We start from the raw sequence: 71,531 nt of genomic DNA on the forward strand, positions 1-71,531 counted from the left end.
CAATCCATCCGACCCCCGAAACTCCTCGGACTCAGTCCGGCAAAACAAACCAATTCACAGATAATATGTGTTAGTGCAAAAATATATTTAAATCACGAAAATTCTTTAAGGAAAATACTTACAGTACAATATAACAATTTTCGAAGGATCACGAAATTGCAAGTGGTGATGTCTGAGCAACACCACAGTATAAAATACACTGTGGCCGTGGGTCACAGATACCCACTTTTCAACGAGGACAAACGAAGACTCAAAAATGGTAGGGTAGGGCCTAGAGAGGTCGGTGAAGCCAATGGTGGTGGTGGTTTGCCGTGGGTGGCGGCGAAATGGGCGGTAGAAGACCAAAATACCCAAATCGGAAATGTAGATGGTGGAGCTTCACCGGTGACGGATCGGAGCTGGGGTTGGGTCCAATGGGTTGCCAAGAGGTCGGGGATGAAGTGGTAGGAAGATGGTGGCCAATGGTGGTGCGACGGCGGCGCAACGGCGGAAAGAGTACCGCGGCTTCATGGGCTTCGTGGGGGCTAACGGCGCACGAACGGAGGTGATATTGGTGGGTGAGGTCGCTGGCGGCTTGGGAAGCTAGCGGGCTGGGCGGTGAAGGCCACCGCCGGCTCACGGCGGCGCTGGCGTGAAAGTGGCCCGCGGCTTCGTGGGGTGCGTGTGGGCTACCGGCGGCGAGGTAGGGGCTGAGATTTGGGGGGTGAGGTCGCCGGAGGGAGGGGGAGCTGGTCGGCCGGGCGGGGGAGAGGAAGAACGGACGGAGAGAGAGGGAGGGAGAGGGAGTTGCGCGCGGGGAGGGGAGAAATAAAGAAGAAAAAGAAAAGAAAGAAAAGAAAAGGAAGGAAAGAAAAATGGAGGGAAACGAAATGAGGTCCAATCCTCATAACTTGGGTCACAAAAATGATCCAACGGAGATGATTTTAAAACCACAAGTTAAATAAAATAATTTAAACGTAATGGTAAAGTCAAATTGAAATAATTAAATCCCACAGTAATTAATTTAAATATTAAAAGCAATTTAAATGCATAACAATAAATAAATATTTGGAAAGCACATAAAAATAATTTTCACCAAATTAAAATCATAGAAATAAACTTACTAAAAATCCAACCAATTTTAAAATAAGAGGATAAATTTTTGAACAATCAAAAATAATCCTTCAATAAAAATACACTGAAATACGGGGTGTTACATCTGCTAACTGAGATTGTGAAGCAACATGAGCTATGGTGATGCTACCTTCTTGAATCTTATCTCTGATCAGGTGACAATCCAACTCAATGTGTTTAGTGCGTTTGTGGAAAACAAGATTAACAGTGATGTGAAGGGTTGCCTGGTTGTCACAGTAGAGGAGAGCAGCTTGGGGGTGTGAGATTCTCAAATCAGTGAGCAAGTAGCGGAGCCATGTGAGCTCAGAACAAGTTGTTGCCATGGATCTATACTCAACTTCAACTGAGGAATGGGATACCACAGATTGTTTTTTGGATTTCCAAGAAACAAGGGAGTTGCCAAGGAAGATACAATAGCCAGTAACAGATCAACGGGTATCAGGATATGAGGCCCAATCAAAATCGCAATAGGCTTTGTGTAAAACCCCGTATTTTAGTGTATTTTCACTGAAAGATTATTTTAATAATTCAAAAATTTATTCTCTTATTTTATAATTATCGGATATTTTAAATAGGTTATTTTATGATCTTTAAATTGTGAAAATTAAATTGTTATGTTTTCTTAATATTTATTTATTGTTGTACATTTAAATTGTTCTTCTTTTTAAATTAATTGATTGTGAGATTTAATTATTTTATTTTTATTGTATTATTACGTTTAATTTATTTTAATTGATTTGCTGTTTTAAAATCATCTTCGTTGGATCATTTTTTGTGACCCAAGAGGTAAGAATTGGACCTCATTTCTTTTCCCCACTTTTCTTTTTCTCTTTTTCTTTCCTTTTTCTTTCTTCCTTCCGCGGATCTCCTTCCCCACATGACAGCCTTCCCCTTCCCCTCCCTTCACCGTGCGTCCATGTTGCCTCACCCAACCCACCGCCGTTGCGCCGCCGTGCGCGACAATGCCCCTCCCATCAGCTTCCCCACCAGCCGGCGACCACCTCCCTCCATTTCCAGCTCCTCCATCGCCGCCGATTGCCACCACGCACCACACCAAGCCGCGGCGTTCCTTGAGCTCGCGCGCCGCCGTCGCTCCACCTCCGGCCACCATTTCTTCACCACTTCATCCTTGACCTCCTAGCAACTCAATGGACCCAACCCCAGCTCCATTCCGTCACCAGTGAAGCACATCCAACCCCATTTTCGATTTCGACATATTTGACCTAAAACCACCATTTGCGCCGCCACCCACGGCAAACCACCACCACCACTGGCTTCACTGACCTCTCTAGGCCCTACCCTATCAATTTCGGGTCTTAGTTTGTCCCCATTCAAAAGTGGGTATTTGAGACCCACGTCCACAGTGTATTTTACATTGTTACGTTGCTGTGTCTCTATCTTTTGCAGCTCTATGATTCTTCAGAAATTATTATATAGCACTCTAAGTATTTTTTCAAAGAACTATCGTGATTTAAATATATTTTTGCACTAACTCATATTATTGTGATCTGGTTGGACATGCCGGACTGAGTCCGAGGAGTTTGGGGTTGGATGGATTGTGGACGAAGTTGTATGTTTGGTTGGTATTGTGAATTGTTGGTTGTTGGTTGTTGGTTTTGGTATTGTTCATGTACATGGCATATTGCACGCATGATCATGTTTTAAAGGAAACTGGGTTTTCGTGTACATGCATTCATGTTAATGTGTTTTATGAAAACTGGATTTTCATGTGTTAAAGGATTTTGGGTGCGTGTGTATCACGACCCCAAGCCGAGATGGAGCATTATCTCGGTAAAGCTCCTCTGGTCACTCGGGAGCAGAATATACTGAGTGACGTCCCCTGGGTTGTCGCTGGGCAACAACGGGATCGGACGAGATGGTCTCGTGTCGACTCCGTGGCCCCTCTGCTGGTGGGGGCTAGAGGATGCTTGGCCACGTACGTGCTGGGCGCGGAACTGGGCATCGCTCTTTGCGTAGTAGGTGCTTGGCCACGAACGAGCTGGGCGCGGAACTGAGCATCGCTACGAAGCCAGAACGTGCGGATGATCCCTAGGGAGATCATGGTGCATTGGTTAATGGAATAATGGGCTGTTTTCTGGGAAAATAGCGTGTGTTGATTAAAAAGATTTTATGTGATTCATTTTCTGGGGAAATGAGGTTTTATTGATTTGGGTCATTTTCTGGAAAAATGACAGAGTATTCTTTTTAGGCCAAAATGGGATTTTGGCGTGTGTTGGAAAATATCTATTTTCGGAGAAAATAGTATTTTTGGATTTAATGCATATCTCATCATATGCATGCATGTTGGTAGCATTAATGTATTTTTATCTCGTGGTTATTTGGGTTATACTTACCTTCGGTACCATTTTGTGGTAACATAGATTTCGATGCAGATGAGGCTAAGGGTGAGCCTGAGGAGTGATCTGGGATTGCTCGTTTTGGTTTGAGACTTGTAAAATATTTATTTTGGATGATTGTATAATTTTTAAACCTTTTTACTGATTGTTTAAATTGTATTAACAATTCTGGTACTTAGTTGTATTAATTATCCGCTGCGTTGTTTTTGTACACTGTTGCATGTACACACTTGGCACTAACGTTGGGATGTGTGACCCTGTTGTCATCATCCTGGCGTCTCGATTCCCGTGTCTCCTTACATGGGGGTCGTGGGCGCCACACTTTGAGCTGCACTTGAGATGTAGAAGTCAAGAGAATGCCCTGTCTAGGGGCTGCTTTGATATATGGAGAACCTTGTGAGCAGCAGCTAAATGAGTTGGTGGTAGGTCAATCCATAAATTGGCTCAAAAGTTGAATAGCATAGTTGATGTCTGGCCTAGTGATAGTGAGATACAACAAATGACCAATCAGCATACGATAGACACCTGGATTTGGAAGGGGATTACCATGATCCTTGCTGATTTTGAAGTTGTGATCTAGACGCAGTTTGATGGGCTTATTGTCGAGTGTACCTGAGTCAGCTAAGATGTCCAAATCATACTTCCTTTGACATAGGTGGATACCTTGAGAGGGTCTAGCAACCTCCAAGCGAAGGAAATATCACAAACAACCAAGGTCTTTAATTTAAACTTGTGATTCAGGAAATCCTTAAGAGAATCAGTTGAATCTTGACAGTTGCTAGCCACGATAATATCATCAACATAGACTAGAAGGATAGTAAAGGAATTCCCATCTAATTTAGTGAAAAGACTATAGTTGGCTTTGGTTTGCTCAAAACCAAATTTAGTGAGAGATGAGAAGGATTTTGAGTACCATTGTCTAGAGGCTTGCTTAAGGCCATAGAAACTCTTAAGCAATTTGCAGACTTGGTGAGGTCCTCCTTTGTTGTATCCGGGGGGTTTGCGCATGTAAATATCCTCTTCCAAATCTCCATGGAGAAATACATTGTTTAAATGAAATTGGTGAAGATGTAATCCTTGTAGTGCTGCCACAGTCAACAAAACCCGAACTGTTACCAACTTTGCCATAGGAGAAAATGTTTTTGTGTAGTTTATACCTTTTTGTTTTGTAAATCCTTTCTCTACAACCCTATCTTTCAACCTCTCAACTGTCACATCAGAGTTGAATTTGACTTTGTATACATATTTTTAGTCAATAACTTCCTTGCCCGAAGGAAGATCAGTGATAATCCAAGTGTTGTTTCCATTGGCTGACACCAGCCAGAATCTCTTACTACTTGCTGATAGGTACTTGGCTCAAAAGAAGTGGAGACAGAGGAAGAAAAAGCATTAAAAGAGAGCGTAAAATTTTGATACGATAGGGAATTAGTCAAAGAACAAGCTTTACCTGCAGCTATAGAGGAAGACTTGGCCAAAGATTGGGCTGGTGCAAGGAGTAAGGCCTGTTGAAAGTGGAAATCATGCATGTACTGAGGTGCCCTTCTCACTTTAGTGGACCTGCGAAGAGGAATAGAGGGCTGTCCAGGACTAGCAGAGATGGAAGGAGAAGGAACCAAAGAAGAGGGAGAAGCAGGAGTAGTAGCAGTGGGTGAAAAAGAAGAAGAAAAATCTTCAGAAGGTGAAGAACAATTTGTAGAAGGTGCAAAGTTAGAGTGAGTGAAAGAGGAAGGAAAATTAAGGATGTCAGGTAAGGTTTGAGTGAAAACAAAGGTAGTAGAGTCAGAGTTAGAGGGAGTATGAGAAAAGGATGTGTGAAAAGGAAAAATGGATTCATGGAACACAATATCCCAAGAGATAAAGGTTGTCTTTGTTTCAAGATCAAGTAGCTTATAGCCTTTGATCCTGCAGGGATAGCCAAGAAAAATGCACTTGCGACCTCGATGATCAAACTTCTTTCTACCATGGAGAAGGGTAGTAGCAAAACACACTGAACCAAAAATTCGCATATGAGCATAATTAGGTGTGGATTTGAAAATTAGCTCAAATGGGGTTTTGTTGTTAACTAAAGGACTAGGGGTTCTGTTAATCAGGTAAGTGGTTGTTAAAACACAGTCATTCTAGTACTTCAAAGGAAGACCAACTTGAAATTTAAAAGCTCGAGCCATATTGAGTAAGTGTTGGTACTTTCTTTCTACAATGTCGTTTTGTTGGGGGGTTGCAACACAACTCTTTTGGTGAATAATACCCTTGTTGTTAAAAAATTTCCTCATTTGAAATTCAGCCCCATTGTCACTTCTTAGAATCTGAATTTTGACTTCAAATTGTGTTTTCACTAGATTATAAAAGGACTCTATGCACTTTCTAGTTTCTGATTTGTTGTGAAGTAAATATAGTCAGGTGCTTCGTGTGAAATCATCAACTATAGTTAAAAAAATATTTAGAACCATCATATGCAGCAATCGAGCATGGTCCCCAGAGATCACAGTGTATCATTTCAAAAGTTCTAGAAGTTTTATGGTGACTGTCAAGAAAAGGGAGACGATGAAGCTTAGCAAGTGGACAAATGTAACAAGGTTTTTCATTAGCCAAAGAAACATTGTTCTTTACAATAGGATAAAAAATCAAACGTAAATGAGGAAATGAAAGATGACCTAGGCGACAATGCCAAAGGTTAGAAATAGTAACATTGTTCATAATAGAAGCTAAAACAGGGACATCAATATGTAAAAAATGTGAAAGAGTAGTGGCTAGAGCTGAGGAAGACACTTTAGTGCTTAGCAAGTGGTATAGACCATTCCTCACTTCACCCTTCCCAATTGTTGTTCAAGAGGAAAGGTCCTAAATAAAACAACAATTAGAAAAGAAAACTAGGCAACGAGTGAGAAAGACAACAATTTTCTTGGCCGAAAGAGGGTTAAAGGTGAAGGATGGAACACATAGAACATCATTTAGGAAAATTGATTTTGTTAATTGGATAGTACCAGTGCGTGAGATAGGGACCTCGTTCCCATTTGGCAGTTTTACTAAATAAGAGACATTTGATGTGATGGTGGTAAGAAAAGAGGTGCAACAAACCATATGATCTATTGCCCTAGTATCTATAATCCAAGGGGTGTCACTCAATTTTAATGGTTTGTGTATGTAAGTAGAGAAACAAAGGGAAATACCAGATAGTTTGGAAGTTGAAGCAGGGTTGAGATTGGACTGAATCTTATTAGTAGAGTGTTGGGCAGCAGTTGGAGACTCCCTTGGCTGAAGTAAAGCCATTAGTTGCTGATACTGAGACAAACCCACTCTCTCATCACTGATTTCCTAAGGTTCAAACAGGGGAAAAACTTAGCTAATTAGCAAACATTCTAGGGCTTTGAGGTTTGTTGAAAAGTTTGTGGCTCGATGGATACCCATGCAACTTATAGCGTTTCTCAACCATGTGACCAGGAAAATGACAATGGGAGCACACAGGTGCCTCGACATTACTAGTTTTGAAGCAGTTTTCAAGTAAATGCCCTGGTATCTTACAATGGTTACAATAGGAGCGTTCTCTTTTCTAAATAGGCCTAGATTAGGAAAGAAATTAACAATTGGGAAAGGGTTTCTTAATTGCTAAGGCCACAGATTTAGGAGATGGGTTATTGGAAATCATTTGGTGTTGACGTTCTTGCTGTTGGATAAACGAGAACACCTTAGTCATAGAAGACAAGGGATCTAAAAGCATAATCTGGTCACGAACATTAGAATAGGAATCATGCAGACCCATGAGAAATTGGATTACACAGTCACGCTGGTAATGATCTAAGAGAATTTTCATAGTGCCACAATTGCATATAGGATTTGGTTTGTAAATTGAAAACTCATCCTAGAGTGTCTTCAGCTTACCATAGTAAACACTTACTGATCATGTTCTTGGAAGAGATTGGCCAAAGTTTTCTTGAGCTAGAAAATTTGAGTGTCATTTTGTTGAGAAAAATGATTCGGAAGATCCAGCCAAATCTCATGGGCATCATCAATGAAGACGACGCTCGATTTGATAGATGGGCTAATTGAATTTTGGATCCACGACACCACCATATCGTTGCAACATTCCCAGAGCTCAAGAAGTGGATCTTCTAGATCGGTAGGCTACAGGATGGTGCCGTCAATAAAACCCAACTTGTTCTTGGTGTGGAGTGCTCAACCCATAGCATGAGACTAGGTCACATAATTTTCAGTGTTGAGTAAATTTGTGACCAAATTAACAGCAGGGTTGTCGCCATTGTCCAAGCGAAAAGGATTAACAGGGTCCCTAAGATTCAGGAATAGGGACAAAGGATTTGGGTTGACAGTTGTGTGAGAATAAGCATTGTCAGAATTATCCAGTGGGTCCTACATGAATAGTCGCTCTCAAGCTCTGATACCATGTAAGAATTCCCAAAAATTAAGGAAGAAGGTACAAAGATTTAGAGAGCATGATGCATGGAGGAAAAGCTATATATTCCATTGAATGAATAATCAATTACAAAAGAACGGAAAGAGGCCTCATATACACTCTGTGACTTTCTAACAAACTGAATCCATATCAAGTATCAGCCAGCTAAGCAACAAAAAATATGTACCAAGCATAAAGAATAATGAATTCAAAGTACAACTAAAAAAAAAATCACAAAAAAGTCATCCTTTCCACATTTCAGCTTTGCTCGTGGATGTTCTACTAGATAACTTATAGCTGTTGTGTGACTAACACCAGAAGATGAACGACCTACAACTTTAGCTTCATTTTCATTGTGTAATAGAAGACGTGACTGATGAATGCAAGACCTTGAGTTGCCGGACATGAACATAGCTTGCCTGACGTAGCTGCAATTGAAAGTAGGAGATGGGAAAGTTATCTGTTACAGATCGTGTCTGGTGTCTAGCCTAGGATTCAAGTTAGAGATGTAATTTTGATTAACCATTGATGGGAGAAATGGTGGAGATCAGAGCAATAAGCAAGTGGTATCTTGTTGATGTGGAGGAACTCTTCTAGAAGACTTTATTTTTATAGTGTTATTTATTGGGTGTTAATTGTAATAAATTCTCATTGGCTATGATCAGGGAATTTCTTTAACTTTGATTGTCGTTCAGTAGCTTTCCATAGAGTTTGTTTCAGATGCCCTTTATAAGGGAACAATAATTGTTGATGATTTTAATCCAAAACTATATTTCCTTCTTTCTTTCTCTAGAGGCCCCTCACCCTCCAAGTGACACTTATTTTTTCCTTCCCTAATTTAACTATTACCACTTGGTAACCAGAGCCATCGATCCCCAATTGCAATAATGGCTGAAGGTACATGATTCAACCAATTACAAGATGGATTAAATTCCTTGTAGAAATCAACTGAGTCCCAATTTGAAATTATAGAAACAGAGATGATGGTTTTAAAACACCAATCTGAATTCCTCACCCAGTAGATTTCAAAAGAAGAACAATTATCAGTTGCTAAGGAATTCTACAACCAGTTGGCAACATTTTTGCTCAAGAGATATGTTCTTTGAGCTCTGGCAAGGAATCTATGGAAAGTAACATCACACATGCATGAATGTTATTTTTATTGGTTTCGTTTTCGTTACCCTTAGGATGAATTCCAAGATCTAATCTAGCGACTAGATCAAATGTAGGAAAAATTATATCACCAGTTTACTTTCTCTTATCTTTTCAATCTTATACACTACTTAATTTAAAAAAAAAAAAAAAACTGTGAGTGTAATTTATCATTAAAAAAATCTGATCATTGCAAATTGAATCCAAAAAGATAGTGAAAAAAATAATATTTTATTATTGTAGAGAGGTTGATTACTAAATAGATGTTGAGCCTCTTTTACTATCCAATCGCTTTTCTATAGCAAGATTTAAATTTAATACCAACTAATTCATCAGATGACGAAGAGTAAAAAATTTCAATGTTAAGAATATTTATATGAATTAGTAGTGAATATTCTCATAATACAGTACTTAGGAATATATATAAGAATATTTTAAGATTTTTTTTTTTTTTATAATTCTCTAAAATGAATATTCTTGTAATACATATATATAGGAATATCTTGGGAATACTCTCATAATATGATCATCTTTCTTTCATCTTTTGATTTATTTATAATTTTTGTTTGGCTACATTCACTACAAGAAATTAGACTTTTTCTAGAAATTTTAAGATCGCCGCAAAAAAAAAAATTGCTGCTAAAAGTACTTATTTGCGGCGATTTAAAAATCGCCGCTAAATTTCAGCGCAAAGTTGACGAATGCGGAAGGAGAGTTTACTGTTTTTTTTTTACAGCGACTTTTTGTATCTTTTGCTGCGATTTATGTCGTCGTAATAGAATATTATAATTGTAGCGACTTTTTATTTCCGACGAATCAAAAATCGCCGCCGTATATTTTTTTTCAAAATCATTTTCTTATTAGCGGCGAATTAGTAGCGCCGCAAAAAACTAATAAAATTTAAACCCCCGCGTTTTCCCTTCATTCCTCTAATTCCCTCCAGACAATTCCCAATCCCTATTCTCCCCCGATTCCCACTCTTCATGCCTCCACGCAGCAGTCACTGCACTCCGCCGTCAACCCACCCTCACCGTCCACCTCCACCGTCGTTGGCCAATCCAGCCAAGCCCCTCCCTCGTAGTTTCTCTCTCCCGCAGTTCTCCCTCGCTCTTCACTATCGAAGTCATTTCTCCCTCGGGTTCCCTGTGCCGCCGCGTCCTCAGCCACCACACCACCTCCATATACCAGCGTAGCTAAACCCCCCCTCCCAACGGTCCCAAGGCCCTCCACCGATGGCTTTCTTTAGTGTGCTTTTTGCAGATTCAATGGGAAAAGCAGTCTCGCTTCATGTGATTTGTGGAATCTTGGCTGTTTTGATTGTTTCTCTAGTGAAAGCAGACGACCCATATAGGTACTATACCTGGACTGTCAATTATGGAACTCATTCTCCTTTGGGTGTCCCCCAGCAGGTAGGTAATTTTACTTTTATTGTGCTCTTAGATATAGTCTCGTACCACTGGCTAAGAATTAAGATAGGAAAATTTTGGTTTCTAAAGATTTGGTCTTTGATTTTTTATGGTAATCCTTATCAATGATCAGTTTCCTGGACCTAGACTCGAGGTGGTGACTAACGACAACATCATCCTCAACCTCATTAACAAGTTAGACCAGCCATTTCTGTTGACATGGTGAGCTTTTCCTGTGTATATTGTAATACCCTGTATTTTAGTGTATTTTTATTGAAGGATTATTTTTATTAATTCAAAAATTTATTCTCTTATTTTAAATATATCGGTTATTTTTAGATATTTTATTTTATGATCTTTAAATTGTGAAAAAATTAATTTGAGATGTTTCCTTAATATTTATTATTGTTATGCATTTAAATTGTTCTTCTTTTAAATTAATTGATTGTTGGATTTAATTATTTTATTTGCATTGTATTATTACGTTTAAATTATTTTAATTAACTTGCGGTTTTAAAATCTTTTCCGTTGGATCATTTTTGTGACCCAAGATGTGAGGATTGGACCTCATTTCTTTCCCTCTATTTTTCTCTTTCCTCTTTCTTCTTTTCTTTTCTTTCTTTTTTTTTTCTTTCTTTCCCTGCTGCTCCCCGTGCGCGCGATACCCTCTCCCTCTCTCTCCCTGTGCGTTGCTTCTTCCTCACCCAACCGATCGCCGTCGCGCCGCCGTACGCGACACCGCCCCTCCCATCAGCTTCCCCACCGGCCAGCGACCACCTCCCTCCGTTTCCAGCTCCTCCATCGCCGCCGATAGCCCTCACGCCCAACACCAAGCCGCGACACCTCTTGTGCTTGCGCGCCGCCGTCGCGCCACCTCCGGCCACTATTTCTTCACCACTTCATCATCGACCTCCTAGCAACCCAATGGACCCAACCCCAGCTCCGATTCGTCACCGGTGAAGCCTATCTATCTCCATTTTTGATTTGGACATCTTTGGCCTAAAACCACCCTTTGCGCCGCCACCCACGGCAAACCACCACCACGATTGGCTTCACCGACCTCTCTAGGCCCTACCCTATCAATTTCGGGTCTTGGATTGTCTCCGTTGAAAAGTGGGTTTTTGAGACCCACGGTCACAATGTATTTTACACTGTTACGCTGCTGAGCCGTCACTTCTTGCAGCTTCTTGATCCTTCGGAAATTATTATATAGCACTGTAAGTATTTTTCTAAAGAACTTTCGTGATTTAAATGTATTTTTGCAATAACACATATTATTGTGATCTGGTTGGACATGCCGGACTGAGTCCGAGGAGTTCGGGGGTCGGATGGATTATGGACGGAGTTGTGTGTTTGGTTGGTATTGTGAATTGTTGGTTGTTGTGGTGTTGTTTCATGTATATGGCATATTTGCACGCATGTTCATGTTTGTAAATGAAAACTGGGTTTTCACATGATTGCATACATGTTCATGTGTTTATCTGAAAATTAGATTTTCATGTGAAATGATTTTAGTGTGTTTGAAATGACTAGATTGACTGGTTTGAGAAAAAGGAAAAGAGACTGTAGGGACGGTGGTAAACAGGGATGGTGGTAAAGTCCCACTTGTGATTCCCGCCTACGGTACATGCGGTAGGAATGGTGGTAAGCAGGGATGGTGGTTGTGTCCCGCCTGTGATTCCTGCCTACGGTGCACGCGGTAGGGATGGTGGTATAGTCCCGCCTGTGATTCCCGCGTACAGTGCTCTGATAAGTATTCATCGTGAGTGATAAATATTCATTGTGTGGAAAGGAACTGTAGGGATGGTGGTGAGCAGGGATGGTGGTAGAGACCCGCCTGTGATTCCTGCCTACAGTGCACGCGGTAGGGATGGTGGTTGTGTCCCGCTTGTGATTCCCGTCTACGGTGCATGCGGTAGGGATGGTGGTAAGCAGGGACGGTGGTAGAGTCCCGCCTGTGATTCCCGCACACAGTGTCCGATAAATGGTTTGTTTTGTGTGAATGATTTTCTGGAAAAATGATGGACTATATTTTTAGGCCAAAATGGGATTTTGGCTTGTGTTGGAAATAATCATTTTTCTGGAAAAAATGGTATTTTATGGTTAAGTGTATTTGTCATATGAATGCATGTTGGTTGCATTAATATGTTTTTATCCCGGGAGTTGTTTGGTTTATACTTACCTGTGGTACCATTTTATGGTATCGCAGCTTTTGATGCAAATGTGGATGACGAGCCTTAAGCTTGGCTCCGTTGGCGGAGTGATCTGGGATTACTCCTGTTTCTCGAGATTCGCTTTATCAATTATTTATGTATTTGTTTTGTAATATATTTTGGGATGACTATATAACTTCTAAAGATGATTTGTTTTGAATATTTGTATTTAAAATTCTGGTACTTAGTAGACTTATTTATATTATCCGTTGCGATTTTTATTGTGCACTTTTGTATGTTGCACACACTTGAGCACATTTCGTTGGGATGCGTGACCCTTGTTGTCACCATCCTGGCGTCTTGATTCTCGTGTCTCCTTACATGGGGGTCGGGGGCGTCACATATATTACCTGTCTTAAAGCTACACATGATCTTGTATTGAAAAATAAAGTGTTTAGTACATGCTTCCGTGATGTTAAAGAGGAAGATACTATCATACTCTTGATGGGTTGTATATAAAGGTTATTAGTAAATTACCATCCCCTGGATACTGTGTAGATGAGTAGTGACAATGGCAAGACCTTGACTGAAAAAAGAAATTCGGACCATTTCAAAAAAAATTCCCCTTTTCTTTCCCTACTTGGTCTCTGCCTCCTTACTGCTTAGCTTTGTAAAATTAAATTAAGAAATTCCCTACAACATATATTTAACGGTGTACGTTTGTAGTAGGATGATCTCAAAGTCCACATTTGCAGTTTCTTTGCTTTCACATTTGAGTATTTGATTATGACATCGAAACCAATAAGGTGGTTTACTGAGAACCTGTTTTATGAAAAAAAGGAATGGTATTAAACAAAGGAAGAACTCATGGCAAGATGGAGTACTGGTGTTGGACATGGTTCTCCGTGAAGGTTGAAATATTTACAGTTTTGTCTCCATGCCTGAACCAAGGGTCCCTTTGTTGAGTTTATCTAGTTCAAGAAATAGGGTTCACTTGGATGAAGTAGGTTGGGAACAGTGCTGAATCCGTCTTTCACCACATGCATAGAGATTAAAAAATGTTCATTGTTTTAAATCTCTTCAAGCATTTAACATCAAGTTCCTCCCCTCAGAACTTTTCCTGGTGGGTTTTGTAGATGATAGGCCACATCGTTCCACAAGACTCCGTAAACCAAATCCCAAATATTTGGGATGATTTGATACGTGAAGAAGGCATACAGCGTGACTGGGTCAGTGAGCATGACTGGGTCCGTGAGCATATACGCATGAGGCGCGCATGAAGTGATCAGAAAATTCCTGCAGTAATTTTTGCATGCTTGGATGAATCTTCATCGGTGGTTCCGCTTGAGTGATCTGGAAGCATAACGCAAACAGCGTTTGACTGGGGCGACATTCCTTGGTTAGCTCCTTGAGTGACGCGGCTTGGATGTCTTGCCCGTCGACGCCGATTAATCTCCTGGGTTGGTTTTCCCATAAAAATTCCATGGTCAACTGTTTCCAGTCGCACACCACGGCACCAAGTAATTCAAGCCATTGAATCCCAAGTACTACGTCCAAGCCTGTGAGAGGTAGGGAATAAAGAGTTAAGGAAAACACAGTGCCCTGCAAATTGATTTGTACCCCTTCGAACCTTCCTTGACATTTAAGAGATTCTCATTGGCAACCCGAACGGGAAAAGTCTCTGTTGGAATAACCGGTAATCGCAGCAAGTTAGCTAAACGCTCACTCAGGAAATTGTGAGTTGATCCGCTGTCAATTAATATAATGACGTCATGGTCACCGATTCTAGCCGCTACTCGCATGGTCTTCGGTGCTGACCAGCCCGTTAATGTATGCAACGTAATCTCTGGTTCTAGATTCTCCTCCTGGTGTCTTCCCATATTTCTTTCTTCATTGACTTCATCATAGATAACGTTGTTATCGTCCTCGTAGCCCTCCAACATTAGTATCCGGGGCCCTTGACATCTATGACCTGCAGTAAAACATTCATTACAATTGAAACATAAACCTTGGAGACGTCGTCGCAGCATTTCCTCCCAACTCAGTCGTCGAACTGGAGCGCCATGTGCTGCCCGGTTTGCTGGTGGAAGAACTGGGGGAGCTCGTAATGGAGGGGCAGGTCGTAAGACCCTCCTTTGTCTCATTAGTTGATCATCTCTCATCCTTGCAAAACGTATAGCATCTTTCAAAGTTTGTGGTTTAAACATTCGGATTCCATCCGAAATTTCTGTATTCAAACCACCCATGAAGGTGCCCACCAAAGCCTTCTGTGTCCAACCTTTGACCCGGTTGCCTAATTGTTCGAATTCCCGTTGGTAATCACGCATGGAACCCGTCTGCCGAATACGGGACAAAGCATCGTCAAAGTCTTCGCAGTCTGATGGCCCAAAACGCGCCCAGAGTTCCTCTTCAAAATCGATCCATGACAGAACTCGATCTTCCTCTTGAAAAGTCCTGCGAATCCATTGCCACCACTGGTTGGCTTCTCCTTCCAAATGGTAAGATGCTAAAGAAACCTTTTGGTTGTCGGGAGTATTTTGGAACTCGAAAAATTGGTTTACACGGTTGAACCATTCCGTCGGATCATCTCCTGAAAATCGTGGAAATTCTAATTTTGCCGTTTTGGAGGATACCACAAGTCGTCCCCCATTGTGACCTTCACGGTTTTGATTACCTTGGTTTGGAGGTTCTTGGTTGGCAAGGAGCACATCAGAGAGACGGTTAAGAGTCTCTTCAACGTGTCGCAATCGATCCGCCATGCCCAGCTCCATCCGGTGTAGCCCCTCTTGAACTTCACTGAGTCCAGCCTCCAGATGTTCAATTCTCTCTTTATTGGTTCCCATAGTAAAATGAACCTGGCTCTGAGGCCAATTGATAGGTCCCAACACAGAGGATAAATTAAATATGCTAGGATAGTTGTTCTCTTCGGGTGAGAAAGTACCACAATTTGACTCAACAATGTTTTTGATGCTTCATTAATAATTCTCTTCTGCTTAAATAGCAGAATTACACCGAAATAAAAGGAAACAATAAAGCAAACTTGCGGACTGACTTGCGGAACAATAATGGAAAATGCGGACTGACTTGCGGACTAAGAACCGAAACTGCAGCTCACGAAACAGAGCCTAAAACAGAATAAAAACAGAGCTTAAAAATAGAATGACGCTAACGGCAATCATCCGCTTCGTGCGCTCATGCGGACTTCATGCATATAAGCTCACTGACCAGTTATGCATGCTACGCTCGTGCGCACTTCATGCGCGCCTCATGCGTATATGCTCACGGACCCAGTCATGCTCACTGACCCAGTCACGCTGTATGCCTTCTTCACGTATCAAATCATCCCAAATATTTGGGATTTGGTTTATGGAGTCTTGTGGAACGACGTGGCATATCAGTAGATTCTGTCTGTGACCTTTGGAGTTTAAATTTTGCTATTTTTTGTCATGTATAAATTGTCCTGTTAACTACTTGTTGTACAGGCTCATTGTAGTTTTGTGTTCCGGTTCAACTTTGACAACATCCTCTTTACATGAATTGAAGTCTTTATCGTTTCTGGGCACGGAATGTCTTATCCACATTACATTCTCTCTCCCTTTCGTTATTTACATTTTCCCAGTAGATAGTAGACATAGTTATCATTTCAGTGAACATGCATACCAATTGCTTTTCCTGCAAAAGGATTGTCTTTAATTTTAATTTTTTTTTTCCATTTATGAGGACCAATGCATGAGAGAAGGCTGCCTACAAGATCTTCCTGACATTGCCCACGAAATATCCAAAATTTAGAACCTAACAGTAGTTGGAATGATTGTCCAGGATATATCAAGTCTAGAGGAGCAATGATGCATTGTGTTGGTTGCATTTTTTGTAAATCTTTGTTTTCACTGTTTTACGTTGCATGCATTCAAGAACGTGTTGGATAAATATATGGGAGTAAACTTGGATGGACCAAAGTCAGGGATTAAATGATTCTTGTAACAACTTTCCCGGCCGGTAACTCAGAAGAGCAGCTCATTCATGTTCACAGGTGAAGCTTTTTGTACGAATTGGTAACTTTTGATGGGAGTAGCCCAGAGTTTTGTATATTATGGACCATTACTTTGAACAGTGCTGCGCATCTCTTGCAATGCAACTCCTTGAAATCATTCCCTCATGTCAGATACAACATGGTCCACGAATACTCCACATATTTAAAGAAAAGTTCATAGTTAAAATAACTTAAAGTAATTCAGATAGAAGGCATGTGCAAATGCTAGTTGCATAAAATCTTTATTGAAATGGTGCAAACATGTTGCTGTATTTACGAACTAAATTCACACCTTTTATTTTTTATTTCAAATCCTTGGGGAGCCATAACTTGTTTGAGGGGACTAAAATTGCCTTAAACAATGGGCTTTGTAGAAGTTTAAGGAGAGAAGGCTAGAATGAGGAGAAATTGGTGGTGTAACCATTACACATTACTAGGGCCTTGTTCAAAATCAGACACCTTGGGTTATGGCTAGAAGTATGGAGTTTGTGATGGAAAAGGCTATTAATAATTAGTAACTTTGTGAAAATGTACCTGTGTTTGTTTAATGTGTTATTATGTGATAATCCTCTCTTGAAGTTTGTGGGAAAGGCTAAAGAGAGTTCTGTATGGGGATTTGAGGCTGAAGCGGGGGGGGGGGGGGGGGGGGGGGGGGTAGGAGAGAAAAGCATGAAAAAGAAGTTTTGGTAATTATTAAGGTTGGAAGGGAGAACGAGGCAAAAGGGAAGGTTTCATGAGTTGAGATTCCCTAATGGGGAGATGACATATGAAAGTGTTCTTGGGAGAGGAAGAGGGTGGGAGGGAAAGGGAACAGAGGATAAGCTTTTGGTTTTTCTGGTAGCGCAGCAGAGGAAGATAAAAAGAGGCAGTCTCTTTTACTAGGCAAATGGCATGTATTGTACCTAAATCCTGCCACTTAGAAATATACTTTCTAAAGGCTTGGATATACCATAACAACCAACCTTCCTCTCATTATTCCCAAGGTCTTCTCTCTCTCTCTCTCTCTCTCTCTCTCTCTCTCTCATACTGTGAATATACTTAGTTGTAGTGGCAAGGAATTTTGCCTGCTGCATGCCCCATTCCTTTATTTGGAATGCTATATGGATCTCTAGTATGCATAATTTGGGTATAGTTCATCAAGGTTAATCTTGTGGATATTTTTTTTATTATTTTGTGAAATATCTTTTCTGGCGATTAAAATTCGCCGGTAATTTTTTTTTGCAAAATTAAAATATATTTCTGGCGATAGCAAATAATTTTTACCGGCGATTTTTTGTGGAATTTGCAGCGACTTATATTCGCCGCAAATAGTTTTACAGCGAATTTAGTTATTCGTTGGAATAGAGCTTATTATTAGTGGCGATTAATAAACTTTTAACGACGACTATAATTCGCCGCAAAAGTTTTCCCGGCGATTTAATGGACAAACGCAACGGATATTTACAGCGTTTTATTTAGAATTTGCGGCGAAAAAAAATCGCTGGAAAAGATAACATTTTTTGCAGCGATTTTTGGCTTCCGTTGGAGTATATCAGAAGCGGGGGGATAATACCGGTGAATAGGCAGCGATTTTTAAATCGTTGGGAAAAGTCAATGATGGAGATTTAGGGACTTTTCCCAGCGAAAATAATCACTGGAAAAAATCACTTCTCTCGTAGTGATTCATGAACAAACCTAAGCTTCCTTATATAATAAATAAATGAGTTGTTCATGATGAAGTTCAACAATAAACTCATGAGTTAATTAATTAGCTACATATGGGCTTTTGACTAATAGGGAAGGTTCGAAGAACTTAATTTAAGGAGGCTTAGGTACTAACTATATATGAAGAAAATTTATGCGATGAAATAAATTCTAAGAGTACTAGCATTGGCCGTTTGTGCACAAAGTAATGCTAGATACAAATCTCAAATAGACAAGTCTCATACAAGTTTTTGTAAAAAAAAAAAGTGGGTACTCTCACTAATAAAGAAAATATTTTTTTTACACTTTTTTTAAGTGGGATCCACTTTTTTACAAGAGCTTGTATGAGATTTGTCTATTTGGGACAAAATAAGAAAAATCACTGTTCACAATTAGATAGGCACTTATTATAATAGAGTAGATATTTGTTGAACAATGGTAGCAGAAGTCCATGCATATTGATTGTTCTAGCTAACCAATATAGAACATTTTTAATACGACTTAGCCAACTTTTATATTGCACTAACATTTTCGCTAAGACGTTAATGCCAGTGCACTTCAATGAATTTTGTCATATATCACGAGACCTAGAAGTAAATACCTTGCTAGTGCAAATTAAACTAAATATTTGACTTGTGATGTCCTGAAACTCCAAGCTTTAAATTTTCCGCGTATAAAGATTTCTAGAGTAAAAAGTACGTCTAGGGACTACTCAAGTAATTAATTAGACGCGATGAACCATAACACTAAAACATTGACAAACAATTCATGATGAAGTTCTTGTGTCAATTTGACGTAAAGAAATAAACATATAAAATAGTCTTTATAAGTAATCAATTTGACGGAAACAATAGTCTTTTCGAGGGACGACTTTATCACATTTACTACAATTTCTCATAAACCCAACGTATACGTCCGATCGACACGAAGGTCACGGTCTTGACCACAATTATCGGCGATGTACAAATATTCTTAAATGCTTTAACTATTGGATTTATATATATATATATATATATATATATATTTATATGTATTTTAGATATATGTATGATAGAACTATGGACATCCAGCAGATCGACAAGTAGTGAATAAATATTGGGTAATGTCGGAGAATGGACATGTGGTATACTCATCCTATCATAAAATGACACGTGTGTATAATATGCATAAGTAGGTTTAATTATGACATGTTGTAATAGAACGCGAGTACTATGTCAATGCCATAGCATATATATATGCATGCACCTGTATCATCGTGATAAGCATGCATGTATGATTTACAACTAAAATGGTATATCTTTGACTAAATTCATTTGCTGCATATATCTAAGATGGATATGTTGCTTTCATGTTCGACATATATGCATGGTGACAAGGAATTATTTTGTTTGATGTTGCATGTCTATGAATATTGCAGGTGCTCAATCCGCTACAATAACTTTCACAAACAACTGTTTGAATACCATCTAGCCAGGAACCCTAACCGCTGATCAGAAACCTCAACTATAAACAACCGGTTTTGAGTTAGCATCCGGAGCATCCACATCACTGGATGCCCAAGCTCCCTGGAAAGGCCTGTTTTGGGCACGAACTGGTTGCTCCACAGACGCCTCGGGAGGGTTCTCTTGCATTACTGCAGATTGTGCCTCCGGCCAGGTTGCATGCAATGGGAACGGTGTTGTCCCGCCAGCATCTTTGGTAGAAATAAACATAGCAGAAAATGGTGGGAAAGACTTTTACGATGTCAGCCTTGTTGATGGCTTCAAGGCCAGGTTGCATGCAATGGGAACGGTGTTGTCCCGCCAGCATCTTTGGTAGAAATAAACATAGCAGAAAATGGTGGGAAAGACTTTTACGATGTCAGCCTTGTTGATGGCTTCAACCTTCCTGATTCAGTGAGTTCAGAAGGTGGGACCGGTGATTGCCAGACCTCAAGTTGCCCGGCCAATGTGAATCGCGGTTTGCCCAGCAGACCTACAACTGAAAGCTGGGGATGGAAGCGTGATCGCATGCAAGAGCGCATGCATAGTGTTCAATCAGCCACAATACTGCTGCACTGGCGATTTCAATAAGCCAGAAACATGTCCTCCCATGATCTTCGAGAACCAGTGCCCTCAAGCTCATAGCTATGCTTATGATGATAAAAATAGCACCTTTACCTGCTCCGCTGCACCTAATTACGTTATCACTTTCTGCCCTTCAACTTGATCAAGAATTATGATTTATTATAATAATTTATCACTTTCTATAATTTATGATAATAATAATAATAATCTACGTACTCAGTGTAACAAATAATAATGAATTACTACATATAGAAAATTAATAAAATGCGCAAATTATATAAATTTCTTGTGCTTTTCTGTATGCAGCCACTCTATCTTCACATGCGACTATATATTCATTCATGGGAGGTAGTGCATGATGCTACTCTCTTGTGATAATATGCCATCAGAAGCTCCTTTCTGTTTGAATCGACCAAAATTAACCCATACAGGTTTCTATTATTTTTATATTTGATGGTTCACATGCAATATTTATATTTAATCTAACGAGTAATATTATGTACAAGTTTCAAATAGACAAGTGTCATACTAGTCTTTTATAAAAAAGTGGATCCCACTAATAACTAATAATTTTTTTACATTTTTTTAAGGTGAGGTCTACTTTTTGATATGGGCTTGCATGTGACTTATCTGTTTGAAACTTGTACAAATAATTTCTCTTAATCCAACACCGGCTTCCAAAGTTTAGCAGATGACTCACTCAAGATTGTTTCTTTATTTACATTTGTACACACAGACATGCACACCATGGTCTATTGATTCCATGCACAGTGATACAAATGGTTGTTAATTAAATCATCACTAGAGGTTATTCTAAGGGAAAATTAATGTTTAAAGTTCCTATGGTTTCACTTTCTCAAAATTCGTACATTTGGTTTAAAAAGTTTAAAACAAGCACTTATATATAGTTATGGTTAAGTTTCAAATTGGCCCTTTCGTCAGGACTTGTCATTCTCCCAATGGAAATGCTGATATGGCTGTTGACTGTCATGTACCAGCATCAATAAGAAGACCACATGTGGAATATCTAGTATGTACCGTTAGCATTTAAAAGTTAAAAAAATGCAAAGTCATGAGCATGCATGAATAGTTAAAAAAAAAAAAAGAAAAGATAAACGACCGCGTCAGCATTTGTTGATCAGGATACAAACCGTAAAACCAATTTGAAACTTTGACCTTAATTAAGTGTTTGTTCTAAATTATTAAGCTACATAGACTGAACAGTAATCTTCTCTTATCTTAATTGCGATAAAGAATATTTAATTTTTAAAAAATGATAATAAAAAGGTGAAAGAAATTATGAAATATTTGGACATTTTTCTCTAGGCAGCTTGAACGACTTGGGTTCGCAAGCCTAACACAATTAACCCACTCTAGGAAGTAACTTGTCATATGTAGGCCCAAGAGAACCAGATTCTCTAAATAGTGATAATATTTTTTCAGTGTTTGTATCATACAAAAAAAAGGGCTTTGAGTTCACCATAAACATAATATAACGAGAGGAAAATGGGCTTTCAGTCGCCATGAAAATTTGAAAAAAAAAAAAAAAAAAAAAAAAAGAATTTGAGGGTATTTCATTCCCAAATCCATGTAATGATGTACAACATCCGCTCTATTTCATTGGAATATTGGATATGATGAAACTCATATTCTACTTCATAAATACTAAATGAGTGGATCCACTACAACAGAATGTGTGTTTTGTGACAGAAAAAACTGTCACAAAAAAATGGCAAACCGTCACTAAACATATTTGGTGACGGTTTGAAATCGTCACCATGACTGTCACCTAAAGTGCGTCACAGAAAACATTTGGTGACGGTTTACTGTTCAACCGTCACAAAAAATATTTTTAGTGACGGTTGGAAGTGTTCCGTTCGGTACAACGTTCGAAATTTCCTTTTTTTATGACGGTTATGAACTGTCACAGAAAATCACGTTCGGACATAAAATCAAACGTTCGGACGTTATACCCAACCGATTGGCGTTCGAATGAGAGAAGTTGACGTTCGTTGGATATCGTGTTCGAACGTATCATATTTACGTTCGAATGTTAATGCGTCCGAACGTTAATTACAATAAACGTTCGAATATTTGTTCGAACGTAAACGTAAATGTTCAAACGTAGCGCGTTTAATGTTTGGACGTTATTTCGAATGTAAATGAAGGAGCGTCCGAATGCAAGTTCTTTGTTCGAACGTTAGTCGCTTTACCGTTAGAACGGTTTGTTCGTTTTAGCGTGAGTACGTTCGAACGTATAGTTTAACGTTCGAACGATTCAATTGTATTTACGTTCGAACGTTTGTTACAGTGTGAACCAACGTTCGAACGATTTTTATTTACATTCGAACGTACAGATCATAAATACTAATTTCATAAAATTTAAAAACATAATACCAATTGTATCATATTACATACCCAATTAACAAGTAACAATGTCTTATAAAAGTACAAAATTAGATATTAAAACTAGTCAGAAATATTGATAAAATTTATTTCTTCTTTTTCCCTCGCCCATAGGGATTCAGTTGCAACGACATAACACTCTCCATTTGCACCATCATTTCCCGTTGTACTTGCTCTTGCACTTCACTGCGTATTCTTTCTTCCTGGTCTCTCTGTTGGTCCTGCAAACGCGTCTCTAAATGAAACTGTCGTTCTAAGAGAGACTCTAACTCTTGTTGTCTCGACCTCATATACTCATTGTCACGCCGTGCAGCTTCTAAATCTGCCGTAAGATTATTAATTTGTGAAGCCGATGAGGTTGAGGAGGATGAACATTTATGCTTGATAGATCGTCCCAAACCTCTTGCCATATTAGACTGTGGCCCGAGCACTTACGTGAATATGTCTATGTCACTAGGAGAGGATTCTCCAGAAGCCGACTGCATCTCCATCATTTTTTCCTGAAATTTGAAAGGTAATGATCATTAATAGATAACGTATTAAAATAAATAGAAATAAAAAATAAATTATTCACATGTTGCATAATTTATTTAACAAAATTAACACTGCTTACATAATTATCTACAGCGACAGGATCCATCCACTCACTATGCTCATTAGTGTGAGCAGCAGCATAGACATGAATGAGGGAAAAGTTTTCAGGATCATCACGTTTCTAACAAAGCGACAATATTAGCAATTTTAAAAAGATAATATTAGTACTTATCAGAAATAATATCAGGAAAATAAATGAATTCTATAATTTTTTAATTATCATTTTTTCAGCAAGACGGTGGAATGACCTTGAACCGACACGATGGTGGACAGTCAGAACGGATCTATTCTGTGCATTTGTAGAACTCAAGTGCTACAAAATATATTAAAAATGTTAATTGTAATATGTATACATATAATATATAAAACGAATATGAATGTAAATAATTAAAAGATATAAATGTAAAATACCTGATAATCTGGAGATGCGAAAAGATCACAACACTTTCTCCAATTATCTAACTTCATTTGCTGAAAAGGAGACTGCCCAGCCTCTTCGAACGTCTCAAACTTCTTGAAGTGGTCATGACATCGTCCTTTGTGACGTCGGAATAGTGTAGCCATCAACTCATTCACGGTTCTCAAATCCTCACTACGGCCAAAGTCGAGGTCGAGTTCATCCTAATAAGGGAATCAGGTAAAAAAATATAATATATTAATCTAGGTGAAAAAAATGTACTGAAAAGTAAACTCACCAGCACACGACTTCGAATGTGCTCCTTAATCTCATTCGGAACATCTCGCCATGAGCGCACATAAAATGGAGCATAAGCTCGAACTACTGTGCTAATATAGGAGGAAAGCGCTGCTGCACTATCATCCACTCCTCCAGTGGAATTATCAGGAATTGTGATCTTCAGTTTACCATGCCTTCTATTTTTTTCAAGAGAGATTCCACGTATATAGCCACGACCGCTACGTGTAGATGCATCAACTACATGATAATAGATATACTATAATTATAATTATATAGTTATTGAGAAAAAAGTATTAACTATATATATAATTATCAACGACAATATTTCCTTACTGGTAGGTGTCGACTGGCTGTTGTTCTCTTCTGTGTTAGCTTGATCTTCAGGAACGGATTCCTCGAGTGGGGAGTCCTCAATGGATTCAGGACTTGGACTTGGCGGAGGCATATTTATTCGTTGTCGTTTTGGCGGCATTCTTTAAAATAATTAATTATATCAAAGAAAATTAATTAGAAGAAATTATGAAAATTCAAGATATTTTATAGTCACCTATATGAATAAAATATTTAGTACTTTTATTCTTCAGATGAATTTTCCATGCTTGTTTCAGAATCTCCATCAATAACATCTTCATCATCATCATGCACCTCTTCTTCATCATCTTTATCCACCTCCTGCCCGGATAGAAATACGTCTCCATCTTCTGACTCGTCTTCTTCTTCTTCCTCCTCACTGACTTGAATTGAATGATCATTTAATACAGACGGGTCGAGATGTACGAGTGGGACATCATCTCTACACAAGGGGAGCAACTCGAGTGTACCGAGGTCAACAAACAAGTTAATACCCTCTCCATCTTCCTGGTATGCCTCAACAATCGGAGTGTCATCTTCATCTCCACTATTCTCGTAATCTGCACTTGTTCCTGCTTCATATATATTTCGAGGAACAAATTTTTATACGACTCGCCAAGTTATCTCCCCACTATCTTCATCAGCACTTTTCATTGGATCAATCAAGTAATAGACTTGGGTAGTTTGACAAGCCAATACGAATGGATCATCTTCGTACCATTTAGATGCAGTATTGACACTCGTAAAGTGATTATCCCTATGTATCGAAACCCGACCACAGCCTAGATCCCACCAATCACATTTAAAGACATATGTTACAGACCCACCCAGATGTTTCAATCCGATAATATCACGTATGACACCATAATAGTCAATATCATCTGTTCCATGACTCCCCTCGACCAACACACCACAATTTTGAGTCTTTCTATTACGTTCACAGTCCAAAGTATGGAATCTATAACCTCGAACCGTGCATGCAGTATATCGAAGTGCTCTATTTGAGGGACCACGGGCCAATGCATACAATTCAGAAGAAATTGATCCGGGATCACGAGCACGTTGTTCCAAAATCTATAAATTGAAATAGTATATATTTATTATTTCATTATCCAGAGTTAAAAATTTCACAATATAACATATATATAATTTTAGTTCATACACGTTCTTCAAACCATCCGGGAAATTCTTCCTCGTGTCTTGCCTCTATATTTTCTACGCCTTCCGTCCTAAGTTTGTCCATGTGGTCACTGTTATAACATGTTGCAAAAGAAGTATATTTTGAGCACAACAATTCTAATTAATTAAAGAAAACTATAATTATTCAAAGAAATGAAATGACACACCTAAGATAATCATCAATCTCTCGGCAGTTATTTAGCACATACCACTGAACTTTACCCAACTCTCCATCAATTAAATCGTAACCTGTTTGTGCACCCAAGGGTCGTACATTCTGGGAAAACACCGATAGCTCACGAGGAGGCGGAGTAGCAAGATCAGCATTTTGCTCTTGACGATTAAATCGTGTCTCAACACCACGAAGATATAGAGAGCAAAATGTTAACCATTCATCGTGTATATAGGCCTCTGCTATTGAACCCTCTGCTTTGGCTTTATTCCCAACAGTGCGCTTCAATCGACCCAAATATCTTTCAACTGGATACATCCAACGGAACTGCATCGGTCCACCCAGAAGTACCTCTCGCGGTAAATGTATTGCTAAATGGACCATGACATCAAAAAATGATGGTGGAAAGATCTGTTCTAATTTACATAGTATAGTAGCAATGTCTTCTTCCAATTTCAACAACACATCTTGATTTACTACCCGAGCGCACAAATCCTTGAAAAACATACATAGTTCAGATATGGCCACACGTACATTAGATGTAAGCTTCCCACGAATTCCCACAGGTAATAACTTCTGCAAAAATACGTGACAATCATGACTTTTCAATCCATTGATTTTCCAATCATCAGGACTCACGCATCTACCAATATTTAAAGCATAACCATCTGGCGACTTCACACCTTGCAACCATTTGCAGAAATCCATCCTCTCCTCCCTCGTCATCATAAAACATGCATGCGGCATGACCACCCTGTTGCCTTCCACCCGCAAATGCAGATTATGTTTAATTCTCATTCTCTCAAGATCTTTCCTCGTCTTGATCGTGTCTTTCGTCTTTTTGTTAATACTCATCAATATACCCAGTATATTATCACAAATATTCTTCTCTATGTGCATTACATCCAAACTATGTCGCAACTTGCATGACGACCAATACGGCAAGTAAAAAAAAAATACTACGCTTTGTCCAATTCAATTCTGGTACGGCTCGTTTTCTCTTGTTCTTTCCCCCGACCTTTGCCAAAATTGTTCGCTCTAACATGTTGCAGTTGTTCCACTATCTCTTCTCCAGACAACTCTTTTGGTGCAATCCTATCCTCTACTCTCTCATCAAACTTGGCACATTCTCTTCTCCATGCATGATTTGCTGGTAAATAACGTCGATGACCTATGAAACATAACTTCTGAGAAAATTTTAGCCACTCACTAGCAGTTTCTTTATTACACGTCGGACACCCTAACTTCCCTTTCGTACTCCAGCCGGAAAGATTCCCATACGCCGAAAAATCATTTATGGTCCACATTACCGCAGCATGCATCTGAAAAGATGTCGACTTAGATGCATCATAAGTTCTAACCCCTGTTTCCCATAACTCTTTCAGCTCTTCAATCAACGGCTGCATGAATACGTCAATATCATTCCCAGGTGATCTAGGGCCAGGGATGAGTAAAGTTAACAAAAAGTTTGGCGCCTTCATACACCTCCATGTTGGAAGATTGTACGGAATCAATACCACGGGCCAACTGCTATAACTTGTACTCATATTCCCAAAAGGGTTGAATCCATCGGTTGTGAGTCCCAGGCGCACGTTCCGAGCTTCTAACCCGAACTCTGGATACTGATTATCGAAAGACTGCCACGCAAGTGAATCAGCTGGATGCCTCATATACCCGTCATTCTTAACTCTTTTCTCCTCGTGCCACCTCATATCATGAGCTGTTTTCTTACATATATATAGTCTTTGCAACCTAGGTTTCAAGGGAAAATACCGCAACACCTTAACTGGGACGTTTTTCTTACCTTTCCACCTTGACTCTCCACATACAGGACATGCTTGTTTCTCCTCGTTCTCCTTCCAGAATAATACACAATCATTCTTGCATGCATGTATGGACTTGTACTCAAATCCTAATCCCTTTCTCAACTGCTTCGCTTCATAAAAGTTCTTAGGCAATGCAGACCCTTCGGGAAGCACCTCGTTAAATAAGTTCAATACCATGTTTATCGCTTTCGTCGACATCTCACACAATGATTTAATGTGAAGCAACCGCATAATAAACGACATTTTGGAATGTTTTGTACAACCTGGGTAAAGCTCACGCTTTGCATCTTCCCACAGTGAAGGGAAATTTTCACAATCAGTCCCTGATCCACCAGTTGAGGCATTGTCGTTAACCTCATCCATAAACATCCCAGCTCCAATGTCACCCAACATCTCCTCCATCTCATCATGCTCATAATCATTATCCATGTGCCGCAAATAATTGTGATGATCGACCAATACATCTGCTGACCCTTCATACGGCTCACCATGCAGTACTCATCGTGTATACCCCAGATCCATACCGTTCACAAATATATGACGCGCTACTTCATCCAATCCTATCGCACACAAATTTTTACACCCTCGACATGGACACTTAATGTAACCACGACTATCAGCAGAAGCCCGTGCAAAATCAATAAAAGTTCTTACTCCACATGCATAGGGTACGTAATCCTTTCCAAGTCTATCGTCCAGACGCATCCAATTTTTGTCCATTTCTAAAAACATCTATATATTAATAACACGTACATTGAAAATTCACATGTATGTCATGCTCCAATTCTCATTACTTTTTTGATAAGGTAGTTGGTCGTATCCCATTCGAGATTATATTCTCCATATTGCACAAATCTCGTCACTCTACTAATTTCTACGTTAATAGAAATTTCGGCAACACCTCCCCATAATTCTCCAAGTATACATGTTCAAATATCGGGATTGTGACCCTACGAACAGTATACCCGAAGAACAGTAGAAGAAGACACCGAAACTTCATATAAACCTAGAAAGTAGCGAGTAACAAAAATGTGCAATACAGATAATATAATCTCAAATTGTCCACACTGGACAATTCAGGAATCAGTGGACACATAAATGTACACTGATTCCCAAACGGGTCTTAGGGTATTTATGCAATATCATACGCATCTAGCAAAAAATCATACAACAATATCTCCATATTGTTAAACTAAAGAGGGATGGAAGATTATGTGACCCTACGTTTCGTGTCTTGTACACAACGAGGGAGAATGATCTTGAAGAAATGTTTAAATTTTAGTCTAATTACTTAACTGTCACAAACTGTCCGACCTTGACAACTCTCAAGGCCGAAGAGACTATGACAGTCAAGCAATTAGACCAAAATTTAGAGATTATAATTGTTATATATAATTTTAAAGGTTATTATATAATTTTAATTATTATCATTCCACAATTATAATCTTAATTGTTATACTTAATTGAGTGAGTTATTTACTTATATAGACAATAAGTATATAATTTTTATATAAGAATCTATTTGATCCTTATTTCCTTTCTCTTTAGTTTATAATAAATAAGTATATTTACATATTCAAACTCTACTTATTTAGTAGTTTCAAGACTTTTTTATTGAAGAGTATTTTAAAGGTTATATTATAATTATAATTATTATCATTCTTAAAATATAAATTTAATTGTTTACTTAAATTGTAAAAGAAGTATAATATAATTTTAAATATTATAATTCTTAAAGAGTTAGTTTTATTTGTTATTACTTAATTTCAAATATTATTATAAATATTTAATTATCATTCTTAAATTTCAATGGTTATACAATAATTTTAATTATTATAATTCTTAAAGAGTTACTTTTATTTGTTATTACTTAATTTGAAATATTATTATCACAATTTTTCAAATCCATATCACAACATATTCACAATAACTCACAAACTATTTACAAACTATACAAATAATAATCACAATATTTCAATTGTAAGCATAAAATAACATGCCACATGTATTAATAAAGCTTGAGGACAATATATTTGTAACAATGTAAACATATTCAGACGTCATTCACAAATAATAATTTAAATATTTCAAGTCTATATCACAACATATTCATAATAACTCACAATATATTCACAAGATAACATGCCACATGTATTAACATATTTCTAAAGTTGAGTAAGCAATAAACATGTATTAACAAAGCCTAATGAAAATATATTTCTAATAATAAACACAATATTTCAAATTCATATCACAACATATTTACAATAACTCACAAACTATTTACAAACTATACAAACAATAATCACAATATTTCAAGAGTAAGCATAAAATCACAACAACATATTGATAAAGTTTAGAAATATACCTAGCACTCACAATATCCTCTTACAAATCAAAATCTTCCAACTTCCCAAAACAAGCAATCCTTCAAAAAAATACAACACTAATTTATTAGAAATATTCTATAACAAAAACACATTGTATAAATATTATAAAATTCAAATAAAGACAAGAAATAAAAATTTTTTCTTACCAAAACTCAACTCTCTCTAACTCTCTAACTCAACTCTCTCTCACTCTCTCTCTCTCTCTCTCTCTCTCTCTCTGTTGCGCGCACGGGAGAAGAAGAAATGATCCGCTTCCTCCCGTGCGCGTACTGATTAAGTTCTAAAATTATTAGTTTAAACGTTCGAACGTTTAAGTTGTACGTCTGAACGTTATATTCTAAAATTATTCCCGCCCATAACGTTCGGACGTTTATAGTACACGTTCGAACGTACCCTTCTTATTTATAACATAAAATCTAGCGGGAAAGTTCTCGCACTTTCCTCATATATGTTCGAATGTATCACAATTTTTCGTTCGAACGTTCGTAAATTTACAGATAAACGTTCGAACATTTAACTTAAACGTCCGAACGTACATTTCATCAAAGTGTTACCATATTTGAGCGGGAAATTTCCCGCACTAATTTAACTAACGTTCGAACGTTAACATATTTGGTGTTTGGATGTACATAATTTTTTGGTGATTTTCATCAAATAACGTTCGAACGTATAGTATAAACGTCCGAACGTCTGAATAATCACACAGATACCTTAATCGAGCGGGAAATTTTCCGCTCCTAGTTTAACGTTCGAATGTTAAATTGAAACGTTCCAACGTACGATTCCTACTATACTAACTTATAATATAATATATATACTACATTTTATATATATATTTATAACTATATACTACATTGTATAGTATGATAGCATAATACTTTAAATGAGAACATAAATGTATATAATATATAAATTATACCATATATATAAATCAATAATATATATTAAATTGTTACTTGTTAAATTCTTTATTATATACTAACTTATACTATAATATATATACTACATTTTATATATCTATAACTATATACTACATTGTATAGTATGATAGTATAATATTTTAAATGAGAACATAAATGTATATAATATATAAATTATACCATATATATAAATCAATAATATATATTAAATTGTTACTTATTAAATTCTTTATTATATACTAACTTATAGTATAATATATATACTACATTTTATATATCTATAACTATATACTACATTGCATAGTATGATAGCATAATATTTTAAATGAGAACATAAATGTATATAATATATAAATTATACCATATAAATAAATCAATAATATATATTAAATTGTTACTTATTAAATTCTTTATTATATACTAATTTATAATATAATATATATACTACATTTTATATATATATATTTATAACTATATACTACATTGTATAGTATGATAGCATAATACTTTAAACGAGAACATAAATGTATATAATATATAAATTATACCATATATATAAATCAATAATATATATTAAATTGTTACTTATTAAATTCTTTATTATATACTAACTTATAATATAATATATATACTACATTTTATATATATATTTATAACTATATACTACATTGTATAGTATGATAGCATAATACTTTAAATGAGAACATAAATGTATATAATATATAAATTATACCATATATATAAATCAATAATATATATTAAATTGTTACTTATTAAATTCTTTATTATATACTAACTTATAGTATAATATATATACTACATTTTATATATCTATAACTGTATACTACATTATATTGTATGATAGCATAATATTTTAAATGAGAACATAAATGTATATAATATATAAATTATACCATATATATAAATCAATAATATATATTAAATTGTTACTTATTAAATTCTTTATTATATACTAACTTATACTATAATATATATACTACATTTTATATATCTATAACTATATACTACTTATTAAATCATCAATAAACACCATATGCTCAGAAACTATTCACAAAATTCACAAACAATAATCACAATTATTTCAAGAGTAAGCATAAAATCGCAACAACATGTATAAACATATTGCTAAACTTTAGAAATATAACAAGCACTAAAAAAAAAAACCAATAATCTAATTGTCAATAATATTATATAACATCCTAATATATAACATAAACATTTATAATATAATATTAAATTGAAAAACGCTCAAACGTAATAATAAGTACGTTCGAACGTTCTGTGTATATAAGGCCAAAACCGAACATCGAAACGACATTTCCAATACGTATCATCGTCTACTCCGTTGCACGCCGCCACGCCTTCTTCACCGCCGCCGTCAACTCCGCCACAACCGTCACTAAAGGTAGGGATTCATCTTTTATTCAAGTAACATGTATTTTATTGAGATTTGGATTGAGTTTTGTTTAAAACCGGATAAGTAGTTGCCGGATTTTCAACTTCATTTTCCGGCCACCACGGCTAGTCATTGGCCGAATAGTCACCGTAGAAATGTTTCATGAAGTGTATACTTCATTTCCACGGTGACATTTCGGTATTTAGAATCGTGTAGAGAAATTTTTGAGATTTCAATAATGGCTGAGTCGACTCAGCCATTCTGCATCAAAACGTTCGAACGTTTCACCAAGACGTTCGAACGTACGACGTTTAAATTACAGAGCCGTTACAGCTTCCACGTTCAAATGTTTAATTATAACATCCGAACGTAATGATTTTCTACATTATTCATGCTTCGACGTTCGGACGTTCATATTTATGTTCACATGTAAAACAAATACGTTCGAACGTATTTGTTTTAACGTCCGAACGTACGTCAGCCAATATTTATTTCCTGCTTATGTTCGAACGTACATTGTTACATTCGAACGTATTTGTTTTACGTTCGAATGTAAATATATTGACATTATTTTACGTGCGAACGTATAAATAAACGTCCGAACGTTTTATCTTTAACTTTCAAACGTTAAAGATAAAACGTTCGAACATTACAGCAGAACATCTTAAAATTAATACAAAAAAATGCATTATTGTAAATAATTTTTTTTCCTTTTCTATTTTCAGGATATGGCTCTTCCACTGCATACTAGGAAACGAGGGAGGGAATGAGTCACGTCGGACACTGCCCGTATCGGAGCTCGTACTGTTATGGTAGAGCGAGAGGTCTTAATTAATGAGTTCGACGAACTCTGTTGGCAGCAGACGAACCTAAGAGATGTTTTCCTCAGTAGAGGCTGGGGAAATATCTGCACATTGAGGGGGAAGGTATACCCCTCAATGGTTCAAGAATTCTATATGGGGATGTGTGACATGCCTCAGGATGCATCCTCTCACACCGTGACTGTACGCAGTGTTTCCATTGAGGTATCAGCAGATGTCATCGGCGAGCACCTTGGGATTCGTCGAGGAGTGAAGACATTTGCACACTCGACACCCCGTGAGGATGTAGGCACTTCTACATCATCTACTGGCCGGGGATGTGAGCCAGCATCAGCGAGAGATGCAGGCCAGTCAGAGGCTGAGGATTGTGGCGTCGAGGCTCGGGATGATGACCGAGACGAGGATTTCTACATCCTTACCGGGAGGGATCGCATACAGATCGAGCGGAAGAACGCCTTCAACCAGAACCATCTGCTGCATTTCTTCCGCATGTTGCACCTTATTATTGCAACAAATGTCGATCCTGTGGCTCATAAAACCACATTTAGTCGGCTTCGGTCACAATTTTTGATACGAGTGGCACGTGGAGATCCTATAGATTTGCCATTGCACATCTTTCAGAGGATTCGTTACGAGGCGAGCATCGTCTCCACGGATAATCTCCCATATGGTGTCCTCATCAGCCGACTATTACTTGCATGGGGAGTGCAGACCTAGCCAGAGGAGTGGGTCAAAGATCAAATGAGCCCCCTCGACATGACCACGCATCGACGTAGCATTGGACAGGCGAGGGGACGTCAGCCACCCCCTGTAGAGGATCTAGTTCCTCCGACGCAGCCTGAGCTAGGTCATGTCGGGAGTAGTAGTCAGCATACACCGAGTACATCTGCAGAAGATGTGCAGCCTGCTTGGGTTGATGCGGTCATCTCACAACTGACTGCGCATATCGATCATAAGATCGATCGATCGCTCGAGGCTATATCGGCGTCTGTTGCTGAACTCACCCATCGTGTAACTATCCTCAACGACAAGGTTGATACCTTAACTGAGGAGGTACGGAGTTCGACTTTTGCGGATAACGTTATCATCTGACTGTTGTTTACTACATTCTATCAAATTTTGTATTTTATTTTTAATATTTGTAACGAACAATATTATTGAATATTTCTATCGTTTTTTAATTTTAATTTTTAATCTTCTTTGATGTTATATTTTTCAACTTTAATACTAAATCACTGCATTTCAAATATATATAAATCAATAATATATATTTATATATTACAAAGTGTGTATATATAAATATATACAATTCAATTTTTTAGACTTGTTCACAAATTATGCACAATAAAAACCACATAATTTTTAAATTAAAGTCATTTAATTTAAATTTACAATGAACGTTCGAATGTTATTACTTAACGTTCGAACATTGGTGCAAACATTTTACGTTCGAACGTAAAATTAATAACATTCGAACGGTTGCGCCAAAACATTTTACGTTCAAACGTAAACAGACATAAAGTTCGAACGTATATGTAACGTTCGAACGCATATTTCCCATACGTTGGAACGTAAAAAAATCTCATTCTATCTTTAGTGACGGTTTCCAGAAACTGTCACAGAAAATGCCTTTTAGTGACGGTCTAGGGACTGTCACAATTTCCTAATCGTCACTAAAAAGCAATTGTGTTGTAGTGGGATATTATCCAATTTACATCTTACTTCATATTTTATATTAAATTGACTCTCCTCTCTCTCTCTCTCTCTATATATATATATTCAATTAAGCAGGAAATCATTTGGAAATTTAATAGGTACAAGCATTTATCTAGAAACCCTCATAACTAGTACTGGTAATTGCTTAATTTCTACAAGCCAATGGCAAAGAGCTTGAAACAATTTAAAAGAATGATTAGGCTTTAATTAGGCTTGAATGTGACATTTTAAGCGACATGTTTGATCAAGTAAGCCATCTTTAACTTTCTATTCCCCTCTAATGATTAGTAGTCATCTTTAGCTTGATTGCAGATATTACCACTTGTGCGCCATGCACATTACACCTGAACAAGAAAATCGGTTTTTTCTGGCATTTGAAATTCGCCGCAATAGGTGCTTAAATCGATGCATATAACTATTCCCAGCGATTTATAAATCGCTGCACGTCTGTTGCATTTGTTTGTTCATGATGACTTGCATAATTTAGTATATTTTATCATTTCTTAACTTTAAACTTTAGTCTAATTTTATTTATTTTTATTGATTTTAGGCTTTATTGTCATCATTTAAATTTATTTCAGATTTGAAGAAAATGAAGACCTAATTTTACAAGCCTATTGTTTAAGAACTCTCTCATTTAAATGAAGATGTTATTTGAATATAGGAGTTGTTGAATAAAAAGAGAAAAATGCATAGTTTTCGGCTTCTGCACGCATGATGGGCAATTGAATTTTGAATGACTCATTTTCAAAAAAGAAGAAATGGAGTTACGGAAGGGACGCATACGAATAGGAGCTTTGACTTGGTCTTCATGGTGCATGAGCTAGTCTGATCTTTGGCTTTGACACATGCACGAAACGGAACATCAGCTTTTGGCATGCAGACGAAGAGGGGCCAATGTTGAGTCTTCGAGTTTGACTTTGGCACGCACGAAATTTGAATTCAAAAAGGTTTTGAATTGACTTTGCCAAGAAGAACGGCCGAGGCGGGTTTTAAAAAGAAAAAGAACTCTCTTTTCCGAAAAGAAAAAAAGAAATGGAGTGATGGAAAAAGAAAAAAAGGGCACGAACGAAAAAAGAAATAAAAAAAGCAGAAGAAGAAAAAAAGGAGACAGACGACGCTGCGATTGACGCACGGACTGATGCTTCGATTGAGAGGCTTGGATTGCGAGGAGCATTTTGAGTGTTCATTTTGTTCTATTCTTCTCTCAGAAAAATGATGGTGAATTCGTTTATGTAAAATTTAATTTTGAGCATGAACTAAATTTTATTTATTCTAGGAAAACGATTTAATCTAGTTCTGACCTATGCTTGCCTTCTATTCTAATTTGAAGTAATTCTCTTCTATGTTTGTCTAATTTATTCTGAACTTATTGCTTCTAATTAACTGGCCATAAATTAGATGATTTTAATATTGTGATTTGCTGTCGAAAGAGGGAATTATATGATAGATCTTGGATATTTCAGTATAGGTAAATATAGAGATCGAAAGACTTGTATGAACCTATGTAGTATTAAAGTCATTGATCTTATTGCTTTCTTACTTTATTAATTTGCATACTCTTGTGTAAAATGATGAACAGGAATTATTTCCAATTGACTGTCGAAATAAGATTTTGGATGTTTGTGGAGATCTGCTAACAAATAGAGAGAATTAAATTCAATTAGTTAGATGAGTAAAGCATAGTAAGGGATTAGTGAAATCGATTTCCTATAAGTTTTCTTTCTCATTGATTTGATCTTCAAACAACATATTTCTTTTTCTTTGAGTATTTTCTTTGAATTAATTTTATTTTAAATTGTAATTACAAAAATCTTAGTAACTTTTCTAGATAAAGTCGAGATTAGTATAATTTTGGTATTTTTCAAAAGTAAGTTATCAATCCCTGAGAATGATACTCTTCTCATCACATTACTATAAAACTACGATACTGTGCACGTGCAGTCTTGCACCGATCAGTTCACTTCTATTTTAACCCAGCGAATACCAAAAATCGCCGCAAATTCTTACTTTTTCTGGCTTGCCTATTGAATAGTTGGAAAAACTCATTTGCAGCGAATTATAATCGCCGGAAATAGAAAAAAGACTTAACCGAAAATAACTTTTTCCAACGAATGTGTTTCAACACTAAAAGCTTATGGGAACCATAAAGACCTTTTGCGACTAACGTTATTCGCTGCAATTACACATTTCCATCGATCACGGAATCGTCACAAATTTCCATCCAAAATGTTCGACGCTAAAAGCTTATTTGCGACGTACGTTGATTGTCGTAAATAAGTATTTGTGACAAAAAATAAACATTTTGTGGCAAATTTTAGTCGTCGGGAAAAGTATGTTACAAAAAAAATAAATAAATAAATACTAGTGAAATAAGATGGCTTTCATAGCCTAAAACACACAAAAATTTGTTACAATACATTATAAGTACACTAAGTAGAAAAGATTAAAAAGAGAAGATCTTTTCAATATTAAAAAGAGTAGAAATAAGTATCAATATTCAATAAGCCTACATTTATTTTCTTGGCTGACTCCTTTAAACTTATTGCATATCAATTGCCATAATATTCCCTGTTTTCCAAGTATGCTTTTTTAACATGATAGCAACCAACTACTCCATGGACATCATACGAATGTATGAATATATGTTCTTCCCAACTCACACCCAAAAAGGTCATTATGATCCAAAGAAAGCATGCAATACCTCTTCAACTGAGAAAGAATGAAAATCGAATAAAATGTCACAATTTATCAAATGACTCTCACAATCTCACAACCTAGAAAATAAAAATTAAAGAAAAAAAAATAACAGCAGCGAGAAATCCACCAGCGTATAGAAATTTGCACAGCCAAATGAAATGAAGATACTCAGCTTAAAGTAGACTCAAAAGTTCTTCTTGCTGTCAAATACCCACTGAGGTACTTCCCCACTTAATGAGTTGTTGGTTAAGAACCTACATCCATAAAATAAATGTTATCTCATTTCTTGCCAAGTTAATTGTCATTATTGTAGGGGAGATAATTTGACAACCAAATTAAAAATGAGATATTTGCATAAATAAACTAATATTTAGTTCCTGTGATTATCAGCTTACAATCTTTGTATTCACACTTCAATAATGAGAGATAAATTGAAGTGATTATATAATTGCAATAATATAGGCTTGTATAAAATCTTTGTATTCACACTTCTACACAATCCTAGTAAGTGTAGAGGTAGAGCCATTTTATTCAAAATTTTGAGCATGAAACTTAATGAAGCTATCTGGCTTCTATCCAAAAGAGGCAGAGAGACGGAAAAAAAAATGTTATAGTAGAGTATATGTGATTGAAACACATTTGCCACTAAAAATTGCAGATTACCTAAATCTCCATCCCCATAAAGCTAAAAAGTTCACTAATTTGCCATTGGGCCTTTCGAAAGTTAAAATAACTATAAACCTATCAACTAGAAGAGAAAAGAAACCTGTATGGCACATACAGAGAAGTGCCCAAAATCAGTAAGCATTGCTTCTACACCTGCAGCAACACAGGAACTCATTCAATGACATGAGTAGAAACTAAGCGAAACTAGCCCAACAATAAAGCCACAATCATCAACTTGGCATGAAAGAAAAATCTTAAGGAAATATAGATCATAATGCACAAAACCTCACAATATAAATCCCAAACTATTTAGGCAGTACATTCTGTTGCAATGAGTCAACACAAGTCAGAAAAGACATTCATTCCACTCGAGCATTTTCAGGACCAATAAGCCTGTGTTTTATGTCAAAAGGTAATGTTTAAGTGAACCACACGTACCCAGGGGCATAATTGCACATGGTTATAAATTGTTTGAATTCCTGCCCAAACAATAACATTCGCCTCTACAAACAGTTTCAAATCCTAAAACAAATTCTCATTTTACAAATTTTCAACTTTCCTTTTCATGATATATTCTTTACAAGAATGAAATAACTTTTGAGGTGGATTTAAGCTGAAGCGAGTGCCTTGTTGTCTCACTTTCCTTTCCTATATACCACTTTCAATTATATATTCATGGACCAGGTAGTCTAGGTTTCACCATAAAGAAATTATTGAGTTTGAAAACAATGACTTGTAGCCTACATGTACAAGCATCTATTCTTAACAGATACTCATATGCTACTAAGCATACTTTCATCAATTTCTTCTGCAAGATAACATATTTATACCATCTAATGTAGAAAAACAAACAATATTTACAAGGACTACTCTGAGTTTTGACTTAAAAGGAAAGTTTCCATTTTTGGGATGGCACTTCTCCAAGTAACTAAACGCAAATGGTGATCATTTATATTAGATTCCAGGAATCTATAAAAATATTGATATTGAAGTAAAGAAGCCAGATTGCACCAGAGAAAACTGGCGAGAGGAAATGAAACGCCATGGCCAAATGAAGAAAGGAAACGATACATCAAAACAAGAAAGAGGCAGTACTCTTGTTCTATTGTTGACAGCGACCAAAAAATTGATAATGAAGTAGTTCTGAAACTCTGAACATTCAAGGCTCTACAGATATAAGGACTCTAAAAGTTAAAGCCTTTTTACTCACCATAGATTTGGTTGAAGGAATTAATAACCTCCCCTATCTAATGTACTACTGCTTAAATCATATCTCCATCATTTGTTTCTTTGACTTCTACAACATGGGAATGGGATTTTCTTCAAGAAGCAGTGACGCACAAATGCAAAACCAAAAGAGCAAGTTGCTGCCATCAGAACGAACAACTTCTTCATTAACTTTCGGTATTAACAATCTGATGCAACTGGTTTAAGGAACTAGGTTCTATTATATAGTACTTGCTACAACAAAATGGATGTAAAAATGTCAAACACTTATCAATGTAATTCACACTCCAAACATTAAATCAACGAGGAAGTTCTAAAGGAAATGGCCTATGGGATTTCAATACATTCCCTGTTCATCCTGCCCATGGAGAATTCTTGACATCGACTTACTATATAATGTGGAACATAATGACTAATTAAATAAATCAAGTACCCCAAAATAATTGGCATAAATTAATGGGTGTCATCTGTATCTCGAATTGTTAAATGATAATGGCAAAGCATTCATCATGTCAAGTCCAACTGCATGATGGATCTTCTTGTCATAGCACTCTGTTTGCAAACAGAATACATGGATTAAAGACAAGAAGTTATTCTATGAGGACATATGGTATGGTAATGGGCCCTAAAAATCTAGTAAATTATTATTTATCACTATATATATATATATATATATCTACATATTTATTGCTATCTAGTGTTGGTGCTAGAATTTGGTATTATTTGATTAAAAATTCTTACTTGTAGGATAAATGTGGGAAGTTGTTGTTGGTTGTTATGTCAGCTGTGTTAAGTTCCTTGTTTGTTTCCATCATGAGCTTGTTACTTGAGTATAAAAGAGATCTAAGTGATGGATGTCAACTAGTAGTTTTGCATATATCATGCATGGTTGTAATCTTATTATTGTACTTGGAATGGCAAAGTACACCCTTCAACTCATGAGAAAAAATAGAGTAAAATAACAGAAAAAATAGAGAGTAAAATAACAGAATGGTAACTTACATCCTCCAACTCATGGAAATTCTTAGAAAAAAACAGAGTACAATTGTTCTGGATATGCCTCAAGATGATGAGACATGAAGCAGTATGTTAAAAAAAAAATAAAAGTCCGTCAAGAAATGTATGCCAACACAAGCATGAGAGAGAGTGTAACGCCCCGTTCCCGGAGGTCCAGAGAGTTAACTCTTAATACCTAAAATTAACTTAAATAACACAACTATAAAATCCAGAAATTTCCATAAAATATTAATTCATTCAATCCAAATATCTAAGTTCCTCTATGGGGACAATAAAGAAAATCTCAATAACATAAATTAAAAACTCTCCAAAACTCGAAATTATCCTTAACTCATCAAGTCAAAATACCCAAAAAATAAAATCAGTTTACCAACTACGACTCTCAAATAAACACTTGTACCCTCAGGCACTTATTCCATTCCGATCATCACACCTTGCTAAAACTTCCTACTCTTGTTCTCCAGCTGAACCATCAAAATTATCTGAAAAATATATGGAGATAAGGGGTGAGTTATCAACAACTCAGTAAGCAGAGGACATATACCAGTGTGTAAACATGAGCATTTACAGAATTCGGAATGCAGAAACAAAATATTTTCTTTTAGAATGCCAAATCAGAATAACATTTTCATAATGCAACATCAGAACATGTTATAAAAAATATCAGAGTGAAAGTTCGAAAATATTCATAATCAAAATCCCTTTGGCATAGCATAAACTGAAACATCACATCTTATCTTATCATATTAGAACAAATACCATATTTAACCCCCATGGTAGAATTGTGCAAACCCTAGTAGCTAACCTAGCAGAAACAGAATGTGAATATTCCTCTTATTCATTCTCGGAGCCCTGAGTGTGCACATAGGAAAGACCACGCAGAAAACCACTTTGTTTCCAAAGTGGGTGCACAAGAAACAGAAAAGTTGGTACCAACCCGAACAAAGGCCACAGTTTTACACCCGTGGTGAGGTCAGAATGGAACAGAAACAGAAACAAAATGTTATGCCAGAGGTTTTCAGAAATCACATCAGATCATATCAGAGTACCGTAAATCTTTAGAATAGAACAAAATTATATCACAATATAATTTATGCACAAACTTTCATATTCGCTCGCTTTTTCAAAGTTTAGAAACAGAATATCAAACATAAACTCATGTCTACAACAGTCATGACAGAAATTAATTTCTTCTTAAACAGAATCTCATGAATAATGCAGAACAATCAACTGAAATAGTTCAAATTTCTTTTCATAATCAAATATGTATATTTTTCAAAAATAACCTCAGGTCATTTTATTTTAAATGCAAAGTCTAGCAAAGGAACCCCGCTTACTTGGACTTCTTAGCTTTTTCAGAATTTTCCTCAAAAAATGTCGAACAATAATTAAACGTCACCTATAAAATAATCATGTAATTATCATAAATTGTCAATTAATCACGTATTTCGATATTTAATCCTAAGCTTCTAAAATAACCTATTTAATTCCTCAAAACCTAGAATTCTCAAAATTTCCAAAATACCATCAGTATCCACTTAATCGAATTCGTACCGAATAAGAATTTAATCGAGCAAGTATTAAGATAATTATAGAACTCAATAAAAAATTAATATTCAAAATATCTAAAATTACCAACAGCATTTTATAAATAAATAGAATACATTGCCTACTAAAATTTCCATAAAATAGGTCATGAAAAACTCATCTCTTAAGAAAAATAGGTTTACTTCTATTAATTAACAATATTATCAAAATACAATATAATACTTAATGGGACTTAAAGTAAAACCCATTTAAATATAAACCCTTATAATAAACAAAACTTCTCACCCGAAAACATTAGGCTTAAACCGGGAACTTTCCATATATATACATATATATTAGGTTAAAACTTTACATATAAATATACGTATATATATATATATATATATATAATTACGTCTTAAGAAATAAAACTAGCGATGAACATAAACACATGAATATCAGACATGCAGCGGCGGCAGAGACTCACCGAGTAGGTATCGTGCGACGCCGCAGTGCGCGATGGAAGGTGGTGCACTTGGTGGCTATGCATTGGACGAGAAAGAGAGAGAGAGATGCACGGTGAGAGAGGGACAAAGTCATGATATACAGAGTGAAACACGGCATGCATGGAGGTGTTACCGAGACGGTGGCACGACTAGGCGTGGCTGAGATGTTGGACTATAGGTTCCCTTTGCGCCGCGAAGGAGACATCCGAAAGGGTTGGAAAAAATGAAAAACTTGCCATGCTTGGAGGAGCAATCAATTGCTCTATTTTTGGAAGCTAAAACAAAGTATGTCGTGAGTGCTTCTCCTTCATTAGCTGGGTGACAGTTGTTGGCCTCCCTTGGTGGTGAGGATGGCTGGAGGGTGGTGCGCTGTTTGCACAGAGGAGTTGCTGTCCACGACTTCGAGTGGCAGGGCAACGGCGTCATGGGAAGGAAAGAAATAGCGTTGTGTTACGGCTTGGCCAGCGGTTGGGTGTTCCATGGCTTGGGGTGGTTCTACGAGACCAAGGCGGAGGAGTTCTCTGTAGTGGCTATCTTACAATGTTGGTGGTTTGTGGTGGAGGATGAGGGGAAGGAGGGACAAGATCGAAACGGATGATGGTTGTGGATGGTGATTCTGTGCATGCGTGGGAGTTTTGCGGTAGCTAGGCTTGGTAAACCAACATGCAGGTACGTGCGTATATATATATAAACTGGCGGTGAAGGAAAAAAAAACCCTAGAGATAAGAGAGTAACGTGCATGCGGACGGTGAAGAGTCGTGTGTGTGTATGCATGTCACGAACGGATGCGTGTGTATGCATGCCATGAATGAAGCGAACACTTACGGGTGAAAAAGAAACATAGACGGAAAAAAAAATAAAACATGCAGAAAAATATTTTATGTGTGAAGAAAATAAAACAAAATAAAATGAACAAAATAAATAAATAAAAAAATCATTAAATAAAATAAAAAAAAAGTTTGATTGGGTCCGGGTGTTACAGAGAGGGAGAGAGAGAGAGAGAGAGAGAGAGAGACCTGATGGCCATTACCAGTAGTTGTGCAGGCTACAAAAGATTCTTTATCAGTGCCTCCTAAAGATGAGCATCTTCCCCAACTTTCTCCATTTGAGGTTGTATATGAGCAACATTCTTCATTCCGACCATTAGTCTTATCCTACAAAATCATAACTACAAAGTTCCAATGAAACTATAAGGAAATGAAAAAGCCCAAAATCAACAGTCAGACTCATTTTCTACTTCAAGTCATGTTTGATGGTCTCACCACAAACTTTGCTTAATATTTACCAATACGTATATTTGCTTAGTATTTTTTTCAAAAGTTCATGAAGAAAGCTTTAATTGATGCAGCTAGCTTCTGTTTAAAATTCTCACCACAAACATTGCAATTTGAGCTGTAGACCCCAAAGCAACATCTAAAGTTATATCCTCCATTTGAGCCCAAAAGATTTCACTAATTAGATTAACAATCTTGTTGTTATTTCAAAATAAAATAGCACACAAGAAAATTAAAACCAATTCCAATATATATAGTACTCACCAACTTGTTCTTGAAAGCAAATATGATTGCTCCTGCATGTTCTATAGATCAAAGGCTTAGAAGCATCAAATAAAAATATCAAAGTCATTGGAGTAACATTAAACCATAAAAGACCCAAACTTTCTTAAAACAAAAATTGTTTTTCCTCTTCCCGTTTCTAAATTTCTAGATTTGAGAAAATGTTTCATCAAAAGCTTTAATCATACAACTAATCTCCAAGAAAACATTCATATAAAAATGTTGAAAATGCTCCATAAAAAGTTTAGACAAGGATTTGTCCATTAGCTTGGTCAAAAAGTCCACAATATAACACAATAACCAGATTATCGCCCAGATTGACCTCTCCATGGTTAAAATAACTTTTGACCAATCAAATGACCATGAAATCAAACAAACAAGATACCCAAGGAAACTAGACTCAAAAGAAAGATAACTTTCATGAAGAAATCATCGTGAGAAGATACTTACAAAGGTTCCTAAAATGGAATGCAAAAAGCCTTTAGAATCTGCCAGAGAGAGCTTCTAAGGGTTTCTTTCTAAGAATGGGGGTGAAAAGTGGTGACGTGAGGGAAGTGTTGACCTAAATGCCTCTAGTACTTTTGAAAAGGGATGTATGGCCTTGTATGACATCTTGAGGTATGGTGGTTAGGTCACAAAAATGTAAAAATAGTGAAGGGGAGTGGGTTGCTATTGCTGCCAAGTAGAAAGGGGGGATTAGGTGGATTTGCTTCTCACGTCAAGGGACTATTTGGGGCTGTCAAGGGTAGAGATTGATTTTCCATGGGTGGGGGGAAACTTCCTCAAGAAGCTTTGCCAAGGTGGTCAAAATTCATGGGACTTAATGGGCCTTAAACAAGTGGGCTTCATTTGGGGTTTAAAGAGGGCTTGGTTAGGGTTTGAGATGCTATCAAGCCCAAATCAAATTTTTCTTGGCCCAATTAAATTTTCAAGGTTTAAAGGGTAGTATAATGATATTATAACATGAATTTGAGGAATTAATAGTATGTGGAAGTGATTTAATCAAGTGATTAAACATAATGCTAGAAATCAAATCAAATAGGGTTTGGAGGCCAACTTTAGGGTTTGAGAAAACCATTTAGGATTTTGGTTTCAACCAAGCTTTTGCAGTTTCAAATGGATTCCAGTCATTTAGGGTTTTACTAGGGTTGAAACCTTCTTTGACATGGCACAATTTGGATGGTTGGATGGAATAGGGTTTTACTTAGGTGGCATGATCTCACACCTTGATTCCTTCACAATCGCTGGCATGGTTCCTCTTAGTGCCAAGTATCCATTAATATTCACCAAGTGTGGCTAAGATTTTGCCAAGTGTCCAGATAAAACTTCTCTAACCTAATTTGTAACACCCCGTATTTTAGTTTAATTTTACTGAAGGATTATTTTAATAATTCAAAAATTTATTCTCTTGTTTTAAAATTATCGGATATTTTAAATGGCTTATTTTTATGATCTTTAAATTGTGAAAATTAAATTTGATATGTTTTCTTAATATTTATTATTGTGATGCATTTAAATTGTTCTTTATTTTAAATTAATTGATTGTTGGATTTAATTATTTTATCTTCATTTTATCATTACGTTTAAATTATTTTAATTGACTTGCTGTTTTAAAATCTTTTTCGTTGGATCATTTTTATGACCCAAGATGTGAGGATTAGACCTCATTTCTTTCCCTCTATTTTTTCTTTTTCCTTTTTCTTTTTCTTTCCTTCTCTTTTTCTTTCTTTTTCTTTTCTTTTTCTTCTCTCCTCTCTCCCTCTCCCCCGCGCGCGCTGCACCTTCTCTTTCTTCTCTTCCCCAGCCCACCGCTGTCGCGCCGCCGTGCATGACACCGCCCCTCCCATTAGCTTCCCCACCGGCCGGCGACATCACCCCACCAATCTCAGTCTCCCTCGAGCCGCCGACAGCCCCCACGCACCACACCCAGCCGCGGCGCTCTCTTCACTCTAGTGCCGCCGTCGCGCCACCTCCGGCCACCATTTCTTCACCACTTCATCCTCGACCTCCTAGCAACTCAATGGACCCAACCCCAGCTCCGATCCGTCACCGGTGAAGCACATCCAACCCCATTTCCGATTTGGGTATTTTTGGCCTAAAATCACCATTGGCTTCACCGACCTTTCTAGGCCCTACCCTATCAATTTCGGGTCTTAGTTTATCCCCATTCAAAAGTGGGTATTTGAGACCCAAGGCCACAGTGTATTTTACACTATTACGTTGCCGTGTCGCCACCTTTTGCTGCTCCATGATCATTCAGAAATTATTATATAGCACTGTAAGTATTTTTCCAAAGAACTATAGTGATTTAAATATATTTTTGCACTAACTCATATTATTGTGATCTGGTTGGACATGTCGGACTGAGTCCGAGGAGTTCGGGGTCGGATTGATTGTGGATGGAGTTGTGTATTTGGTTGGTATTGTGAAATGTTAGTTGTTGGTATGGTGTTGTTTATGTACATGGCATATTGCACGCATGATCATATTTGTAAAGGAAACTAATTTTTCGTGTACATGCATTCATGTTCATGTGTTTCATGAAAACTGAGTTTTCATGTGTTAAAGGATTTTTGGGTGCGTGTGTATCACGACCCAAAGCCGAGATGGGACATTATCTTGATGGAGCTCCTCTGGTCACTCGGGAGCGGAATATGCTGAGTGACGTCCCCTGGGTTGTCGCTGGGCGACAACAGGATCGGACGAGATGGTCTCGTGCCGACTCTGTGGCCTCTCTACTGGCGAGGGCTAGAGGATGCTTGGCCATGAACGCGCTGGGCGCGGAACTGGACATCGCTCGTTGCGTAGTGGGTGCTTGGCCACGAACGTGCTGGGCGTGGAACTGAGCATTGCTACGAAGCCAGGACGTGCGGATGATCCCTAGGGGAGATCATGGTGCATTGGTTAATGGAGTAATGGGCTGTTTTCTGGAAAAATAGCGTGTGTTGATTAAAAGGATTTTATGTGATTCATTTTCTGGGAAAATGAGGTTTTATTGATTTGGGTTATTTTTTGGAAAAATGACGGAATATTCTTTTTGGGCCAAAATAGGATGTTGGCATGTGTTGGAAAATATCTATTTTCAGGGAAAATGGTATTTTTGAGAATAATGCATATTTCATCATATGCATGCATGTTAGTCGCATTAATGTATTTTTGTCCTGTAGTTATTTGGTTTATACTTACCAGCGGTACTATTTTGTAGTAACGCAGATTTCGTTGCAGATGAGGCTGAGGGTGAGCTTAAGGATTCGGCTCTGCCCGAGGAGTGATCTGGGATCACTCGTTTTGGTTTGAGACTTGTAAAATATTTATTTTGGATGACTGTATAATTTTTAAATCTTTTTACTGATTGTTTAAATTGTGTTAACAATTCTGGTACTTAGTTGTATTAATTATCCACTGCGTTGCTTTTGTACACTGTTGCATGTACACACACTTGGCACTAACGTTGGGATGTGTGACCCTGTTGTCACCATCCCGGCGTCTCGATTCTCATGTCTCCTTACATGGGGGTCGTAGGCGCCACAGGTGGTATCAGAGCAGTTCCGCTCTGGGTAAAACCATATGTCTCATAGGTGCAGTACTAGAAAGTTTTAAAGTTGTGATTTGAAATTATTCGGTTTGAAGTATGTTATTTTAATGGTTTTAATTTATTTATGTTTTTATTTTTTGTTGGTTTTATTTATTTTATTGTATACTACTTGTTTGTTTATTTTATATTATTTGTTTTATTTTATGGCATGTTATTTTATTTTATTTATTTATTTTTTAATTATTTTATTGTGCACTACTTCATTTGTTTTATTCATTTTATCTTATGATATTTTATTGTTGGTTTTATTCATTTTGTTGTATATTATTTATTTATGAAATTTTATTTTATTTTGTTTTGTTCGGAGTTGAAAAGTGGGTTAAGAGTTGTGCTATGGCAGGAAGATGGTACGATTATGAATGTCATTGTTAAACTTGAACACTTAGTGTAGTAGGCTTGAACTCTTGGCAACTGGATTGTTTTAATATCGAGGCTTGAAGGGAACAGCATGATCTGGGTGAACTCTTTGGAGTAGGAACTCAAGTTGCTGCTAAGGAGGGGAATAGTTTTAAATTGCTTAGGATAATTGAGGTTTTATATTTTGTGGAGATATGTCATGAGGCTATAGCATAGGAGGTTGTAAGTTCAACGAATTCCAAGGTTAGATTTTTGAGAAGGTCACCTAAGGTTTGAGGCCTTATAGTTTTTAGGAAATAAGTTTATTGGATTTAAGGTGATAGGTTCAACAAGCATTTGAAGGATTAGTTAGATTAGAAGTTTTCGATTTTGCCAACTTTGATAAGCAGTTTGATAACATTTGGGGTTTTAGAATTTACAAGTTTTATAAGGTGAATGTTTTAGATTTAAGGTCATGGATCTTTAAGATTTTGGGAAATGATTTTTATCTGGTTTAAGATTTTAGAATTACAGAGTTGAAGGATTGAATTATAATAGGATTTGAGTTCTTAGTTTTGTAGACTTGGTACGCTAGCTTGGTCTATTCTATCAATAGATTAGTTGGTAACCATTAAATTAGGATTGATCTGAGTTGAGTTACTGATATGAGAATTTTTTTTAGGAGAGAACTTCTTTGGAGATGGGAGGTAATGATCTAGTTTGTGTATTTTTCGAGGATTGAAGATGTTAATCTAGTTCAGATAATGATTGTTTTTAGCTCGAGGTTAGTGACAGGTTGGGGATTTAGTCCATATCAATTTTAAGGAATAATAGATGGTGCGGACGTAGGAAATGATTCTTGTTGATTTCGAGGATATAGGCCCGAATGATGGAAATGGTAGTGATAGATCACTTGCACATTTGGAGGATTATTGGTTCTGGCTAAGTGTGCATGAGATCGATGCGTAGTAGTGGTGAGTGTGTATGCATTTCGGAGAGTATAGGGGTCCTTGTCTCATTTTTGGCTTGGAAGAAGTGTCTTGGGTAGGTGTTGAAGATGAATAAATACAATATTATTAAATTCAAGAGATTTTGGTTTGGAGTTTTTGGTGAGTCAATCGGAGTGTGTAGTCGAAACGGATTACTCAATGGATTGACGGTTGACAATAATTATTGTGATTATCTATAGGAATTAATTGTGACATGAGGTTACCTAGGAATTTAAATTTTGAGGTTATACTTTCTTTGGAGATTGAGCATCCAGTTGGTTGAATTAAGGACATTGTTATTTAACTTGAAGAGATATTGATGGGTCGTCATGTTTGGTGTATGATAAGATCTTGGAAGTTGAAGTTTAGGCATTAGCGATGAATAATATGATCAAGTATGTGAGTTAATCAAGCATTAGGATCCTTGGGTGATTTGCATTTGCTTTTGGTGAATTGATGATTTGAGCAATATGGCTGGCCTTGAGGTTTAATAGTGATGTGTTATTGAAGGAACTAGTCGTACTAATACTAGCTTATAGGAGTAGAAGTAGGCGGGTGAGTTATCAAATAGGTTTTGATAATGTTTTGGTGAAGTCAATGATGGTTCGTAATGAGTTTAGTCACCGCTAGAGTAGATGTTATTCTGAATGTCGGTGATGAGCTTTTGGGTTTAGATTATTGGATAGAAGTTTATAGGTGCTCTTTTTGATTGGTCGGGTTGGAATCGAATCTTTTTAAAGTATGCTCCTTATTGTAGATGAGACGGATATATTTTGGGTTGAGGTTGCTTAGTTTCAATTTGGGATGCTGAGGTTGGTTTTCTGTCTATGATCATAGATGTATTTTGCAGAATATTGATTTTGATCAAGGCAGCAAGAGTTAATCGAGGAATATGAGTGATAACTCCTGGTTTTGGAAAAAAGAGTATTTTCTACCAAAAGGTGGTAAGAGTTTTCTGGTTAGTAGGTATGCAGCCACCTTGTACTCAATGGTGCTAGTTTTTATGAGGACATAAATTTTATGCATGTGACGAATTATCAGAGTGTGCAGCAGAAGCGTGATATTTGTGGTTGTAGTTAAGAGTTCGGATTTTCTGCTGATCTCGAGGAATTAGTGGTGACTTGAATTTTTAGATGATGCTTGTAGTTGAAGATTAATCTTTTGGTTGTGCAATTTGTTATTGATGGTTAACCTTGGAAGTGGCCATTAGGTTACCAAAGGTAGAATTCAATGGAGGTTTAGAAGTTGTAGCATAGGAGCTGATTGAGGTTAGCATGGATTATTGTATGGAGCTATTGATCATTGGAATTTTCTGGATATAGTATTAAGGTTCTTGTGGAAAATAAGATTTTGGTTAGCATAGTCATCTAGGAATATTGGTCGTGATGTGCTGCTGGAGGACTAATACGAGTATGTTGGATATCGCCATATTTTTTTTTAGAAATGTGCCACGTGCCGTCAAGTTAAGGCTGAGCATCAAAGACCTGTTGGTAAACTTCAACCTTTCCCTATTCCTGAGTGGAAATGGGATGATATTCTATGGATTTTGTTGTGGTTTTGCCGAGGACCCTAGTGGAAAGAACTTAGTTTGGGTGATAGTTGATCGGTTGACCAAGAGTGCCCATTTCTTGCCTATCAATAACACTGACTCTTTGGGTAAGTTGACTCGGTTGTATGTTAAGGAGATAGTGCATTTGCATGGAGTACCCAAGAGTATCGTGTCGGATCAGGACCTGTAGTTCACGTCCCATTTTTGGAAGAGTTTGCAGGCACTAAGTTGAAGTTTAGTATTGTATATCATCCTCAGACAGACGGCCAATCAGAGCGTACTATTCAGACTCTTGAGGATATGTTGCGGTCTTGTGTCATGAAATTTCAAGGGAGTTGGGAGAAACACCTGCCGATAATTGAGTTTGCTTATAATAACAGTTTTCATTCCACTATTCAAATGGCCCCGTATGAAGCTTTGTATGGGTGGAAGTGTAGATTACCGTTGTGTTGGGATGAAGTTGGCGAAAGTAAATTGATTGGGCCTGAGATAATTCAGGAAATGAAGGATCAAGTTCAATTTATAAGGACTAAAATGGCAGAAGCCCAAAGTCGCCAAAAGAGTTATGCAGATACAAGGAGAAGAGACTTATCATTTGAGATAGGTGATTGGGTTTACCTTAAAGTCTCTCCGATGAAAGGGTTAAGCGCTTTGGCAAGAAGGGAAAGCTTAGTCCGATGTATGTTGGTCCTTTCTAGATTATAAAGAAAGTTGGGCTAGTTGCTTATAAAGTTGCCCTGCCGGATTATTTTGGGGATGTCCATGATGTGTTCCATGTGTCATCTTTGAAGAAAAGTTTTGGACAACTAGAGCCGCGGTTTGTCGACTCTGAACGCATTGAACTTCGGCCTAATCTTTCTTATGAAGTTGTCCCGACTCAGATTGTGGATTGGAAAGAGCAAAGGTTAAGGTCTAAGACAATACCTTTGGTGAAGGTGTCATGGGGCGATCCGATGGCTCAGGATTTATCTTCGGAGAGCGAAGCTGACATGAGAGAGCAGTACCCGTATTTGTTCGATTGATTCTGGCGGTATGTTCTTAAGTTTGCTTCTAGTTGAATCTTATTCCTGTCTTAGCCTTAATATTTGACCTTGCTAATTTCGAGGAAGAAATTTTTTTAAGGGGGGGAGGATGTAACACCCCGTATTTTAGTGTATTTTTACTGAAGGATTATTTTAATAATTCAAAAATTTATTCTCTTGTTTTAAAATTATCGGATATTTTAAATGGCTTATTTTTATGATCTTTAAATTGTGAAAATTAAATTGGATATGTTTTCTTAATATTTATTATTGTGATGTATTTAAATTGTTCTTTATTTTAAATTAATTGATTGTTGGATTTAATTATTTTATCTTCATTTTATCATTACGTTTAAATTATTTTAATTGACTTGCTGTTTTAAAATCTTTTTCGTTGGATCATTTTTGTGACCCAAGATGTGAGGATTAGACCTCATTTCTTTCCCTCTATTTTTTCTTTTTCCTTTTTCTTTTTCTTTTCCTTCTCTTTTTCTTTCTTCTTCTTTTCTTTTTCTTCTCTCCTCTCTCACTCTCCCATGCGCGCGCTGCACCTCTCCCCTCCGCCCACTTTCTTCTCTTCCCTAGCCCAATGCCGTCGCGCTGCCGTGCTTGACACCGCCCCACCCATCAGCTTTCCCACCGGCCGGCGACACCACCCCACCAACCTTAGTCTCCCTCGCTCCGCTGACAGCCCCCACGCACCACACCCAGCCGCGGCGCTCTCTTCACTCCAGCGCCACCGTCGCGCCGCCTCCGGCCACCAATTCTTCACCACTTTATCCTCGACCTCCTAGCAACTCAATGGACCCAACCCCAGCTCCGATCCGTCACCGGTGAAGCACATCCAACCCCATTTCCGATTGGGGTATTTTTGGCCTAACACCACCATTTGCGCCGCCACCCACGGCAAACCACCACCACCAATTGGCTTCACCGACCTCTCTCGGCTCTACCCTATCAATTTCGGGTCTTAGTTTATCTCCATTCAAAAGTGGGTATTTGAGACCCACGGCCACAATATATTTTACACTGTTACATTGCTGTGTCGCCACCTTTTGCTGCTCCATAATCCTTCGGAAATTATTATATAGCACTGTAAGTATTTTTCCAAAGAACTATCGTGATTTAAATATATTTTTGCACTAACTCATATTATTGTGATCTGGTTGGACATGCCAGACTGAGTCTGAGGAGTTAGGGGGTCGGATTGATTGTGGATGGAGTTGTGTATTTGGCTGGTATTGTGAAATTTTGGTTGTTGGTATGGTGTTGTTCATGTACATGGCATATTGCAGCAATGATCATGTCTGTAAAGGAAACTGGGTTTTCGTGTACATGCATTCATGTTCATGTGTTTCATGAAAACTGAATTTTCATGTATTAAAGGATTTTTGGGTGCGTGTGTATCACGACCCCAATCCGAGATGGGGCATTATCTTGGTGGAGCTCCTCTGGTCACTCGAGAGCGGAATATACTAAGTGACGTCCCCTGGGTTGTCGCTGGGCGACAACGGGATCGGACGAGATGGTCTCGTGTTAACTCCGTGGCCCCTCTGCTGGCGAGGGCTAGAGGATGCTTGGCCATGAACGCGCTGGGCGCGGAACTGGGCATCGCTCGTTGCATAGTGGGTGCTTGGCCATGAACGCGCTGGGCGCAGAACTGAGTATCGCTACGAAGCCAGGACGTGCGGATGATCCCTAGGGGAGATCATGGTGCATTGGTTAATGGAATAATGAGCTGTTTTTTGAGAAAATAGCGTGTGTTGATTAAAAGGATTTTATGTGATTCATTTTCTGGGAAAATGAGGTTTTATTGATTTGGGTAATTTTCTGGGAAAATGACGGAGTATTCTTTTTGGGCCAAAATGGGATTTTGGCGTGTGTTGGAAAATATCTATTTTCAGGAAAAATGGTATTTTTGAGAATAATGCATAGTTCATCATATGCATGCATGTTGGTCGCATTAATGTATTTTTATCTCGTAGTTATTTGGTTTATACTTACTTGCAGTACCATTTTGTGGTAACGCAGATTTCGATGTAGATGAGGCTGAGGGTGAGCTTGAGGATTCGGCTCCGCCCGAAGAGTGATCTGGGATCACTCGTTTTGGTTTGAGACTTGTAAAATATTTATTTTGGATGACTGTATAATTTTTAAACCTTTTTACTGATTGTTTAAATTGTATTAACAATTCTGGTACTTAGTTGTATTAATTATCTACTGTGTTGTTTTTGTACACTGTTGCATGTACACACACTTGGTACCAAAGTTGGGATGTGTGACCCTGATGTCATCATCCTGGCATCTCGATTCCCGTGTCTTCTTACATGGGGGTCTTAGGAGCCACATAATTTAGACATTTCACATTGTGATTCTGAAAACATTGCACTAGATGCTACTATTGAAGCTACTATTCACTTCAGAAAAGTGAAAAATAAACTTTACACTGAAAAATCCTAAACATACATACTAAACTAATTGTGCCAATTGTTTATCGAAATTCAACCCCGTAGTGCCTTGGAATAAACAAAAATCGTTTTCAAACAAGCGTTTCGTCCGAAAACTGAAAATATGATTATTGCGCCATAAAATTTTAAATAATCAACTAAGTTTAATAGAGTAGACCATATAGCATTTAGATGCTTCTAACTATCTCAAATAAATAAAATCGTGCTTCTGGCACCGTAGTGAGTGGCAACATTGACTATACCGACATATTAAAGCCTATAGAGTTTTTACAAGGTTCCTAAAGCCTATAGAAATTCCACTTTTGAATTCCTAGCTGGCTATTAAAGTTTACGGAGCTTTTGTAACAGCCTGCCAAAAATTTAATGGAAGAATTTCTTTAGGTTTTAGAAATCTCGTAAAGATCTGAAAGTTTTCACGAATCGATCCAATCGCATAGATTTTACTCTGTCAGCATAGTTAGTGTTGCGACTCACTATGGTGCCAAAAGCATGATTTTATTTATTTGAGGTACCTAGAAGTGTAGAATGAGATACGGCTTACACCATTGGTTTCTTTTAAATATTTAGGATTTTATGGCTCGATAAAACCACTTCCAGTTTTCAGACAAAACACTTGTTCGAAAACACATTTTGATTATTTAGAGAGGTACTTCAGAGTCGACTTTTGATAGTCGATTTGCATCCTAAGGTTAGTATGTATATTTAGGATCTTGCAGTACAAAGTTTATTTTCACTTTTTCAGAGTGAATAGTAACCTCGATAGTAGCGCCGAGTGGAATGTTTTGAAAATCACAGTGTGGAATGTCCAAATTAGGTTAGAGAAGTTTTATTTGAACACTTGACAACATCTTAGTCACACTTGTTGAATAGTATCGGACACTTGGCACCAAGAAGAACAATGAGATGGAAATGTGAAGGAAATCAAGTATTGAGATCATGCCATCTAAGCAAAACACTATTCCATCTAACCATCCAATTTGTGCCAAACCAAAGAGGCATTCAACCCTAGTAAAACACTAAACACTTAGAATCCAATTGAAACCACAAAAACTTGGTTGAAATTGAAACCCTAAACGGTTTTCCCAAACCCCAAATTTGCTTCCAAAATCTATATGGATCCGGTTTGTAGCTTAGTGTTTAATCACTTGATTAAATCACTTTCACATGCTATTACCACTCAAATTCATGTTTTGACATAATTATTCAATTCTTTAAACCTTGAAAGTTTGATTGGGCTAAGAAAAATTAGATTTGGGCTTGATAGCAACCCAAATCTTAGCCAAACCCTCTTTAAACCCCAAATTGGGGCCCAAGGTTGCCCCAAATTGTACTTGATGTGAAGGCCATGGCCACCTAACTACCACCCTTCACAAGGAAGTGACCTTGGTTGAAAACTATTCACTATTGCCGACGGTTTTTCCCCTTGTTTTGGCTGACACAACCAACACTAAAGTGTCATTCATAGCCCTCTCATCACCCCTCAGTTTTGTAAGAAGGCGTCCAAGTCCATTTCCTTTTATTTCATCCCATTCCAACACTTTTCTTGGAGAGAAACCTAAAGGTTCTCTCGGACAGTTTTCTTGAGTAACTTCACACTCCCTTTTTGAAGTTTTTGTAAGTATTTTCTCACGAAGTTCCCTTCACAAGAGGTTTCACCCTTTTTGAAGCTTTTGTGTTAATTTTCATGGTCAAAAGTTGTTATAAGTTTGGAAAGGTCATCCTGAGAGGTAAACTAGACACTATATGATATTTTCATGGTCAAAAGTTGTTATAAGTTTGGAAAGTTTTTTTTCTTTTTTTTCTTTTTTTTTTTTTTATGGAGTATAGTTAACATGCTCATATGAAATGTTGATGAGGATTCGTTACATGTTATAAGCTTTTGTTGAAATTTTTACTTAGATCTATGAAGTTGAAAATTGTAAGGAGTAAAATAGTTTCTGTTTTGTATAAGCATAAACCTTTTGATGAGAAAACATGCTCCAATGGCTTTGATATTTTTATATGATGATCCTAATTCTTTGATCTACATGTTAGGATGTTATTTTGAACATCCTTGGTGAAGGTTCTAAAGATATGTTTTTTTATTTGTGAAGATATTTGGTTAAGTCAGAGATTTGAGGCTTTTGGATAGATCTATGTTTTGGTTTAATTATGGCAATGTGATCTTGAGTTTAATACTTGGATCTACTCTAGGACATTTTAAACCATGCGATGTTGTTGGTTTGTAATTTTTTTCATGGTATGTTTAGGATCAAAGGATTTGATCAAAACCCAAACCTTAAGGCAATCGGTTTTGAGTGTAAGTGTTGAAGCTGAAAGTTTGGTGTTAGATCTTGTGATTTTGTGATGTTTGCTCGATGATTCAAAGCATGTTAGTTCGAGTGTATTTTGAATAGATTGGAAGAAATTTTTAGACTTTTGGAGTTCTTAGAGATGTTTTAAAACGAGGCAAAAACTTGAGAATCAAGGGTTGTGTTTTTAGTTAAAAAGCTTGAAGCTTTTTATTAAAAAGATTTGTGATTTTGCGAAGTAAACTTTTGTTGGTTGTTTTAGTATTATTTTTGGACATGGGATATGATTTTCTATGTTACAATATTTAGGTTTGAGCATGGGAAATGAGGTTTGATAGAATTGAAACAAAAATAAGAAAAATTCCCTATGTGTTTCGGCCTTAATGAACTTGTTATGGTTGTGATGTGTTTTAAATTTTTTTAATTAGATATTTAGATGTAGGACAAAATTTACATGAAGAATGTAAATTTTGGTAAGTTTTGGAGTTAGAATGTAAAGTCCTTAACATAGGGGTAAAATGGTCATTTTCTCACATATAGAGGGTAAAATGGTATTTTTACTGTAATATAGTATTTTCATGTTTCTAAGTTATTAGTGATGAGGTTTATAAAGTTTCGAAATCCCTACTTACAGTTTTTCCTGTTTCGTGCATTTTTCTTCATAATGCGACAGTAATTGTAAGTTAGCTTCTAAATTACAGTCATATATGTCATAATGCGACAGTAATTGGTAAGGGAAGTATTTTTTAGGTATTTATATTATCATATATGTCATGCTATGCCATGTCACTACATGTTTATTTGTTACACATATTATTTTGTCATGAAATATTTATTTGTCACTTAATATATTCTGTCACGCAATATTGATCTATTTCACAATATATTCCATCAAGAAATATTTATTTGTTATATTTTATGCCATGTCAAGAAATGTTTATCTGTTACACGTTATGTCATGTCACGAAATGTTCATCTGTTACACGTTATGCCATGTTATGAAATGTTTCTCTGTTTTATGCGATGTCATGTCATTCGTCTCACATACATGTCACATTACGTTACGTCAATCTACCTGATCCTTTTGTTTCATGTCACGTCATGTCTCGAGTTCAAGGATGTCTCCAAAATAGTATTTTTCCAAGCCTAGCCATGTTATGTCCACGTATAGTCATGTTATTGTTCAAGTCATTTTTATTAAATCATGGTAATCCCATGAGACAAGACTAGTTTATCATAGAAATCTCATGAGACAAGACTACACTATCATGGTAACTTGATGAGACAAGAACATCATTATGGTAACCCCGTGAGACAAGAACATTGTGGTAACTCCATGAGACAATGACATCGTGGTAATCCCATGAGACAAGAATACAATTCAGTTCATGTTCACTTTCACGTTAAGTACATATTCAGTTCATATCAAGTTTCATGTTCAGTTTCAAGCTCAGTTTCATGTCACATTTATTTCACATTAAATTCAAATTCATGTTCAGTTTCACGTTCAAGTTCAAGTTCAATTCACATTCAAGTTCATGTCATATAAAGTTCAATCCATGTTCAAGTTCCTTCAATATCAGTTCATGTCATGTTAGCACATGTCATGTATTAGCCAAGTCATGTCAAGCTTATTTATGATGATGTTATGCATTCATGTTTTTACTGTCATGGATGCATGTTTAAACTGTCAGTTAAGTTCTTTGTTAACTTGTTGAAATTTGAATCGAATCTCCCCTCGGAATGGTAGATCGTGTGTCAAGACCTGGAGAATCGGTAGAGGATCTCCTAGACGAGGTTGATTAGGCCATGATGCGACGAAGAGGAGCTCATCGCTTCGATGCTCCAATTTGTAGATAGGATTATGGCTATCCTGGCCGAGTTGCGCGAGCTACTCCTTAGGCTAGACTAGTAGTTATAATGTTCTTTGATTATGTACTTGAGGAGCTCTATCTCTAGCACTAGTAATGTTGAAGATATTATGGACAAAGCATTGTAATCTTTGGATATCAGTTATCATGTGACTTTTATGAAGTATGCTTATGTTAATTTAGGATATATCTTATTTGGTACATAGTATTGCTCCAAGAAAAAAATTATCCACTGCGAATATTGCATATTGTTTAGATGCATGCTAGGTGCATTGCATCTTTATTTATCATGAACGGGAGCAAGTAATCCTGTGTTACATGTCCCAACGCTTTAGGCTCCGCCAAATCTCAAACTGAATCTGGGGGTGTCATAGCTTTGCTTGGTGCTTGCAGAAACACAATGACATTGAACTAGTTGAGCTTGGGCTGGACATGTTATTTCAATTGGACCCTAAACGCAAAAGTGAAAAGAGCATGAACCAGAGAAGTCTCCCTTGCTTGAGCCTTGCAAAGAATAAAATGCAGTAGAGAAAAAAGGGAAGAAGAACACAAGAGAAAAAGGATAGGTAGCAGACTTGAAAATGTGTTTGAAAGGATAGGTAGTAGACATTAAAAGTTGTTTGAAAGGCTACAAAAGAAAAGTGGCATTTGGCAGACATGGGGAAGGAACTTCGAATAGTGTGAAAAGTGGCAGACATTTGGAAGAAAACAAATAGCCTAAGGAAGAGAAAAAGGAAAAGCATCCTCTATTGCAAAAGTGGTAGTCGAAAAAACAAATTTTTTTGAAAGGTCAATCAAAGTTTGGAGCTAATATTGGCTTCGAACTCCATCGGATTCGAAGTTGGAGTGGGTGGTAGGCCAGAGTTCGAGTTACGGAAGAAATGCACAACCCTAGTTTAGTTACGTCATTTGTTGTGAGACTCATTAAACTTATCAAAAAGTTCAATACATGGCAAAATTTGATTTGAAAAGAATTTTAAAATTAAATTTTCTTTTAAATCAAATCAAATCATGTCAATGGTATGAAGAATATGTCCTCCTCACTAGTTTGCAAATTTGTTACGTACCTTGACTCTCTTTAAAGTATTAACAATGAACCCATAGTACTAGAATAAAAAATTGACAAACCAATAGCTTTATTAATTAATGGTGTCTAATTGAATAGACAATTGACCTACACAATGTCAACAACCAACATAACAACCCGATACCTAGGTGATAAGTGATAAGATGATAAGTTGATAACATTTGTTGTTAGAGTCCACTGCTAAAAGGATCTCATACTGCTACTAGACTTCTCAACTAATATGCTCCTACTGCTACTGGATAATGCATGTAATATCCCTTTCTCCTTAAAGAGCACCCTTGTCCGCAAGGGTAGAATATCAAGAGTTCATTGCTTAAATGAGGAAGCCTCCTCCCACATTGCTTGTTCCATAGGTAAATTTTGCCAGTGAACCATAATTCCTTTCTTCCTTCTATGAATACACTAGTCCAAAACGTATTGTGGTTGGAGGAGAATTTCTTCTTGTTGACCTTCAGGTGTGAGTTGTGGTGATACTGTGATTGCCCCCTCGCCCTTTTCGTTAGTAGACTCACATGAAAAATATGATGAAAGCATGAACCATGTGGAAGATCCAATTGATACGCCACCTTGCTGATTTTCTTGCAGATTTGGAAGGGACCATAATAACGAGCTGCCAATTTCATGTTGTGACTGAGATTTGAGGAAGACTGTCTATAGTGATGAAGCTTAAGATCATAAACCCAACCCCTACTCTGTACTCCACATCTTCGTGCTTCCCATCATACTGCCTCTTCATTTACTCTTGTGCCAATTGTAGATTTTGCTTAGGATGCTTCAAGGCTTCAACACGCTCCATGAACTCCTTCCCCACCGCTTCAAAATGAGTTGTTCCTGGAATGTACTTAAGTAGATTGGGTGGTGCCATGCAATATACCAACTCAAATAGTGTTTGCCTGGTGGTGGAATACCAACTAGTGTTAGAACATTACTTAGCCCAAGTTAACCATTTATGCCACTCTTTTGGTTGAGTTCCCACAAAACAATGCAAATACATTTCCAATGTCTAATTTACTACTTCAGTTTGCCCATCCATTTGTGGGTGATAGGATGATGTAAAATTAAATTTAGCGTCATGTTGCTGGAACATTTTCGTCCAAAAGGAACTTGTGAACACAGGGTCACGATCACAAACAATAAACAGTGGCATGCTGTGTAACTTAAGACATCATCAACAATAGAATTGAGCCACTGGCATGGCTATGTATGGATGTCTAAGGGACAAAACATGGGTGTACTTAGTTAATCGATCAACCACCTTGAAAATGATTGCCTATTTGAGCTAGGAAGTCCCTCAACAAAATCCATAGATATATCCTCCCAAACTTGCTTTGGAATAGGTAAAGGGCTGAGTAATCTTGCAGGTTCCAGAGACAATCTTGTTCCTTCGGTATGCGTCACAAGCTTGGATGAATTTCTTTTTGCTTTCTCGCATTCCCTTAAATAGAAAAAAAGATTAGACCAGATTCTATGGAAAGTCTTGTGATACCCTCATGGAAGTTTCCATGAAATTGGGTGATTATGTCTTTAATGAGAGGAAAATCCTATCTTTAAAAAAGATGACCCCAACTAAAAACTTCCAAGGCCCTACAACATCACCTTCTCTTATCCTATCGCCCATCTCTAGTAACTCCTCCTTGGTGGCATTTACTTCTTTAATTATCTCTAACTAGTTAGGTATTGATTGTAAGAGAGTTTGCAGTTGTGATGGGGGTTTTATGTTGTTCTTAAATTCTTGAAAGGGCATCAACGACTTCATTTTCTTCTCCATTCTTGTACTCAATAATGTAATTGAACCCCATAAGCTTATCAAGCCATTTTTGCTATTTTGTAGTGATGATCTACTTGGACCATAGGTGCTGCCAACTCCTTGATTCGTGTGTACATTGAATTGCCATCCCAGCAATTATGACCTCCATTTTTGAACCGTTCATAAGAAGGCGTGCATTTATTTTCCGTATGTCGAAAGAAATAAAGCTTTGTTAAAACTACCATTGGCCTTTCTTGGTGCAAAACAGACCCTAGCTTGAACCAGATGCATCACACTCAATTATGAATGTCTTGAAAAAATCGGGAAGTGCAAGCACATGTGCTTGGGTCATTGCCCCTTTTTACATTTGAAAGGCATCATTCGCAAGTGGTGTCCATGTGAATTGGTCATTTTTTAGCATATAATTTAGAGGAGCCACAATTTTTCCATAATCCTTAGTTAATCATTAGTAATAGCCTGTGAGACCGAGGAATCCTCGTGTTGCCTTCAAGTTTCTTGGTTTAGGCCATTTCTTCGTTGCTGAAATTTTTTCTAGATCAACTCCCACTCCTTCTGCTAAGGGAATTTTTTCTCTTAGTTGATTCTCTTAGTGATTCGGTCTCATCCCTTTCCCTCTTTACTCCATTAAGTGAGAATCTTACCTCCTTTTTGTTCCAATCAACGATAGTAACTCCTTTTTTCTTTGAACGCTTAATTCCTTGCAACTTGATGTACATCGCACCCATTGAATATCCATCTCCAATTTGTAAAAATTCCACAATATTAACCCCGATTTTTGAAGCCAATGTACTTCTAGCACCACTTCAAACCCCACCAGACACCACCATGACTTCAAGACCTCCCACTGAGTTGGATTTTAACCCCAAAGAGTCTGCCATTGCTTTGCTCATAAAATTGTGCGAACTCCCTAAGTCTATCAAAATTGCTAATGAATCAAGGCCAATATGACCTTCCACTCTCATGGTTTCTAGTGCTTCTACGCCTGATAAAGCATGCAAGGATATCACTAGTTTAGCCTCATTCTCATTTCCATTCTCTTCCATTTTGATATCTCCATCTTCATCCCCTTCTAGACATGCGTCAATCATGAACAACATTTTATACTTGTGTCTTGGCTCATACTTCTCATTGCATTTGAAGCACAAGCCTTTTTCTTGCCATTCTTGGAGCCATGCTAGGGTTAGTTGTTTGATAGGCAGTGTTGTCTTCATTCTCCCCAATGAGTGTTTATGATATTCTTCTTAGCTTCCTTCCAAGTCGAATTTTACAAGGCATTAGTCCTAACCTCATAATTTCTTGCTAGGGCCACTGCCATTGACAGGTCTTGTGGCCTTACTGACATTTAGTAGACTCTTTCAGGTCACTTACAAGTGCACTGATATGTGCTTGAGGCGAGAGAACTCCTATCTTGGTTAACAATATTTCAAATCCGCTTTGATACCTACGTTCAAAACCCTCTTATCGCAACTTTGTGAACTCACCAATGTATCGAACAGTTGAGTAGGTCTATAACTTGCATGCAACCCTCTTAAGAGCTCCTCCCAAGTTATCTCTCTTCCTTTTTGTTTTGGGAGGTAAAACCAATGTTGGGCTTCTCCTTCTAGGTGGAAAGAGGCTAATGCCACCCTTTCTTTAGGTGGTGTCCTTTGATACGCAAAACATTGTTCCATTCAACATGCTCAACTTGTTGGGTCCTATGCTCCATTGAATCACAGAAACTCAAGTTTCACCATTCTTTGAATTTGTTGTTGACAGGGCTGAAAATCTTGGGGTCCTTTAGTACCCTGCGTGTTGTTAGAGTTCTCCCTAGCTTCAGGGTCAAGTTTGGTTGATAACAGTTGGAACACTTCTGCCACTCATTTATCAACTGTTGCTGCCTTTTTGATATTGCCTTCATTGACTGCTCTAGCTATGAAACTCTTCCCTCCATGGTAGATTGCTACTGTTTCTTTGAAAAATACCTTGTAACAAGCTGAGAAAAATGGGAAAATCTGAAAAAACTACAGGCCTAAGCCCATGGAGGAAACCCAGCCCAATTAAACATCTCCCTCTCCCTCTTCCTCTTATTTCTCCAAGTCGCTCTTATTTTCTCTGTCCACTTCCCTCTCTCTCTCTCTCTCTCTCACTCATTTCGTTTATGGTAAGCCTTATTTTCTCTCCTTTACTTTGTGCACCCTGTAAGTTACCTAGCACTACCACCACTAGTAGGTGGTTTGACATTGGTAGTACTCGCTCGTCCCTCTTTCATTCCTTCTCTTTTGTCTCCCTCTATCCCATGCTCTCTCTCTCTCTCTCTCTCTATCTCTTTCCCTCTCTAACTCCTAGGTCTCTCCCTTTCACAGACGCCCTCCATAGTTTTTTGGACGTGATTGACAAAGGCCACTGCAGTCAATGTCTGACTTGTACCGCCAAGAGCACCTCGAACATCACTAGTCAGAAGCGTCTTGCTCTCGAATCCAATCAACCACCTCAAGGAGGTAAGTGATGCTTGGTATCAAACCCAAAATGATTCCTAATGAGATTGAGTTTCAATATGTGGCTTGATCATTCATTCATTATCCTCTAAGACGTTGAAAAATTGGATTTGATGAATTCTTTTACTTCTTGTCCATTTGATTGCCTCTATTGCGTGAATTGTGAAACATGTTGTGGGTGGTCTGTATTTTTGGTTCTACGCTTCTGTTATGTAGTTGTGAGATTTATTTGGTACTTTGGTCATTGTTTTAGGTGTTGAGTCTATGTGGTATGCTTCTCATTTTTCTTGAAAGTTGTGTATGTTGTTAGATCGTTTATATATCTCTCCTTTTTGTTGTGGAAGATGATGTGAAAATTTGGTTGAGGTCTTCCCCAATTTCTGTGGCTTCTCGGATCCTTGGGGTTGTTTGGACTCTCGACTGCGCTTAGGAAGTGTGGGTTTTGTAATTTTACGAGGGGCTGGTTGTCGGTTGGGAGCTATAACTTGTTGAGAAAATTTTGATTTTCTGGATGTAGTCCATGGTGTGGTCTTTTTGGAAGTGTGGAGTTGAGGTTTGGTTACTTGACCTTGTGTCAAATGGGACTATCATTGTGTGGTTGTTTGGATGTAATTGGTATTGTGAATTTCATGTTTTATTTTATGTTGTTGTCGAGTTAAACTTGTTGGGATTTTTCACTCATTCACATTGTTTTCAGCCCGTAAATGGTTGATGGAAATTCTCACCTTTGTACTGATTTTCAGCTTGGTAATTCTTGCTGAAAATTTCTGACACTGTTATACAACATGTAAATGCTTGATAGAAATTATTACGCTTGTACTGCCTTAAAATATTTAATTCTTTGCCAGATTTCTTAGTGTTGGATTGTTTTAGCCTGTACATTGATTAGGAATTGTTGCTGGGTTTTTGTTTGGAATGGGTTATTTTATTTCCAAGCAGTGTGGGTGTGTAAGCGTTCAAATAAATGAGTTTTATGTGGGTGTGTGAGTATCGCGACCCCAAGTTGAGATAGGAAATTATCTCGGTGGAGCTCCTATAATCACTCGAGAGCGCACAATACTGGATGATGTACCCTGGGTTATCGTTGGGCAATAACAAGCTTGGGCAAGGCAATAATGCTCTCGGGTCGAAGCCATGGCGTCTCTAATGGTAGAGGCTAGAGGACGTCGTGGTCAAGGATGGGGCCCAAACCTAGGCATTGCTCGGAACGAAGTCACATGCACTATCATTACTCAAGATGTGGTGTAGGGGGCCAAGGTGTGCGGATGTCCCATTTAGGGGAGACCATGGTACACACATTAATAAATTAATAGATATTTTTAAAAAATAGGTTTTGTGTATGTTTTCCACTTGCTCGAAAACTGTGTCAAGTGCTTTGAATTCTATTATGCAGTAAATGTTTTGTGTGAAGTTGATTGTTGCTCGAATATCCTTAATTTGGTTAAGTGTGTAATGTCAAGTATAATCTTTCCTTGCGTCAACTACTTGATCATTTTCTTTTCCATTGGCATGCATCATTGAGTGTTGGTCTTAGTCTCACTGATTATGATTTTTTGAAATCTTACCCTGGTAGTCCAACTATGGTCCCTCTCCTCGGAACCTTAGATTTTGATGCATGTGGAGATTTTGGTGGTAGATATGGACATGGAGATCTGGCAAAATCGGAAGATTGAGGACCAAGTGTGGTAAGATAAGGTAATGACAAAAGCATGTGCACGTAAAGGCTTGTCATACTTTGATGCTGATTTGTAGGAGTTGTAGATGAAAGTTGACTTGTGGAAAATTTGTATTGGTACCAAGGTGAAAATACTCAACTCTATTCATTATTGTTGTTGTGTGTTCAAGTGGGTGATGTAGATAAGAGGTTGTCACATCAAATGGTGTACCCCTGGGTTTTGCATCCTCCCATGATGATGGTTCCTATGGGGTTGTTGGTTGGAGAAGTGTCAAAAAAGACAACCGTTTGTGTCCCTTGCCAATGGTTGTGCCATTTGCAAACTAGTGCATGTGGTCTATAAATAGAGATCAAGTAGGCATAATTTAAACACTTGCAATTCCTCCCATTTTGCAATTCCTTCGTCCAACACCAACTTGTAGGAAAAACACCCTAACAAGATTGTCATCATTTTATACAAATACTAACAGATTTTTGTTCCTATATTCTAATAGGCTCCATGCCTAGGTACCCTTGTGGCCTTTGTTCATGAGCACACAGCGGGCCTGAACATATGTGCATATTGTGATGGTGGGTTCCTTGCCCTACCTATGTGCTTTTCCTCTATACACACATTTGTGTGTGATTAAGAGCAATGAGCAACTAGTGGGCCTGATGCCTTCCAGCCAATACTTACATTCAATATAAAATGCATTGACGAACATCAAATACTTGTTTCCATATGCTTATATTTGTGTTACCAGGTGACTTCATCATTTTCATCTACTTGCTCTTTCATGGATCATGTGAGCTTTTGTTCGAAGAATAACTAATCGATCCAATAGACGTGCAATACCAGGGCGAAGCCCAAGCCCAAGCCCAAGCCTAGACATAGGCCCACTAGGAGCCCAGCATGAGAGGCAAGAAGTCGTCGTTTCGGTAAGCTTTTTCCCTCCCTTTCAGTTCTCTTCTTCCCTCAAACTTCCACTTCCCCGTTATCCCTCTTCCCCCATTTCTCTCCTCCCCAAATCCCATTTTCCCCCACGTCTTAACAATTACTCCCTTTTCCTCGCTCTCAAAAATATTCTCAACAGACTCTCTTCCCCTCTCACGAAAACTACTGTGAGTTTTGGCTGTTGTAGTCCATGGGCCATCTTGGATCGGTGTCGCCGTTGAGCATCCTCATTGGAATGGTTGGTGAACAACGGTGAGTTTTCCACTCACTCATTCGTTGCTCTCACTTTCATACACACCCACTTTGATGTTCTTCCACTCACTAATTTCCCGTTGTGTAGCCCCACTGTTGTGGAAGCCATCGCCGATTTTCCTCTTCACGCAGGTAAACTCGTACGCCCTACAACCCTCTGCTTGTACACAATGCCCTCACCCACAAATTTTCATATCTCTCCCTCTCCCTCAAAGTTGTGAAATATTTCTCTATGTTCATCTCTATACCCAACATGCATATATTTATTGTATGTTTATTTTTATTGTTTCCTTTCCACTGTATAGTCGTACAACACCACCATTATTCGAGGATCTTGGTTGCTGTTAAACCTTCTCGCGGGGCTTCTGGTTGAACAATAGTAAGTGCCCTCCCTCTCGCTAATGTTTTTATAACTCTGTTCTCACTCCTTGTCGACATATAAATTTCGTTGTTCCTAGTTACATGGTAGTTTTTATGCTATTGGACAACATCATTTCGCTCACTAACTTCGTTTGCCACCAACGAGACTAGGTATGATAACTAGAATGTAGACTCCTTGTGTGCACTGAAACATGTATGACTAGTAGTTTGCTGGAAAAATTGTATGGAAATGTGTTTAAATAAGGGAGTGTGTAGGTGATGTGGTTTGTTATTGGATGGTTGTTTTGGGGGACAACATTGGTGGTTTCAAGTTTATATGTTTGTTGTTTGAGGGAAGTTGGTTGTTTGGATTGACTAGTTGGTTGTTTTGAGCTATTTGTTGACTGTGTTTGGATTTTTATATTGATGGTTTGAGTCCATGTTAACTGCTTTGTAGTTGATTCCATGCCCTTTTTGAGTTGATATTGTTAGTCGGAGTGATTTATTGGCTGATTGAGTGATGAAGTGTATTGGACTGTTTGTGCTGGAACTGTTGTAAGTCATGTGGATGTCTGAGTTTGACTTGTGGGCTGGGTGGGTATTATATTTCAGTGTGGTTTGCGTGTAACATGTGGAGAGTGGCTAATGTAGTGTTGAGGGCTAGTTATGATTTGCGTAATAGTGTAGTATGTGAAATGGTTGGGTGGTTTACATATCGAATGTAAAGGGGTGCTGGTTGGCTGTTGGATTTGTTGGTTTGTGGGCTGTTTCATGCACTTAACTAGTTATAAGCTTGTTTTGTTCTATTCCTGTGAAGGTGAAATATTTGTTAGCTAAGTTATGTACTAGTGTGTGGATATTAACATGTGAACAAATATGTTCTAATTTAGCTTATTGTGACACGACCAGATTACGATCTCAAATCGTAGATAAATACGCTGCAAGAATCAGGTAAGCGGGATTCTTATGCTAGACTTTGCATAAAAAAGAAATAAATTGATGTTGATTTATGAAAATGCACGTGATATGTTTTGAAAAGAAATGTGAAAACAACCTCAGTTATGGGTTTTGCATTACTCTTGAAATTTGTATAAAAGAGAAAATGTTTTCTGGCATGACTGGTGTAGACTTGAGCAACATTTTCACATACTGTTTCTGAAATGTACAAAAGAGAGAATATGAAATCTAGGAATTTTGTACTTGTTCTATGAAGATGTTTTTGTTTTTGATTATATGAAAATGATATAAATATGTTCAGCACTCGGTTTGATATAATATGCATATGAAAAACCTTTGGCATGAATTTTTGATTCTGTTTCTAGTTTTGATACAATGACTTTGATTCTGTTATATGGTTGGTACCAAAATATCTTATATGAGTGCACCCACTTTGGAAACAAAGTGATTTTTCTGCGTGTTCTTCCCTGTGTGCACACTTGGGGCTCCAAGAATGAATAAGGGAAAGTTTCACATTCTGATATTGTCTGGTTTGGCCACTGAGATAGCACAACCCTACCATAGGGGTTAAACATGGTATATGATATCATATGGTGATATGATATGATACGATACGATATGATATGAAAGGATATGATAAGATGAAGATGTTTAGTCATATTATGCCAAAGGGTCTTTGAATATGAACATTTGGTTTTTGAGTATGAACAATTTGAAATGTCACTTTGATATTCTAATAAAACGTTTTGAGATATGCATATTGAAACTGAAATGATTTGTTATTGCATTCTGAAAAGGCTCATGTTTACATATTAGTATATGTTCTTTGCTTACCGAGTTGTTGATAACTCACTCCTTTATTTTCACAATATTTTTCAAATGATATTGATGATTCAGCTGAGGGTTAGGAATAGAAAATGTGAGCAAGGCTAGTTGAGGATATGGAGTCGAGTACCTAAGGGTACCATCACTAATAGAGGGGTTTCGTTTGATTATCTAGATTTCATTATGTTATCTGGCTTATTGAGACTTATGGAATTATCAGTTTATTATGTTGAGGTTATTGGAAGATTGTGGAAACGTTGATTTATGTTAATTAATTTATTGCATTGATGACCTTGTGGAGAAAATTTATGTATTAAGTTGAAATAGATGAATTTATATTTTTTTTAACCTTTGGAGATTATATTTGTATTGGGAGACATGATTATAAGTGTCAGGTACTAATTCTAGGATATGTTTGAAATGAAAATTATTTTCATCATGAGTATATTTATGGGTGCATACATCATATGTTTGCATAATAAATTTTATGTTATCCTTAGCTTTTGGTAAACATGTTTGAAACGAAAATTATATTTTCATTATGAGGATATATATGGGTGCATACTTCCTTTGTATGCATAATAATTTTTTGTACTATTCTTAGCTTTTGGGAATTCTGGATTATCTCATTCGGATTCTAGCATATGTTTGAGATGAAAATCATATTTTCATAATGAAAATATTTATGGGTGCGTATCTTTTGTGTATGCATAATAAATTGTGTTATTCTTAACTTTTGGCAATCTTACTATGCCTCTACAATTGTCTGCCATCAAGATGCTAACTGGAACCAATTAGGAAGATTGGTACGAGTCTCTTTCTTTCAATTTAGCTATCATGAACTTGGATTTAGCTTTGAGGGTGGCCGTGCCTACTCAACTCATTGAGCAAGGCTCTACTGTGGATTAATGTTTTATACGTGCATTATTGATGAACATTCTTGGGGAGAGTTCAAACATTATAATGTATAACAACATTTTATTAAGTGTTTTTCATCATAAAAAAGAGGGATATTGTTGAGTATCATTATCTAACTCCATATCTACTTATGGACTTTGTTGATAACAAATGAAAAGCAACATATAGTGTGCAACCTAATAAAGTTTTTTTTTATGGGCTTAAACAAACATCATGAAAATGGTACTTGAAGTTTGATGAGATTGTCAGGTTTAGTATTTTTTTAAAGTGAATGTTGTTGAAAGTATATATTTGAAGCATAGTGGGAGTAAATATGTTTTCTCTCGTGTTGTATATAAGATGATACATTACTCGTAGCAAACAACATTGAGCTCTTGTTTGAGATAAAGCATATGTTGTCTTCTCATAAAGCATATGTTGGCTTCTCATTTTGACATGAAGGCTATTGCTGAAGCCTTTATGTATTAGTATACTGATTGTTCGTGAGAGATCTAGTGGCACTCTTAGATCGTTGAATCTCTAGAAACTTGCTAGAAATGTACTGAGGTACTTACTGCACACAAAAGTTTTTTTGGCTAACATATTAGTGATCCAACATTCTAGATATGGTGGGATAGTTTGATGCTGATTGTACAAGTTGTCCATATGACAAGAGATCAACTCAGGGTTATGTGTTTATAATGGCAGGAGGGTTTTTTTTGTACAAATGTCAAACAAACACTTATAGCATCCTCAACTTTTATCTCAGGACTGAGTATTGTGTATACTATTATGAGATCATTGAAGATATTTTGTAGTAGTTTCATTCTCTCAAAATTCTAAGAGCTCTTCATACTCCAAGTATATTGACATTGAATATTTATTTATTAAATAAAGTGGCTGAGTCTCATATTTGTGTTGAGCACATTTCCACATAACATATGTTGGCTGATCTACTAACAAAAAATTTGGTTGCAAAAATATTTTAGGAGCATGTAACCAATATGAATTTGTTTGAGCCTTCTATTGTATTTAGTTAGTAGGTGCATGTTTTGTATGTATGTGAGAATTGTGAATTTTGTCTATGTTGCTGTATGTTATTGTGTGCACATTTTGTTTATGACATTAACATAGCCGTAACACAGGACATTCAAATTTATTTTGTTGGGCTTCTTATGAAAGTAAGCGTTAACCACTATTTCATATTATTTCTCCATCATACTTGCATCTCATCTATCTAAGTTATGTGATTGTGAGTAGCTGTTGAGCTTCATACATCTTGTCGTTGTATGGTTACCATAACTAATTAAGTACTTGCAAACACATTTTGGACTCGTTATGTTATGAAAATGCTTGGTTGGTTTTTATTTTGTGATTGAATGATTTATGAAGTCCAAGTGAAAGCTTGTTGTATTTATTATGGATTAGCATAGATCTTATATTGATCTTAGGCTCATAATCAGTCATGACCCCTTCCCAGGAAGGTCGGGATCGCGACTTACATGCCTTCTTTCTTTTTCATCATTTTCTTTTCTTTCTGTTTCTAATAACATGCGATCGGTATGGACATGAAACACGTGCACTCTAATTTTTTTCTATCTAATAAGGGAACACCTAATGGGTATTCTATTCGAACATTCATCCATAAGAGACTCTCAGAGCCCATCCCAACATAAAATGTCTATACATAACAAAACCCATCATTCGTAACATAACTGTCCTCGTTAGGGAAGGTGCTAAGCGTCTGCCTTTCCCTGTGCAGTAATGCCTTGCTCCCCAACCTTTTCATCATTACTTGAACGTTTAAAACATTTAACACAAAATGAGTCGAATACTCAGTAAGTAGTACATCATGCAGTGAACATCCTAGGCATCTATTCTTTTCTTTTGAAACATGCATACATAAACATTTTTGCTAATTCTTACAATGCTTTCATGCATAATAATTTAAGGAATAAGCCATACTTTCATGCATAAACATTTCATTGCTTTCATGCATAAACATTTCTTAGCTTTCATGCATATATATTTCTTAGCTTTCATGCATGAACATTTCTTAGAAATAACTTTATGTTTCACTTTCTTTGGCCGGTACACACTGTTACGTCTCGTGTGTTGGGGTTAGCGG

The 71,531-nt window shown here is 37.2% G+C and overlaps 1 long non-coding RNA gene and 1 pseudogene across 1 annotated transcript; one reads left to right on the plus strand and one right to left on the minus strand.

The window, feature by feature from the left end:
- The first annotated feature begins 19,501 nt into the window (after positions 1–19,501).
- LOC121245225 lies at positions 19,502–20,782 on the plus strand (annotated as a pseudogene).
- A 16,518-nt stretch (positions 20,783–37,300) lies between these two features.
- LOC121245224 lies at positions 37,301–44,080 on the minus strand. The gene is made up of 5 exons (XR_005936590.1): positions 44,036–44,080; positions 43,870–43,923; positions 38,321–38,373; positions 37,723–37,808; positions 37,301–37,566 (listed from the first exon to the last, which is right to left on the minus strand). It is a non-coding gene; the product is annotated as an uncharacterized LOC121245224 (long non-coding RNA).
- Between the last annotated feature and the right edge of the window lie 27,451 nt (positions 44,081–71,531).

This window comes from Juglans microcarpa x Juglans regia, unplaced genomic scaffold, assembly GCF_004785595.1.
Source record: "Juglans microcarpa x Juglans regia isolate MS1-56 unplaced genomic scaffold, Jm3101_v1.0 JmScfU0002, whole genome shotgun sequence".
NCBI lineage: Eukaryota > Viridiplantae > Streptophyta > Magnoliopsida > Fagales > Juglandaceae > Juglans > Juglans microcarpa x Juglans regia.